Genomic DNA, 72,089 nt, shown 5'->3' on the forward strand with positions numbered 1-72,089 from the left:
AGAATGATTCCAGACATAGAGAACACGAAATATTTCGGAGAAGAAAGAAAGTTGCTTGAGAATACATCGTTCGTAGTCCTAGGTATTTATTGTCCGATGGATTGCGATTGTTCTGCATAAAAAAATCACGTGATTGTGAATTGTTCTGGATTGGGAATCAACAAAATTCCCGAAGTTCTCGTCCCGAATGCGACGATTGTCGATTTCAGTAATAATTACATAAAAAATTTGTCAAATATCGATTATGTGAAGTGGAAAAAAGTCACTCATCTCTATCTGGGTAATAATTCAATAAGTAAAATTTCGGATTATGTTCTTTTGCCAAACCTGATATATCTCATGTTGGACGGAAAAACGGTTAATACAATTACCTTCCGGATTGATGAACCTGATCGACGTTTCTCCGGAATTTAAGATTTACTTATCTAGAAACAATTTGACCTGCGATTGCCATTCGCTTTTTACTAACGACTTGTTACTTAGAAACAGACAGAAAATTGCCGATTTTTCCGATATTTACTGCAGAAGAAATTTGTCTTCTGTGTCTTTCATCGAAATTGTTTCTAATGCTCGACGTAAACAAATTCTAGAAGATAATTTGGTGTCGTCAGTAAATTTTACGTTTACAAAATTCGTGCGTTCAGACGAAGTTAATAGTGCTTTTAGATGGAAAATCGCCGTGGCAGTTCTTACTTCTCTAATGTTATTAGGTGTGGCTATTGTTGTTGCCATTGTTTATTGTAGCAGGAAAAGAAATGTCGAGAAAGGGCAAAAGGCTAATGAAGAAGAATTGATTTATTACAATGATTACACTTGACGAATTGTGTAATTACGACAATTCAAATATATTTACTTTTATCAATTTAATCAGGACTTGCCAATAAATCGTTGTTATTTTGCATTTGTTACTATGAAAGATAATTTTGTTTATTTCAATATAGGTGTATGAAGTATTAATTTTGTGTACTTTTGTAGTGAATTTTAAGTACGAATTATACTCAGAAAAATATAATAATTAGAAAAAAAACGTTTTAGATTAAACATAAAGTCAGTTTTATAATGAATTAATCAGACACTACTTTGCTTATGGGAGGAAAGTAATATTCTACAATGCAGAGCAATTATTATTAACATTCGAATCTTCTGTAACAGATCGTTGACTTTTCGATAAATTTCAATATTTTTCGAAGAGAATCTATCGCAATTTTTTTTCGTCATCTACTGCTTCCAATTTGTTAGAATCAAATACCATAAAAAGAATTGTGAAGTGTCAACTACACGTCACAATTGTTGGAAAATTAAGTGAAAGTGCCGTTTTTCTGTCTTTCAAAGTCTCGCAAATAGGAAGAAACTTTTAAAGCGTATAATTGTATTGTTTCTTCTCCGGTCACGTGTTTTTCGAACAGGCGTGTATGCTTAAGGTGGAAATTTTATGCAGATATTTCATTTTAAAAAAAATTTTGTTAGGCTTAACATCGATGAAAATTTAACGCGAAGTAGGTTAACAGCGATATACTTATGTATTAATTACATGGGATATACTAATATACTATACTAATAGTGTATTTTTCATACTTTTCGGTTATCAGTTTTTTCAGTTATCCGACCAACCCCAGTCCCCAATTGAGTCAGATAATCGATGCTCTACTGTATTTCACTAAAACAAATTATAACTTTTCGATTACGAATGTAATAATAGATTGTTTGATTAACATTTACTTCGTTATTTTTACACTTTTTGCCAGCATTACTATAGTCTTGCTTTTTGCATTTTGACAAACTTATTAAATCTTATCAAGAGTTCAGCCAGGCACACAATAGAGAGGCCATATGATGAGGAAGAAACTTGCCAGGATTCTTTCCAGATCCACTTTGTAATGCTTATGATAAAAACTGCGTGACTATTTATAAATTATATTTTACATATTAAATTTACAATAACATAAATCTGTCTGTATAAATCAAAAAGTTAGTTTGGATGTTTGTTTGCTATACACTTCTAGGCCTTTCGACCAGTTGCTACAGATCTTGGCAATTTTGTTTAAATTTTCCTAACTTAGATAATGGCGCGCATTCCATTTCAAAATATATATTGAATTTCTGTAAATCAATTAATTTTTATTCACATTCGATTTGTTTGATGTACACGTAGCGCCCTCTTTTGTCATAAAATATAACAAAATTAGAAATTAAATAATTATTTCAAATTTATATATATATATATATATATATATATGTGTGTGTGTGTGTGTGTTACATTTACTTAATTACTGTGACAACGATACAACCAGAAACAGCAGTTACTCATTACATTATTACTGAGACAGGAAGCAGATAGCACTTGCCTGTGTGCAATCCGAAATGTTACTCTGTGAAAAGTCTATAAGTATTTAATTTTCCAAATCTAACGACTCGGGTTTTTCATATCTGAACAATACTTTTTTAATTCTAAAAGCGCCCTTCTCTAGCCGAGTGCATACAACCATTCGACAATTGTAGGTAGGTAATTGTGAGTTCGGGCATCGTCAACGGGCCGACCACATGGAATTTTCCAGGTTTTTCTTTTACCTAAATAGATAGCATATCATAACAGTTTTCGAGAGTTCATCCCTCTCGCATATCGCGTGTGGTGTTGTTGTAACTAAATAAATCAAACTAATTGTAACGAGCGATTATTTATAGTGACTTTGTCAGAATGCCAGCCTGCAACTTGTAGTCACAATATTCTCAATTTTTTAGTGGTTGTTTTATTTCTGTACATAATACTTTTCCCGTTAGCAATAGAGTTCTGCCCCAACTTCGCAGAGGGAAAAAGTGTGATTCCAAATAACGTTACTTCCATTCTAAAACGGACATGCACATATAGTTAATCTGGGCCTCCTACATCCTGTATTTTCAACTGTAATATTGTCCTTTATGTGTCCAACTACTATCTTGAGATTTAGAGAAGACAGATAGGCAAAGATAGAGACATACGTCAGTCAAAAATTTATCGGTCTACAATTTTTTTAAATTACAGTCCAATAATATTTGTATAAACGCAATATTTACGAATAGATACTTTCTACATAATTTATACCATCTGTTGCAAAAATATAAACATCTTATTATAACATAAAATTCTTAATCAATACCCAGCAAGATGATACTTAATCTATGCAGAAATACCTTATATCACTGAGAAACTGAAAAAGACTTTGTTTCCTCTACATCATTAATTCTTTAATAACTATTTTAATTATTTATTATACGCTCATTACAAATTAAAGCAAAATTCAAATTTTAAAAAATTTCTCTTTCTTCTTACGAAGTTTTATGAATTATTTTTTTTGAAAATTTCAAAATTCAACTTAATTTGATACTTCATTTTGAACATAAGTTTTGTAAATTTTGTAGAAAAATATACATATTTATTTAAATTCTTTTTCTAAAGTTTATTTTGAAGTTGACGGCTTATCCAAATTTAAGTATTTCTTTTTGTCCTTAACCATCTCCAATCTGCTTCTGTTAATCAGTCTAACTGTTTTCAATATTTCTGTATCTTCTGTTTCTTCAATTTCCTGTCAAAAATAACAATTTAAGGTTAGAACGAAAGCACTTTATGTAAGACAATTGATTTCTCTTTCACATTCCGATCAATATAAACAATTGACAGTAAACAGCTTTTTCTTATATATGCTTTAATAATACTTTTATATTGGTCAATTACTTTACTGAAATTCACATTTAAAGTGATCAAATATCCGCCTGTATTGATATGTTAATGTAACTAATTTTAAATACACTAATAATAATAAATTCATAACTGATATAAAAACACATAGATTAAAGGTTTTTTAATGAATTTATACGTTATATATCTTAAATAGTTAATAAGTTACTGATTTTATTGTCTGACTTTAAAACCCAAAAGTCGTAAATATTACTTTTCGAAAATCATGAAGTATTGCCGTATTTTCAAGTTACCTAAGTATTTCCGGAATGTAAATCTGTATTACGAGCGTTCATTTATAAGGATGAAAAAGGATACATCATTAAATATTTCTGTTTCGGCATATTTTATTCTAATCTAACATATTTTTTTTATAAACTATAATTCGAAAGTTATTGGTAGGAAAAATACTTTTCACTGTACACAACAGGTAAAACAGCATGTTATTCTTATATTTCTGAAACCCCGACAATGTAAAAATCTTTTTCTAATGCTCATTTCTCCAAATAAAATCATGTAATTATTATTCGATTAAACAGTGATTACATGGTTAATAGTTAATCGATAACTATTTCCTTAATCAGTAAAAATTGTAATATTACATAAATTACCATTGAAGTAGGTTGAGCGTCAGCAGTATGAGTGTACTTATGGTGTAACCAATTTTTCTTCCAGTTTGTACTGAAGGAACATTGATTACATTGGTATAATGTTTCAGAAGAATGAGTACGATTCTCTCCAAAATTGTTTTTAACACGTTCCTCATGAGTTACTTCTGTTGACGAGATTTCAGCAGGATTGTGCACATGAGATTGCGAAATATTCTGTCCAGAAGATGAAATACGCTGTGACGTGTCTTCTCTTCGAAATTGCTACGCAATTAGAAAATACAATTAACTGGACAATTCTATTTAGAGTTTTTCTCTTACTTTTTAAATTGCACTCAATGTTCAGATTTGAAATCTGAGGCGATAATCATATACGGTAGATGATTACATGCATTTTTTCACAATGGTGATTACCGAAAAGGTAAAATTTTACTGTAATTGGAGAAAGCTCAGTGAAACAAGCTAAGTAAGCTACAATCATCCGATTAAAAAAATTTAACAAGCATTTACTAAATCGTTTTATAAATCTGAAATTACATATTCAAATTCATAGTTACATGTGAATCTGTCTAAAGAAAGATGCTGTACATTGTACTAAAGAAAATTAAATCATAGAAAAATATTATAATAAAATAAATTTACAAGGGTTGTTTCGAATTAAAGATATCTGCAGTTAGAGAATTCTTAGTAGATTTGGAATTTGAATAGTGATTCGCAGCTGATCAGAAAAAACTTGATGGATTAAGGTATGGCTATTATGTATAATAGAGCATCAAACATTAAACATACCATCGACACGCTGCTCTGACGTTTATGATTTCAATTAGATTCTATTTGTGCCCAATTTATAAATGTCCGTTTTATAAACAAAATACAATCGTATGACTCATTGATTGAACGATAATTATTTTTTGATATAAGTATAACAGATAAAGATATCATTTTTTATAACAGAATATTCGAGATACAATTGCTTTTTAAAGCATACGTTTTTGTTACCTGAGATGTAAGTTTTTGTTTTGAATGTTGTGTGAGCTTGTGAGTTGTTAAATTTCCCTTCGTTGCAAATCTTTTCGAGCAACTGTCACACTGGAATGGACGTTCTCCTGTGTGTGTTTTCCTGTGTTCTTTTAAAGCGTATTCTGAGTTAACTCGTTGCTTGCACACCTTGCACGTATATTTTTTCAAATTCCTGTATTTCGGCGGAAGCTATTGCATAAAATTATTTAAAAAATTTAATAATCATACTTTTGATATCAAATTTTTCAGTATAAATTAAATATGTATTTATTATTGTAATAAATGATTTTAAAACTACGTAAGAAAACTATTTATATATTACTTATTATAAGTTAAATTTGTTCCTGTAAACTATAACATTCGTTTATAGTTTCGATTACCACAGTTCATCAGAGAAGAAACGGCTCACATAAAGAGCAGATATTATACACTTAAAGTTAATCACTTGCAGCAAAAATTACCTTATACAATAAAACAGATGTAAATAATAAATACAATATAAAAGTATATTATGTATATACATATATAATGTAAAATGTATAATGTTAAATATACGGAATCTCACCGTCTTTTATAAACAATTGTGTAATTTATAATCAACTTTATTAAACATTGTAAACGTTGTCAAAATAAATAGAATTGAAACAATAAAACTTTTATAAATGTGCTGGCGAGAATATCGTGACACCCTCATAAAAACATTTCATGAGGCGTTTAATTTCCTTTTAAAGGATTCTATAAAGTGAGACGTGCTTCTGTATTTTAACTATGTGTATAATAATCTCTTTCTTTCAAATACGCAGTGTATTAGTTTCCTCGGCTACTACACATTGTACAGACTACAATCAGAATGCTTGTGAATAAAGAAACAAAACAGAAAGTCGAAAAAGAGTCGAGTAGAGACACGATTCCTGCTCTTTTTTTTCAACCGGCAACTGTCGCCGTTACAAGAAGAGGGTTGAGAAAGCGACAGTTGGAATTTGGATGGATAAAAACCGGTTGGTAATTTGACCCGCCGTCGACTAGTGTAGATGGTAAAGGTCGAGGCGGGAAAAGGAGAGTTGACCCTCGGAATGTGGAAAAGAACAGATAGACGTGGGTTTTCAAGAAGTTCACCCGGGGACGTTACGCTATCCGGACAGTTGGTTAGCAGCAGGAAATATTTATCGAATTAGACTTGGACATCAGTCAATGCATCAAAGTTTGAATCGAGATGGGACCCAGGGCTCTGTTCGGCATCGGAAGATAGCTACCAGCCATCAACCATCTAAATCTTCGCAAGGTGTTTTTCGGACGAACCTGATCAACTGTTACTTCTAATCGGACTTTCGGAACTTTATCTGATGTTATTGGCGCACCAGATCGGTCGCCAATAGTGTACACATTCGATATTTTAAACTTAACTCAGAGTAAAAATCTGTGAGAAATACAAGCAGCTCGAGCACTTTTAACACTGAATTGTTTTGATATGACACTACAAAATCTACAAGATTTTATGAAATTGTTTCTTGATGATTTATTACGTTAATGGTTAGCAAAAATATATCGAAATACGTACTTCATCAGTAGAGGACAACTCTGTATAATGATTCACAAAAAGATGTCTGTTCAAACTCTCTTTCCATGGAGTAGGAAAACCGCAATACTTGCACTTATATAACTGTGTTCGTGAATGTCTTATTTTGTGTCTGTTTAACCATGCTTTGCTTATTGTAGAATATTCACATTCGTCACATTTAAACGGCTTTTCATTTAAATGAGTCCGCTTGTGAAATGTCAAATTTCGAATTTGCATATATTGTTTTCGACACACGTCACATGTTAATTTGCTGCAAGCAGGATTGTTCTTCAGATGGTCATCGAATAGTTGTTGGTTGGGATACTGATTTTTACAAATCTTGCATTCGATGACAGTTTGGTTGTCACTTGAAACAGCCGCCTTTTAACAAATATGTCGATATTATTAATATTCATATCTTTCATTTTAAAAAACAAGATCTATATAAACTGTTCGATTTTCTATATTATTTTTAGATATTTTTATAATTATTTTCAAAAATATAATTTGTAAATTTTTACACTTACCATTTTAATTTAAATCCTGCTTTCAATAAATCAACAATTCTGGTCAGAATGTTATTCACGAATAATGAATTAAATTTTATTGTTCGTGATCAATTGTTTACTGTTTTAAGTAAATAATGCACCAATGAGAATGTTTTAGAGAAATGCCATCGAAATGTTTGATCCGGACGTTACTGACATATAATATATACAATAATAAAATATGAAAATTTAAATATAATTCTCTTAAATATTTGAATTATTTTTGTACTTTTTTAATATAATTGTGAACTGCCAGGGAGGTAGGAGGAAGTCATCACCTCCCTTTCCGGCAACAAGTCGTTGATCTGTTCACTTGTCAAGATGGCTAGTTTACGATTTGCGGTCCCGAGGGTGAAAACCTTTTCTGTCAGGCGAGTGGAGGGGAGGTGAGATGGAGTCGACGATAAGACGAAAGCGATATTCAAGTCAAAGAAAATACCGTTTAACAGATAAAACAAGATTTATTAGAATAATCAAGATCGACAAGACGTACAAATACTGATTTTTCGACGCTAAAACACGCAGGGGCTCGAGAGAGAGTTTACAGGGTTGTTTCATACCTCTTTATAGGTTTCCACGGTGATTCGAGTCCGTTAGTGGCACGTAGATATCCAAGTATTGTTCGTAGGTATCCAAGATTTGCACAATTATAAAATTTCGCGACTGAACGTGTTTGACACTGGTAATCAAGGATCGGAGCGATGGCGACTTTGTAGATTCTACGGGATGGTCTGCGATGGCGTTAGACCCACTTTCGATAAGAGATTCTCCTGAGGGGGAAAAGAAACATCTTTTATAGCTTTAGGCTTGAATAATCGGTCAGGTGATCGATTGTTGTAGGCGATTAGGGTTATAGGTGTTCCCGAGACCTTAATAAATAGATAACTCCTCGCCTTCCGACTGCTATTTCTGTAAGTAGCGATTGTTTTTATTTTGAAGAACTGTTTTTGAAATGTATTGTACGTCATCAAAGACGAGACATAACTATTGTTAGAAAAGGAGAAATTTTGAACCGATACCGTAAATTACGTTATCATCGGAAACAGAATTCGTCAAGTGTAAATAACATTGTAATAAATCGCATCGTCTTGATTATTCTTTGGCTCTTCCTTGTCATTTCGAATTCTGCGATAATAAACGATGATAACAACAATAATCACGCCTATTAATACTAGCGAAGTAAGAGAACTCACCGCGATTTTCCATCCTGAAACAGAACTTCATTCAATCAATTTTCGTTCGAAGAAGAATCATTTACTGAAGATGCCAAATTAACTTCTGGAATTTATGTGCATCCGTCATTACAAACAATTTGGATGGAAGACACAGAAAACGAATTCCTCGCGCAGAAAACATGGAAGAAATCTGCAATCTTCTGCCGGTTTCTAACAAGCCAGTCCTTAGAAAATTGCGAATGGCAATGGCAATTCCAATTGTTTTCCGATAAATAGACTTTAAATTCTGGAGAAACATCGATCAAATTCATTAAGCCAGAAGATAATTCGGTTAACCGGTTTCTGTCCAACATGAGGTATATCAATTTTGGCAAAAGAACATAATCCGAAATATTACTTAAAGAATTATTTCTCAGACGTAGATGAGTGACGTTTTTCAACGTCACACAATCGATCCTTGACAAATCTTTTATGTAATTATTACTCAAATCGACAATCTTCGCATTCGAGACGAGAACTTCGGGAATTCCGTTGATTCCTTTTCCGGAACAATTCACAAACACGTGATTTTGTTCGGCAAAACATTCGCAATTCATCGGACTATAATTTCCTATGACTACGAGAGATGTATTATCCAGCAAATTCCTTTCTTCTCCGAAACATTTCTTTTTCTCTATATCTGGAAACATTTCCTTTGCCACTTCTATATTTGATTTAAGAGCAAAAACGAATTGCTGCAGTTTGTGATCACAAGTAATTTCATTATTACTTAAATAATAAGTTGGCATTTGAAATCCATATTTCCACTCATCCATATAAATTGTTTTGATTGTACAATTAAAAAGATACATTTTTATGCCATTTGGAGTGTAAATTGGTAATTTCACGATTTCAAAATAATTATTTGAGAAATCGACTATAGTTAAATTATATAATGTCCAATTTATCACCGGCCATTGTATCAAACCTGCATTATTTAAATTCAGATACTTCAGATGCTTGCTGCTGCCAAAAGGACGCTCACCAATAATTTTAGTTAAATTGGTGTAGGATAGACCGAGATTCGTTAATCTGGTCAATGGGAGGAAGTTGTTTTCGTGTAAAAATGTCAGGCGATTTTTTGATAAAACGAGAATCTGCAATGACGACAAATTCTGAAAAATATTTTCGGGAAGATTTTCTAACCGGTTTTCTCCTAAATGTAAGTGTCGCAGTTCAGAAAGTCCATAAAAAATTCCTGTTGGAAGTGTCGATATTTTATAATTCGAACAAGAAAATTCTTTCAAAAGTTTATTATTTCTTAGAAGATTTGGCTGGAGGTGTTCGATTCGGTTAAAATCTAAATGAACAATTTTCAAATTAAACAAGTCAGAAAATGTATCTTCCTCGATTGAAGAAATAGAACAAAACACTGCATTAATTTCAGTCAAATTGTGCAATTTCTTAAAGAATCCGGACGGAATTTGTGATAATCTACTATTTCCAGAAATATAAACTGTCCTTAACAATGCGATTCCTCTGTAGTTGCTTGTATTGTTTATATCTCCTGATTTAGAAATGGGAAATATTCTCACCATTTTTCAACCGTCAGGGTAAATTCCGGTTGCCAGGACTTCATCAAAAATATCCAACAGCTTCTGTCGCAATCGCTCATCTACCAGTTTCAAACATTCCATCGGAATACCATCCGAGCCAGCTGCTTTACCTGACCTTGCCTCACTTAAAGCAATATCTAATTCTTCGAGAGAAATATCCCTGTCAAGATAACCTACAGTTATTATCTCCAAACAAACAATTTCCTTATCTATGTTATCACTAAACAGTAAAGTTTTAAAATGCACAAGCAATTCAGTTTTAATCTCCTCCAGTATACGGAATTTACTTCTACCTTGTAATTTACGAATGCATTTCCAAAACATTTGACATGACTTACACTTTCAAAGCAGTTGATTAAAACTGGTCAAATATTCCTGTTTCTTACTTTTACATAGCACTCTGAAATTTTGTTTCGATAATAAATATTCTTCCAATCTCCAATCCTCTCCAAGTCTCCTTCATCTCCTGAGCGTATTTTTCACATCAGCCTTTTGTTCTAAGCACTCGTCATCAAACCACTTTGAATTATTCCTAGAGAAGAGTTTAACTCCTTTTTCTCTGTATCTAAATTTATCCATTATACCAGACACCATAACAGTAAGATTATTTAATTTGCTCAAGCTTGCCATTCTTTCTTCCATTGTCTATTAAACTGGACCGATTGTCTAGAGTAGCCTTTTTTCTCCAACCCTTTGGTAGAAACTTCAAGATGCAGCATCATATGATCAGACTCAATACAGTCATCTATACTAAAGTAAAGTACAGTAATTTCTCAGCTGCCAGACCGTTTATACAGAGATAGTCAATTACACTTTTAGCCAAGTGCTAGGAAAAAGTATATTTTCCCTGTACATCCTCTTTAACTCGACCATTTACAATCATCAACCCTTTTGCTTGACACAATTCCACTAACTTCAAACCTATCTTATTGATGCATTTATCTTGCGAGTTCCGCTACACGCTATAATCCAATAAGGGAGAAACACTGCCTCCCCACTCCATTTCATTCAAAGTTCCAATTCTGCCATTAAAATCGCCCAATAAATATATTTCTTCATTTTGAAAAGAATCAAACAATGACTCAAGTAACTTATAACATTTAACATAAACTTCTACTCTAATATAAACAAAAATTAACTTAATATTTTTCCAGTGTACTTCAAACAACCAATCTTCAACGGGACGAACCACCATCTCTTTCAAATCTTTATCAATCATCAGTACCATCCCACCACTTTTTTGCCCTTTATCGAATATACTAATAGCGTTAATCTTATAAAATTCGTAGTCATTACTTACATCTGTCGGTGGCTTTCTTGAATCTAATTCACCCAACCAGGTTTCCATCCAACAAGTGATATGAAACTTTCTCACAATGCTCCAATACTCCATTTCATATTCCTTCTTCCATCCGTTCATGTTCCAACTGAGAACTTTTAATGAATCATGCTTACTCCTAAAAAAAAATCACTGACACAGCTATCCTCATCTTTATTCCTGTCAACCCTGCGAATGTTTCCATCTATCACTAATTTATCACCTTTGAAATATGCAATTTTCCCCTCCTTTCTGGCCTGTCTTAAATTATCCATCTGTAGTTTTCTCTTCTCTCTACATTCAACGGAAAGGTCCTCCCTTATGCGCACTGCCTTCCTCCAGTCAGAAACATCCAATTTGATACAATTACTCTTCCAGCTGCTCAATATATCTCTTTTCGCTTGCATGGAAATGCAGGTAACCAAAACCATCGTATTATTTCTGGTATTTTTCGTAAGTCTGACAGTCAAAAAGGACATTCGATAAACCCAACAACATTCCGAATTAACTTCGATACTGTATCAAAAAAGATTTTCCCTATCATTCAACTCCACATTAAACAATACCAAATTTCTTTTCCTTAGATTGCTTTCAAGTGTGTTAACTCTTTTGGTTAGAGTAGTAATAATTTGCATATTGTTACTGTCATTTCCTCAGTCGTGCACGGATTCTCTCCGTCAGTATATTAATCTTATCGTTCATTTGCACAAAATTGTCTTTTACTAAACGTAATTCCGTCTCTATTTTTAATTCTATAGCATCCTTCATTTCACTCAACATACCTCTTATCTCTTCTAAGAATAATTCTTTATCCAAATTCTTTCTAGTGTCTCTCGCTTTAACAGCACTTTCAGTGGAACAGGACCGCAAACGTTTACCTGGTGGTGTTCTTAATATCCTTGCGCTCTTCTCAAGAGCTGCTTCCTTTCTTTTGGCACTATCCCGATCCGCACACTCTTTAGATTTGACAAATTTATCCATAATAAAAGGGCCGCAACAGGTACAACTTCACTTCAAAACACGCCAACTGCCTCAGCAACTATAGCGCCCCCCCAACCAGTGTCTGAATTATTTAAAGAGATATTTATTAGCGAACGAGCTGTATGATGATATAAATGTGTAATATAATTTATTTTTAAATCGATAGCATCAAGTGAGTATAATAGAAATAAAAAATTCCATATTTGAAGAAGAGAAAGAAGAATTTCTTTGGGATGAAAATGCCTTGAAAGCTTTCAAAAAACTTATCAGTAAGTGAATCTTTTCGATGTCGTTAGAAATAACATAAATTCAATAATATTCGAATAATCTTATTTATTTTACATTATTTATTTAAGTAGGTATTTTAGGTTCTATGTGTAAATAACGTCAAACATTTATTTAAGCAAAGTCAGAAATGTTTTACTGTAAACAATATACTGTATAAGCGCAAAGACACGTTACACAAAAAGAGTTATTTTTGCTGATAAAATGTTTTTAACATTTGTTAATGAAACTAAAATAAATTTAAAATTTATATGGTTAAAAAAAAATAACATTGTCTCGTATCATTAATTAACGTTGCAGTTAATTATTTACGAATATTCCATGAAGGTATTTTCTATTTGTAGAAGTCGTATCTCACACTCAATTGAAGTTTACCTTGAATTAGATAAATTTATTCTACAAGGAAAACTTCAGTTAAATCTGAAGTATGAAAAATTACTTTAAAACTACTGATTTTTAAAGAAGAGACTCTTAATTAATTTAAAATTTATTTTGTTTACTAGTACTTTTTATATATTAACAGGACTTATTATACTTCAATATATGGATGCAGATATATAATCTTACAGATCAAAAATAATGTTCTTTATTTAGTTCACTAGGTGAACTAAATACATTATTTTAACAATGAAATGTATATTTTATTTTCGTTTATTTAACTGTAATTAACTGTAAAATTCAATAATTTCGATAAGTAAGTTTCATCCAAAGAAATCAACTTGAACTTGATTAAATCACTTCTGGATATAACAGTTCCAATAGTGGAGTTAATACTGTTACTTTTAAGTGCATTTATATTTAATTTTTGTTTAAGATTTAGCTTATTTAAATTACTGAATTTTAGCAGAAGTGCTGTATGGAACTCAGTGAAATTTATAATGCTATCAAACCCTTCTACCCTGCAAATCAATAAATTTAAGTGTTTTCTGTCAGACTATATTTAAATTTATCCTTGTTATGGTAGAAAATATGAATAAATTAATGTACTGTAGATATTTAGATCTTTAAGAAAAATGCTAGATTTTAACACCATGGGATAGCAGATCAAATGTGACATCAGCAGGAAGTAAATATAATAGCTAATTGCTTAATATTACAGGAAAGGAGTAGAAAGACGATAAGGGCTTATCATATTTGAATGACGCGCATACGTTAAAAATTGGTCGCGTAAAAAAACGCTTATTAACGTCGCGTGCAAAACTGCCACGGATTATTTATGATACACGTGTCGTGTTTACAGAGTAAAAGTGTTCTCTATCTAGGTCAAGAGGATTGTTTTGGTTGGAGAAATTCCAGGTACGTGGGAGCCGGAGTTGTCATGTAAGAAAAATTGTTCTGTTTTTTTTTTTAACTTTGGTTCTGTTTATTTGTCTCCACGTGTGTCTGTACACGCTTTATCTTCGTTAGGTTCATTTGTTATTTTTATTTTTTCCCTTTCCTTTAGGGAAAATGACTTTAGTTCATTGTTTTTTGGATTGACCCACTTCTTAAGGTTCCTCTCCGCGCACATTAGATTTTTATGAGTTGGCAGTTTTTATACGTTAAGTTCTTAGTGTCTGTTTCTTAAGTTCATTTTCCCTGTCGCTTCCTTGTTAAATAACTCTGAAATGCTTTCTCTGTTGGACTACTTGGACAATGATTTCTTTATCGGTCGGGTGTTTTTTGGTTGAATTCGTTTCGTTCTCTCGTCTGATGTGGAAGGGTCTCGAAGGTTTATTTATCTTCTGTCGGGAAGTGTGACTCATTCTTCCGTTAAATTTATTTCCAACTCCTGGGCCTTTTCCCAATTAACCATCAAATGGCTGCGTGATACTATTGTCCACTATGTACCATGGGTAAGAAAATTGTAAAAGGCTTATCACTGATTATAGACACTCTGACCCCGGGTATATTGTCTCACTCTCATCTAAAATTGCCTCTAAAATTGCGGTTTCTGTTAGTTAGAGGAGATTTGTAATAACTGTAAATGTCATCGCATGGAGATTATTGGTGATTACGTTTTCACAATTCTATAGGTTATCCAAGAATTATCATTAATTCTGCATCATAAATGACTAAATACAGACTATTTCATTAAGGAACTCCATAAAATTTCTCCTGTCCCCATCATATATAGATATAATTAGTAATTACTAACCTTGAAACATCATACAGTTTTACCTTTAAGTGCTAAAAGTTTTGTAATATCTTTACAAAATATTTGTTTTAATTACTCATAACAAACGATTAAATGTCAGAGATTGTTTCATTGCTGACAAATATCACGTAATCACAATTATATTGTTTTCTTTGTACTTCTGTAATGGAAGATAAGGCCGTCATGTGATGTGTTCTAACACATCACATGACCTTTGTACGATTAATGTCCAAAGATCCAGAAAATAGTAGCGATTTTAATTCTATAATAACAATTTTCCCTCCTTCAGTCTCGAAAAACCACAAGAGACAACTCTCGGATTACGTAACTCACCAATTTAGTACTTATTTCATTTCTCCTAAACCTGCCAGGTAAGAGCACACTTCCTGCTAGAAGATGTAGAAAATATGATTTATGATATATCTTTCTTCGTTAAAATCGAAAGAAACGGACAGACATCCAGTAGTATTATTCTTCTTTGTTGCATCACAATATTTTTTTAAGTTAAGCTGAAAAATAATCGACTAAAATTTAAAAATTTAATTAAGTAAATATGAGTAAAAATAATTTTAATAATTAACTTAATTAAATATAAGTAACGATCTGAATATCTTATTTTTAATAATGCAGTAAAAATATAATTTATATATTTAAAAAATTACGTTTTTAAGATAATTTTCATTATAACTTTTCATTTTTAATTGTCACATTTGCAATTTTCTAGAAGGCAATTCTTTATAATTGTAGTTATTACAATGTCGTGCGGTAATTAATCTAAGAAACATTAAAATTTACAGAATGAATATCAATATAATAACGCTTTATTAACTGTGAAAACCCTTCCCGACGACCAATATTAAGCTCCTTACCATTTTATAATAGTTAAAAAGATAAAAAAATTTCTAAAATAAAATGGTGCCAGCAGAATTTTAATTTTGTATAAACCATATATTAAAGACTTAATTTATTTATCATAATAAATTGTAATTTTAATATTTAATTTGAAATTATAGATTTTTATATTTACACAATCACATAATAACGAAGCAGAGAAATTAAATGAGAGAAACAGAATTTACATTAACTTTTGCAAAATTATTTCCAATCGTTAATAGCTGCGAACTGTATTAAATTAGTATAAACTCTATAATTAATATATCAAGTAAAATCGTTCGGTTAGACAAGAATTTAGACTGTACAATGATTTTCCCTCCTTCAGTCGTGAAAAATCACAAGACACAACACTTTTTCACTACTCTGTATTTTATTAATTCACTAAAAACAATATAGAAAAAGTTGATCACATGATAAAAATCAAGAGCATAGGTACTGTATATCACGAGTTTCTCAACCAGTCGTCCGAGGTCCATCTTGTTATGGGAATTTTAGGGGTCCACGAGACGAAAAACGTTAAGAATTTATAAATTACATTGTTTTAAATACGGTAATTACCGACGATAATTTCCCCTCCTCTTCTTATATAAATTGCACAGATGAGTTACGTAATCTACATGAAACTTGGGTAATTGTTATATATTGTTTTCCTTGCGTGTTTTGCATATAAACTAATCTATTGAGAAAATAATCAACTTAACAGAAAAAAAATAACTTTATTACTCGAGAAAGTAGCGTGATATTCCTGTATATTAATTACACTTACAGTATTTTATTCCTAAATTAATAAACTTTTTAACGTTGTAATGTTTAATGTAACGCGGTGTTGTGTTCATACTCTGTTTAAATTGAAGTTTACCTTGAATAAGAAATTTTTCCTACAATAAAAACTTCAGTACTTATGTTATTTCTAGAGTAAAAATAATATTCTAATTTATAATTTTAAGACAAATTATGAGAAATTATCAGGAACATTTCTCACTGATTTGTGTTTATCGCGAAATATGGAATATATTAGTCAATAATAGAGTGAATACTGTGATGTAATTGAGGTATTCTGTTATAGTTTTTTAATAGAAAACCGTGATTTAAATGATTGCAAAAGGTAGTGAATTGAAGAAACTTACTTTAACTTTAAAGCGTATATTTGGCAGCAATTTCAAGAAATTATAAACCCATAAAGTCCTACTGTCTGTCTGACTGTCCTTTTTAAATCTCGAGAACAGTGTTGCATAGACGAATGCAGAGACTGAGCTTAGAAGAAGTTCAGTTTAATATATAGGAACATCAAGTTTAGATTTCAATTCAAATATTTTCTCCAGTACGGAGACAATAACACAGATGACTAGCGTGACTATTTTGTTATCACGAAAAGCATAACGTACAGGAGCAAGGCCCTTTTAATTTGAGGTGGAGAGGATATATTTTAAATTAACGAATCATTCATATACGACTTTTCATTGTGGAGGGGGAAACAATCCTGAGAAAAATCAATTAATTTTAGTGTTTTCTATCAGATTATATTTAAATTTAACTTTGTTTTGGCAGAAAATATGAATAAATTATTATACTGCAGAAATGCTTGATACTGGTTATGCTAATCGGGTAGCGATATTTATAGTGGAATTCGTCCTTTAAGGACACAGCAAATTTAATTCCGAATGCTATGAGGTAGCGCCGAGTTTTAATTTTAGAGAATACAAGTAATTTTGAAATAGTAATAAAATTTTGGTGTTATTGAATCCGTATAAAACAATTTTTTTTTTTAATTTCTTAAGAAAATTTTGCTGTTTTTTAAAAATTATTTTACAACGAATGTGTTACCTCTCGTTTAATTTATACGAATGCCGTTGAAAGTAAGTAGTACGTTGCATTAAAGCTTTCCTTAGAGCATCTGTTTATATATATTTGTAACTAACTTGTAATATAATAACCAAATAAATTATTTGGCGTATATAAGAACATGTAAACGAAAATTTGTATATACATAATTATGACATCACATTAAGATTCTTATTCTATTGGATGATGCATCTGAATATACACAGTAATTCAAGTTTTTACAACACTACTTTGAAAACGAATTTCTGAATACAAAGTAAGTAGAAGTATGTAATTTTTATTATTTTTAATCAAGAATTATGAACATTGTGGATCGTCAAGTAAGTTTATTTATTTGACAAACGGCATTCAACGGTATTCGCTATTTTACAGTATTTTTATAATTGAAGAATTGTCTCAATTATTTACAGATATTTATTTACGAACCAGTTGTATGATGGTATAAATTGTGTAATATAATTTATTTTTAAATCGATAGCATCAAGTGATTAAAATGGAGATAAAGAATTCCATATTTGAAGAAGAGAAAGAAGAATTTCCTTGGGATGAAAATGCCTTGAAAGCTTTCAAAAAGCTTATCGGTAAGTAAATCTTTTCAATATCGTTTGAAACAACAATATTCGAATAATCTTATTTATTTTACATCATTTATTCAAGTAGGCTCTATGTGTAAATGATATATAAAGAACTAATGGTTGAGTTTTTAATGGGTATTAAGTTTATAAACATGCAAAACAAACGATCGTTATGTTGACTGATTGATTTTATTTGTCACCGCAGGGTCGGTACCTCTTTGGTACCCTGTCAGGATGACACCACTGTGTCTTTTCGGACAGACACAGAAACCGAGTTGGCCGCAAATTTCGTTCCGCGAGCGGTCGAGCTGTACAGTACGCTTTCGGATTCGGAATGGAGGCGGAAAGAGACTACCGGAAGAAGTACACTCCACAAATTAACAGTTAACAAAAATAGTTTATTAAGGGAGATTATTATTTACAATTTTTACGACAGTTTTCTAAGCTTAGCACGATAATTAGTAAGGGAGGGAGTTAATCTATCGCGAGCCTAATCGAGAGAGAGAGAGAGTTTATAGTAAGTTCGCGAGAGGTTTAAATTAAAATAGTCGGAATGTCCTAGACGTATCGATGCGACGTAATCCTCGTTTGTCCTCGAACCTCGATGACGTAAATTCTCGTTTTCTCGGCTTCTTGGGCGGCGACGAATAGCAAGCGACGACGGCGGGCGGCGAGTCGGAACTAGAGTTGCCACCTCATAACTTAGTCTCACCCGGAGACGATTTAAGAAACAAAAAAAAAAAAAAAAACCATAGAAATCTCAGGAGGTGAAGGGTCTAAAGTAGGGTGAATTCTAGCTGGCTGTATATTTCTAAATATTTTTCAAAATTACACTTTTTAGTGCGATTTCCGATCCCCCGACTTAATTAAACGTATATATAATAAAATCTATTAATTAAAAAATTAAAAGACTATTGGATGTCGTTTTTGACATCAGAAAGTAGCTTTAAATAACTTTACCGAAGTAAAATCCATCCGTGCACTAGGACTTTAGAACAATGAATGAAATTTGAACAGTCACAAGAGAGAGTACAACTACACAGCACGCAGCAGCACTGGGCCAACGCCAGTTATAGACGTTATGTTTTCAAGCCAACGACCACCACACTAGTAATTAGGTACACGGGAGAAGAAATATACGCGACGGTTTGCATATAATTTTGTACATATTCATTTCAACTTGCACAACCCGGAGAAATATTCATTAACCCCGGAGCCCGGAGATAACTCACCGAATCCCGGACTCTCCGGGTCAAACCCGGATAGGTGGCAACCCTAGTCGGAACACGCACACACTGTTTGAAAGGGTTGACTGTCCTCACCCCCTCCTTTTTATTGGGGGCTCCTCCTGTGTTTTTCCCCATGACTGGGCTACGGTTTTTTAGTGATTCTGCATTAATAGTCGAATGTTCATTCGTTAGTTCCGAAGGTGACACATTGGGTGTGTCACTCTGAACAGGGAAGTAAGTTCGTGGGAAACAGTTCCACGGTCTTTATCACTTTGTAATTAAAACGACGTTAATAAATCGAACAAAAATTTCTTTATTAAATCTTGGCCCTCATATTTTTGAAATAACAAATATCGACTATATAGCAAACATAATGAGTATTACTCCTCTTCGAAATTTTTGTACGTGAATAACAATTAGTTGAAATATAAAAATATAGAGCTGATGGTTTAGTTTATTTCTGTCTGTTTTTTGCTGTGTTACTCGTCGTATCAACGAGCATTCGTAGGACAAAAGGAATATAAAACTAACTTTACGATCTTTATATATATATATATAGGCCTATAACTATAATTATATAACTACGATTCGTAATATCTTGTTATATTCTTTCTACATAATTATTAGAATATCAATAATCAAATAATTTTAATGTTTTTGTGAGAGAACCATTTGTTGACATAGTTACTGTAGAAAAGATTGTTTAATTCAAAGAATTGTATTTTATGTGTTATAGCAAATATTATTATATATTGTTTATTTTGATAACTGAATTATATTTAATTTTATTCTAAAAGCGAACACCATAACATAAATTTCGAGTGTGTTTTAAAGATAGTTTTCAACGTGTAATGTTAAGCTCTTTTATGGCATAAGAATACACAACATAGAGGTGATCTACCAAAAAAGGTGTACTTATTACGATATTGCGAGGTACGATATTGCGCAGTAAAACTGATAGGAAGAAAACGACGATATAAAGCAAAACAAGAAGTGAAGTTTAAATGATACAATACGTACACGAGTGGCGACCAACTCGGTGCGCATATAACATTAACAAAGTTCAGATAGTTCAATTAGTTCGTACGTGCTGATCTGGTTCGTCGAGAAGGCACCTTGCGACGATTTCGTGTATTGAAGACTAGTAGCGATCTTTTGTTGGTTTCTAGACGAATTAACGTTTCTGGACGAACTCGAACAAGCTTGTTGGCTTACTTCAAGATAAAGAATAAACAGAATTCGAAATGGAAAGTTTGATTTCACACCCTGTTACTCTTCCTACGTATCCTTGTCTAAAAAGACAAGGATATGAAGTAAGAGTAACAATATAAGCTTAAAATTACAAAACAGGTGAACGTAAAGTTTCGTACTGGCGGTATACTTCCCGTTCAAATGCGTTAATTGTATTGGCCCAAAAAGAAGACTAAACGAAGATATACAACAATAATTGTGTAAGCTATTTACATATTATGTACTCATCCAATAGAGCTCGGTTTGTAAAAAATTCAGATTTGGCTGAAGAAGGGCATGTTACGCTCGAAACGTGTAACCTAACACGCGTATCAATTGAACTAAAATAAAAGACGAAGGAATGCCAAGTGATCGAATTAATTACACTACATGGTGTTTAAGCAACAAATAAGAATAACGACACGGTTTCAGATTATCAAAATAAATATATGACTACATAAATTGGCATCCTATAATATTCAACATATAAGTAAGAAGGTCTGTGCGATCCACATTTTTCAAACATTCCCTTCTTGTTGCAATGTACAAATATGGCGTTAAGTGATGCCAAAGATATGGAACTATTCTTTTCACCCAGTTATTGATAAGCAATAACAAGATAAATCAGTTTCTCTATAAGTTTTTTTCCCAAGAACAATACTGAGATCTAGAATCTCCATGTAAATAATGGAAATAAAACACTAGAGATGTATGCAAGAAGTATGTACTGTACAGTATATAACTGTAATAACGAATTTCCTTGTCATAAGAATAGTTGATGATTTATTATTTGTTTATTTTAATCTCTAATTTACGCAATGGAATATAATAAGATTAATTTAAGAAATGTTTGATGACTATCTCATTTAATATTTTGTTATTTATAATTATAAAAATGTAGTTAAAGAATATTTTTATTTTTGATTGAAATTAGGAGACCAAGGAATTAAATGTCGTATGGATGACATTTTTCTTCTGGGATTTCTTCGTGCTAGAAAATATGATTTGCAAAGTTCTCTTCAGTTGCTTACGAAATATTACAACACAAGAGCAGACAACCCCCAATATTTTAAGAATCTTCTGCCTTCCAAGTTGCAGCATGTTTTGGACATGAATATTGTGCAATTTTTGCCAAAACCGGATCAAGACGGAAGATATATTTACGTTTTTCGATTTGGTAAGTAGGATTATTATTTATTTTACAATTATTCAGCAAAAAATATTTATATGAACTAAATTATCATTAAGGATTGAGATAAATGTTGGATGATTGAGGCACACTATTACTTGTAGTCTTCCACTATGACGAACTTGGGTCTGGGTAACTTAAAAAAACTTTTTATGACTACTAAAGTTTTCCCATAATTAATTTGTTTAATATCGAGTGTAATAAATTTTACACATTATTTTTGGAATAAGAAGTGAAAGAAAAAATTTCAATAATTTAAAATTCTTGCTTTTATGTTAACAGGAAATTGGGATCCTTCCATTGCAAGTGCGATTGATTTATGGCGTGTTGTACCACTTGTTTTCGACTTACAAATGAATTTTCATCGAACTCAAAAAAAGAAAATCGTTTTTATAATAGACGGTGCGGGACTAACTTTGTCACATTTGCAATATCTCTCACCGAGTGTCATCAATGGAATAGCCACGCTTGTTGCCGTGAGTAGATTTTTGTAATATATCGTAATTTAAATATGTAATTATAAATTATCATAAAATAATTGTCAGATAATTGATACAGAAAACGATAAAGAAGTTCATGTAAATTTCCAGCTAATTTAAAAAATTCTAAATAACTATAATTACACACGTTCAATAGTAATCACATTATGCACTTGATGTTAATAATGATATAAAAAAATCCATTATATCATTACAAGGATACATTATTGAAAATCATTTTCTTCATATTATTATGAATCACAAAATGGCACACTTAGTCGAGCAATTAATGCAAACTGACCAATGTCAGAAATGGATTTACGACTTTCTAATGTGTGAAACTGCTTTTCAATGATGGTGCTTTGTAATGGCACATCACTGAAAAGCATGATTCCAATGAAGTGAAAGGTACAGTACTGTGAAACTAATTATAGTATTTTTCACTTGCAGAATTTGATTAATACCTTGTTGAAATTTTTGCAACAAGGTATTGATATGGATATTAAGGAGAGTAGTTTGTTTATGCACGCATTTAATCAGTCTGAAAAGGATTCAGTGCATTACACTCAATTATTCCGAAGTTATTTCTGTATATATATTGTCTACTTGGACCTAGTTTATTAATAGGACTTATTATAACGATGTGGTTTCTAATCAGCAATCAGCAAAGAGAGGAGATCTTAGTCAAAGGGTGATTCAGGTGAAAAGAAAGATATTTTTGTTTTGACTTCTTTGTTGATCAGAAAATACATTAGTATGATAAGTACTATTAATAGACATTGCCCAAGTAGACAATATATACACAGAAATGTAAAACAGTAAGGACATAGAGGTAAAAATAATTAATATACCGAGAATTGTTTACTACAGAAAATCAATGCTCGATGATACACGTGTATATACTAGGTATTTTCTATAAAAACGAAACTAAGCTTTTCTGCGTAAGTTTTTCTGTTTCGGCTTGACACGAAAACACAAATTTGACAATACGCTTCTATCATTCTGATTAAAGCAGTCTAAAATCTTTGAGTAGACAAGCTTTTTCATCGTCATAACCGACAAAAGCTTCGGGAAACGTTTATAACACTCACAGACATCGGATTTAACGAGTTGTGCAGTACATATAGCCTGATCCGAAATGATAGACCCACTAGGGAATAATAACATTAATATAGAAATAATAAGCACGTCATGAAACAATATAAAAAAATTGATTATTGGTTAACTATAATGTTATACAATAATAATTTTAGAAAAAAAATAATAAAATAAAAATATACATGAATTTTAACAATGTCATATAGCACACGCTTGTGCCAAAATTATACAGCTATGCTCCTCAATAATTTGCAATTTAGAATATTTAATAATTAAAAAAGTTATAATAAATATTTCAATCGATATCATTTTTATAATTATTTAAATTCTTTACCAGAAAGAGACCCATCCAATTCGGTACAAGACAGGGCATTATGTTAACTTGAATATCATATTTAAAGTTTTTTCAAATATTGTCTTTCCACTTCTATCAGATGACTTCAAGAAAAGGGTAAGTATATTTCTGAATTTAATTATTCATATATTTTTTTTCATGCGTAAATCTAAAGAATGTAACAATTGCTAAAAATATAATTTATATTACAGTTGCATTTTCATTCCGATATGAAAACATTACACGAATTTATCAGTCCAGATTGTTTGCCTATAGAATTTGGAGGAAAATTGCCAAGATTTGATCCCACCGAATCCAATAATATGTTGAAAGCTAACGAAGAATTCTTTCGAAGGAACGAAGAGTATGTGAAATTGTATGAAAAAGAAAGAAACAACAATGAAAGCAAAGCAGTACTTAAATATATCGATGAAGATACTGAAGATGAGAAAACTAAACAATACATAGAGAAGGCTGAAGAAATATTTCACAGTCATTCTGAAAATCCAGAAGCATTTTTATCCTGCATGAAAAAAGTGTTTGAATTGTATACTGTTCCCTTTTAAAAAACAGTTTTATGCTGTATCAAATTTAATATATGTAAACAAGATAAAATATATGTTTTGAGTTTCATTTTCAACTATAACGAGAAAATGAAGTGTACTTTAAAACTTAATAAACAGATAATACGTCAATTTATTTTTATTAAAGTCACACAAACACACGAAATTCTATCTTATTGTCTAGCCTATTCTCAAAGGTAAATAAGCGTGAGTGCAATTTTTCTTTTAAGTATTAAAAGAACTTACAAAAGAAGTTACATTTAGTTGTATTCACGTAAGTGTATAGTTTCTAGTCCCCAAATGTTATTATTAAAGACTGGATTTTCATTCCCTGTAGAAAAATATACTTTAGACGTAACTGCTATTGATTGTTACGATTGAAATTGGCGTTTAATGATGGTACTCCATCTTTTATTACTGTGTTCAAGCGATACAAGGAATTTCATAGGGATCGTACTTCTTTCCACGAAAATCCATGCGAAGGCGACCGCAGCAGTGACTCCTGAATACGTAACTGCTCTCCAAGGTATGATTGATACAGGAGAGAAAATACAGATTTGATCTTTTGCAGATGCATGCATTTTGCACAAGGAATGACGGTTGAAAAATGTAGTGTCTCGATGTTTACCACATCACTTGACATAGTGGGGCAGGATCTCTAAGAAATGTCTGGAGATGCTCCAATTCGAGAATCTGGTAAATGATTTACTCTCAGCTATGTGCTCCGATTTGATCACGCGTTAATTTTCTCTCGTAATTAACTAGTTGACGGCGATATAAGCGCTGACTGGCTTTTATCTACATAGACTAAGTCTGTTTCAACGAATAAGATATTTCTTACCACCCCGTATTTTTAAATTTATCAAAAAAATCCTTTTTTCCGTGTTAAATCTATGGGAGACCCTTTTCCTATTCATTTGATAATAAAATCGTTGTTTACACGTCTGTTGTGGTACAATTTCCATCGTATAGCTTGCTTCACTATCCATCAACGAATAAGAATCGAATCGAAAATCTGAGGTTGGAATTTCCTTGCAAAAAAGCCACGCCTTCTCGATGCTACTTTGTCAGCTACAAACGTATAAAACAATCATAAATCATATGTACCAAATTTCAACTTTCAACTCCTAACCGTTTGGGCTATGCGCTAATTATTATCATTATTATTATTACGAGTGCTATCAATTCATCTCAATTATATTATAAGATTAGAAAAATTGTAATGACGAAAGACTCAATGTTTATGTATTATAATTGTAAATAATGAGTATCAGATAATTTAAAGGGATTTAAAATAAAATAATTATCACCCTGAATAATTCGGTATTAGTAAATTATATTGTTGAATTGCAATTCGAAAAAAATGTAAACCTATAAATTCTCACTGTCGTCTGTCCGTTGGTCTGTCCGTCTCATAATCTCGTCAAAGGAGTTATATACATTAAATGTGAGAAAGTTCTGAAAATCTTATTGGCTGCACAACCCGATTAACTACAAATACATCTCCGATGCAAAACCGAAGTCATGTTATTTCAATTCAAATCTTCCCCTGAAAGGTGTTAGATAAATGTCCGGCACGACTCCGTTGTTAACGGAAAAGTATACGTACAGGGGCAAGACACTACTAGGTTGAGGTGGATAGAATATATTTTAAGTTAATCATATTTTTAATTTATTTAAATATTGCAGTCCAGCATTGTGACTACGTCACAATAAATAATTGCTCGTTACTAGTTAAATTACTTTAATTAATAAACAAGTACAGTATTTAAATTTTATTTCCAAACAGAATAATAAATGACGATGCAATAAGTAATTAATGATTATTTAATTATGTCAGTTTAAGTTATTACTAATTTTAGAAGAAATCTTCTTCCTTAAAAATCATTAATATCAAATTCGGAATTCTGTTTTAAACAAGCTAGAAAAGCCTCTGGATCTTTAGAATGACATTCGAATATTTCTTCCGCCTTTTCAATAAATTCTTTCGTCTTTTCATCGTTGCATGATGTGTTTTCATTACAATTTTTAATTGATTTCTCGTATAATTTCACGTATTCTTTGTTCCTTCGGTAGAATTCTTCATTAGCTTTAATCATTTTGTTAGCTTCAGTCGGGTCGAAAGGTGGCAAATTTCCACCAAGTTCTGAAGGTAGACAATCTGGACTGACGAAATCGGACAAAGTTTTCATATCAGAATGTATGTGGATCTGAAATTTAAATTAGGCTTTTAGAAACAATATCTCAAGACCAGACAAACAGTGAAAAATATGAAATAAATTATATTTATCATAACATAATTACATATTTGCCAATAATTGAGACATTATTAATTATTTTTACATAAATTAATAACAAATTGAAAATACTCGCCGTCTTCTTCATTTTGTCTGGTAGAAGTGGAATGAAAACACTTAACGAAGCTTTAAATACGACATTCACGTTCACATAATGTATTGTCTTGAATCGCATAGGATAATTTTTCTGTTTGAAAAAATATTGAAAACATCATTAATATATTTGTAACGTTTTCAAAAGTTATTCTCATCCATACATTTCTTTCGTATTAAGTATTTTATATATTCCACTTGGCCAGCCTATTTGTTAGGATTAAATATGCATTCTTTTTATCTAAAGATTGAAGTTACGGCTATTCAAAATTACAATTGGCAAGTGTCCTGAATACTATGTCTATTCATCACGCTTGTCCAATGCAATGTGTGAATTTCTTGAATGCCTTGCGACTCATAGGATTAATTAATTATAATCACATGAATAACCTTAACATGTAAGTTTCGTTGTAACACAAGAAGATACTCACAGCAAGAAGTATCGCTATGGCACTGATGATTCTTGGTGTCAAATGAAAGAAATGTGACAAAGAGAATCCCTTTGCGTCTAAAATAAAAACAATTTCCTTTACTTGAGTTCGATGTAAAAGTAATTGAAGATCCCCAAAAAGCAATAAAATACGCAATATATCAGTCCCATTTGCAACAGACGTATCCCAATTAGCTGTGAAAGAAATTTGATTTAAATATAGTTTTATATTTAAGAATTAATTAATTAATTATTCTAATAATTTATGGAATACAAAGTTGAATTGAGAAATTCATTATCAGTATTGAAATTACGATTCATTTGCATTGAAATAAATTGACAATTACAAGAAAAGTTTTTGTATAAAATAAAAATGTTTCATGCTCATTATCATGTAATGTCAGGTAAATATTATATTTACAGAAATATTTATACTTATTCAAAATTATTTGATATTTTAAAACATTGTATAGGCCGCGGAAATGTTAAAATTAATTATATAGTTACAGTTAAATAATTATAAATATTTTGGTGGTAAAAGGTTGAGAAAGTGGGAAGAGAGTGGGGGTCGTGTATATCTCCAGTAGGATCGGACTTAATAGAGATGTTACTCGTTATTAGCATTTACAAATTTTTTATAAAACACATCCCTATCCTGAAAATTAAGCTTTTTGCTATTTTATAATAGTTAAAAATATAATTTTTTTAAAATAAAATTTGATAATAGATGGAGCCACTAAAATTTTAAATGTTGCCGAGAAAGTTGAGCAACTCTTTCCTGTTATTATTCTTGAAAAGGAAAGAAAGTAGAATTTCTACTTACCACATTGGAAAGTACAAATATAGCTTCCATTTTGATCGGGTTCTGGCAAAAATTGCAGCATATTCATGTTCAAAGCATGCTCCAACGTTGAAGGAAGAAGATTTTTAATGTACTGCGGATAATTTATTCTCGTGTTATAATAATTCTTAAGCAACAGGAGAGAACATGGCAAATCAAATTCTGTAGCGCGTAGAAACCCGAGAAGGAAAATGTCATCCATGAGACATGTAATGCGTTGGTCTCCTAATAGGAATTAAGAACATAGATATGAGTTCATTATGTTTTCATGATTATGCTGTGTATGAAGCATATCAAATTATTTTAAAAATATTCCTTAAATTAATGATACATTTTCACGTATTTTTGAAGAAAAAAAGCCATAAACATGGTTGAACTGTATAGCGTGTAGAAAGATAAATGACTATTATTAATTCACAGTAACGTGATCGATCCTCCGATAGGGATAGAATAGTTTAGATATAAACTTATGGCCGAGGGCAGCTTTTTCGCAAACTTCAACTACGAGCAGTTGACATACAAATTTTAACACGTGATTGATTTTATCTGTTATCTTCTAACAATGAAAAAAGCTCTACTTACTGATAAATTTTTTAAAAGATTTCAAGGCATTTTCGTCCCAAGGAAATTCTTCTTTTTCTTCCTCAAATATCGAATCATTTATCTTCATTCTATCAATTTAAAAATACAAATATGTTAAATTTTTACTTCATAATCATACAAATGTTTCTGAAAAAGAATCTCTTTCAGTCATAAGCAAGATATTTTGACGATAACTACATCGGCTTTCTGTTCAATACTCTTTACGAAATATTAAATAATATATTTTAAATATTTTTGTATATGATTCTAATTCATAATTAGGCCTAATATTAACACAAGTTAAATCATTCATTCTACTTACGTTTTACTTTACGAAAGCAATTTCAAGGTAGAATTGTAAAAACTAGAATATCTCGTTATACTGAGAGGCTCATTCTATTAGATGTTATATCCTATATATATTTTTAACGTCATAGATACGTGTTAACCGGTTTTCATATACACTTTTCATTATATAAACTAAATAATATCATTCACATTTATATAACAGATTATTTATAAAATGCAAAATATTATATAAACTGACATTCTAAATTTATTTCGATGGAGAAAATACTGATTACCTTCTATATAATATAGTAATTATTTTAAACAGCATTGTCATGAATTAACAAATATGGTGTAAATAATTTAAGAAAGAAAACGCAGCTTGATAATACTAAAATTTGTATTTATTATAACAGAAAAATGATTAATATTTCCGGTTGTTTTGTGTTCTTACCTTGAAGCTCGAAGTACACATTCAGCATTCGAAATTAAACATGTTTCCTTGAAAGACGGATTAACTCTTCTAACTATAAAAGAAATATACGTATTCTTTTAAGTTTTATTTATTTATTTGTACAAAGAAGTTAATGTCAGACAGCAATTGATCTCTACCCCCATTTTATATAAGAGAGATGACAATTTCGAATAGATCGTCACCATTTATATGGAGTATTGGTTCTTGATAAGTCAGCCAACCATGGTAAATCGGTGTGTAATGTTAAATGGTAGTTACCTTACACGTTATAGAGTAAAACAGGTAAACTGCCGTCATGCTTTTTGATTTGTTGGAGAAATTTTGATTATAAGTAAACTTCAGCAAATAAGTAAATTGTGAGTTTTGATTTATAAGAAATCAAGATGGAATAACTGGCGATAGAATGTTTAATTCTAACGTCTTTAAAGCTTTAGATTTCAAACATTATTTAACACGTCATATTGTGTTAAAATAAACATTAAATTAAACTAATTTACCAAATTATACATAAAATTTAACGAGAAAAATTCATGTTTTAGTTTAAATTTCATAATATATAAGTTCAATAGTTTATTCCAGGCATTAAATTTCTCGCAGGTTCGTGAGTGAAGACACCGAGGTGAGTCACAGACGGACCTGCCTTTTTCTGGTTTTTGAGTTTTATTCAGATTAAGCTTTCTGTCATTTTATAATAATTAATAATAGAAAACAAATTTGAACAAATTCGCATAGAAGGTGGCACAACAGACAATTTTAAATTGCTGGATAAGTCAAGCAATTGGTGTAAGTATTTTTGTTTAGAATGCAACTTAACTCTGCATGTTATAGAAGAATAAACAATACGAAGGGAAAATTCAGTCGGATATTATATTATATATATAATAAACGCAATTTATAAAGCATTCTTAAATCCCTCTCTTTTTTAAAACTTATTTTATACGTTGTAATAATTAAATTTATAAAAAGCATATAAAGTAAGTAATTGCTTATTATGCTTTTTTGTGTCTGATTGTCTGTCCAGTAAAGTAACTGATTTTTCACCAACTTCGCTTTTCCGATCGAATTGAAACTTTGCATACGTGTTTATTCCTTATAACAATATACTTTTTTTAGACTGCAAAAATTTTTAGCAAGTAACAAAAAATTAGAGTAAAAATAAAAATTGTAAATAAAATCTGTCAAAATCTGACAGATGGGGTATTTTATTTGTACATTTAGTATTATTTACAACGTAATATCCGAATTTTTTTCTATTACCTACGGGTTTCTTCGTAATCGCGTACAAACCATGGTTGTATTGTACGCGATTACTTTTACCCTGTATACCTTGTACTGTACTGACTGTATTTTTCTAGTGGTCACTATCAACAGCCCCGGCAAGCGCTTATGATCTCTCTTCTTCCCCCTTTCATCTTCCCTTTCTCCCTTATGTTATTATACCTGACTCACCTGAGTATGAGTTATATCATTTTAACCTGAGAGTAATGCTTCATTACTGTCAGATTAAAATGATATAACTCATTTTTAATCAACTTCCGAATTCACAAATTTGTAGAGTAAAACATTTTAAGAAATTAAAAGATCATTTGTATAACTTTTGCCTTTTCACACATCTCAGGTACAGAAAAAAGTTACACAATGGTGTTTACCTTTGTTTTCAGGCTCTTCTCAGTCTCAGTACTTAAAAACATATTTAAGGGCGCCTGTGGGTGCCTACAAACAGTATTATCAGGTTCTCTATTCAAATCTTTGAGTAAACAACAGTAATAGGTTGTTATTGTTATTTCTAAATAACACTTTGACCATCACTAAGTTACAGTCCATCACTAACGCTTTCCCACAACGAGAATGGCGTAACTCAAGGAGATGCTGCGATAGTAATTTAATTTTTGTATCGTAAATTTCCCTTAAATTTTTTTAATTTTAATTTTAAGCGATTTAACATTAATTGAATTGTCGGGCTACCTAGTCGAGAATAATGGTGATCGTAAACGGCACGTGGGTAAAATGGTACCAGAAAAAAAAAAAAATAAACGGTGCTACTCTATTAATCACTTACCTTGGACTGGTAGGGTAAAGATGACGATGAGGACTGGATTGGATTGTTACTTCGGTCTCTGTTCTTCTCTATTTTTCTCCTGTACTTTTTCGAATTTCTGTTGGTTATCGAAGATTGCCCTTTACAGGACAAAATTACTGCTATTGATTAGTTAAAGGTCTTCGGAAACACTCGAACACAATCATACGATAAGCGTTATCTTCATCTTTCTCCTCTTAAAAGTTGACAAGAAAACAATATAATTATGATTACGTGACATTTGTCAGGGATGAAAGTGTCTGTAAACGTTTATTATCGGTAATTAAACAATATTATTGTCAATTGTATTATCTAACATTTTAAACTAAAATTGTGTCGTTTGAACTGAAGTAATCAACAGTTTCTGCCTTTAAGAGCGTGGCTTTAGTTCTGCTTGAAAATACAATAAAACTAAAAATTATAGTAATAAGACAACACAGTTTATTAACGTAATCTCCTAGAGTATTATTTCTACATACGAATAATATATTTTATAATAACATAATGTTGCTTAAATTTAGTAATCGACAAAAGATAGTACGACAGCTAAAGTTTTGTCAATCTGAATTTACTTTTACCGTTGTGTTGACCGACATCTAGCCCAACACTTAAATAATTACGTTAAAATTAAGTATATATGTAGTTCTGGTAAACACAGTAATAAGATTATTTCATTATTACCACTGCGGTTTACAGGAAAGAGAGATTCATTTGTACAGTACGTGACAATTGCTGACGATGTGTGAACAGGGAAAGTCTTTAATGACATAAGACTGTGTCATTATTGCTTTTTCTTTGCAGTCATCGAAAATAATTTTTATATATTTGCAAATACTTTCAACTTGTTGCCTGATGACATAATTTGGAGGACAATACCTTTATTACTAATGATTAATGATACTGAGGCTGGAAAATTAGCTTAATGCAAAGTTTTTTTTTAATATTATACTGAAACTGCATCAATAATAAATATGAATACACCTGCCTGGACTGCCTGAACTCGTCATTACATTAAATAAATCGGTAAATTACAACACACTAATGCTTTTAAAATCGCTTCTTTACATATTTTATCTCAGAATGAATGAATCCGGCACCTACTGACATTTTTAAATCCAATATCCTTGTTTGTTTACAAATGTTAAACGCACTTTACACGCTGAAATTCTGCTGAGGTGTGTCTGTGCACTAGTTAGCACTGACGACATGCATAGAGATCGGGAGTTTTAAAGAATTCTTTTCCGGATCTCTCTCTTTCCGCTTGTATCCAGTTAGATAACAGACCATTTCGGACCACGAAGGGTCAAATTCGACACCGCCTCCTTGTTCGGACAAGGGAAGTTAATGGAACATTCAATCTTTCGCTCATTTTTAATGATTGTTTATGATCGAATTCTCGAAAGTTTGAAACGTAATCTCCGCGCTAGATCGCCTTTATAAGGTTTATTTTCTCTCTCTTTCGACTAAAAAATATTTATTCTTTTGGTTTTTACGAGCGTTAGAATTAGATTTCCTGATTGGACAGATTTTTTTTTTTTTTTTTTTTTTAGATTTACAACACGTGAGCTCGAGTATTGCTCAGGCCTCACAAGGCTCCGGCGTTTTTGAAAATGTTGGCACTAAACGGGATGCAACATTTTTATAGGTACGGCTGCGCGTAACATAAATTTCTTTTTTCAATAGTTGTTACTCAACTTCCGGCACGCGACAAAAAGACGACGTTTACTTTGCGCGCACGAGATTGGTTTCGCGACAAGCTTGATCATTAGATAGATGTTCGCAGTCGTCTTTGTAATAACAGTGCTTTGGACATACATGAGGTTTATTACATCAATCGGTCCTCATGATATTTCAGCACGGATAACAAAATTGGGTAGGTACAATATATGATATACAATATGATAATTTAATGCCATACTTTTGTGAATTAAATCAAATAATAACACTATACTATGTAAACCTCTATTTTAAGATTATACCTTCACATAACAGGAGCATATAAATCGGATTATCATACACGTTTTTTTTTTTATGTAGACCTATATACAAGGTGTAAACAATAGAAAGTTTCTTTTTTTATTAGGAGTCTAGAATGGGTCGTCCATGCCTTCTTCCTCTTCCTATCAAACTGGGTGTATTTGATGCGCACGCTCCTCTTGCTGTCGTTTCTCCTTGTATATTAGTGGTATCTGGGTTGGACTGTTCAAGTGCCCTCTCCCTCCTTTTCCTATGTCAGTGGTACTTCTTGTTCCCGCTCGCTCTAGGCAATCCCGGTAAATTGCTATTCACCGATCTTGCCTTTGGGGATCTAGTGGTTGAGATTCCTGTGTAGCTTCTTTCGTTAGAATTGCGGAAGTTTCTCTTTCTTCTGGCTCTTCCCGTAGCTGTACTTTAGCTATCCTCTCGGCCTTATTCGCTACGACTAGAGTGTTAACCTTCTACTTCTGTCTGAAGGTCTTCTATTATTTATACTCCTTCTGGCAAGAGGAGAATTTCTGCCTTTGGAGAATCTAATCTTCTATGGGTTCCACAGAGACGTTCGCCTTTTACCCCATACGTGTACCTATGCGAAATTTAATGCAAGGGGAAACTATTGGACGTATGTATTATGACATTTAAACTGAATATGACTTTTGCCCATTAAATTTTATGTAAAATTTGGTAAATTAGTTTAATTAAATGTTCATTTTAAAACAATCTGACGTGTTAAATAAAGTTTGAAATCTGAAGTTTTAAAGACGTTAGAATTAAACATTCTATCGCCAGTTATTCCATCTTGGTTTCTTATAAATCAAAACTCACAAATTACTTATTTGCTGAAGTTTACTTATAATCAAAATTTTTCTGACAAATCAAAAAGGAAAGCGGAAGTTTACTTGAGTATCACTCCAAGAAAACGGCGCTAACAATGGAAACATCCAACAATACATTCTAAACAATGACCCAACTCATATATCTTTTAGACTCCCTCTGGAATGTCAACACAGGCATTGGCGCATCAAAGTTGTCCGGTCCAATTTGCCAGCTGAAATTTTAAATTCTTCTTACATTTTTCTGTTAATTTCTCTCTATTAATTGCATAATTAGATCATATAATATTATATTGCACGTGTAGGCGTTTTTATGCATGAAATATAGCTTAAAAAGTAAGTCTTATTTTTTAAAACTTTGTTTTGAGGCCGGGAATTTATACTTAATTCTCATAACATTAATTAATTTTATTGGGCTGCAATTTTAAATTAACCCATAACGAGTTGCTCAACTTTTCCGGCATTTTTTAGAATTTTGGTAACGCCATCCGTCATCGAAGTTTATTAAAATATCAATAACTTTTTTATATTTATAACTATTGTAAAACGACAAAAAGCTTAATTTTCAGAGTAGGGGTGAATTTTATATAAAACTTGTAAATGTTTATAACGAGTAAAATCGTCATAAAATCCGACCCCACTAGAGATACACACGACCTCATTTATCTTTACGCCCCCTCTACCTTTAACCACTAAAATTTAATAGCATCAATTCTCCTAATAGACAAACCTCCCTGGAAAATTTCAGAAATCTTCGACGATAAACACAGGAGTTATTAAGCTTCAAACAGGGTGAACAAAATCGTGCCTCCCCCCACACACACTAACATTAAAAGATAGGATAGAGAGATTACCCCTGAATACTTTCGTATTTCTTGACGTTTCAAGGTGTTCTAAGTCCAAAAATGTAAAAATATTGGGTGGTCATTTTTTGATCGATTGCCATACTTTCTCTTTGTACTATGTAACAGCTGGGTAAGGAGAAAAACATTTATTTTAAAACAATTGAACACACATTTTACTATTAGTTAAAATATTTGAAAAAAATAGAATAATATTTCCAAATATAAAGTTTAATACATTTGTTAATGAATTCATAATAAATGTAAAATACAATTTGTCAGAAAAAAATAATAAACTTTATCAGTGTCATTCATTTATAAATATGCTAGGAAAGTATTTTGTATTCGTTGATCTAGGCCATATCTAACGTAATAACCGATAAAAATAAAAATCTAACTTCAAAAAAATAAATTTTTTCTACAAGGTAAACTTCAATTGAATTTAAAATAGAACAAACGACCTTGTAGACCAGGGGTGGCCAACTTTTGTGCACATAAGATCTACTTTTTATCGTAAAAATGTGTCGCGATCGACTTGTTGTCATAGGCATAGTCTAAGTGGGGAGGGGGAAGTGTGAAATACATACTATGTTTATACACTGTTTCAGTACGAAGTACACTCACTGCTTATGAGTCGATTCATAACTGCATGCATACAGTTGCGTTCGGTTACAAATATAATACACTAAGTCAAGACATCACTAGCGATCGACCAAAATTGGCTTGGCGATCGACCGGTCGATCGAGATCGACTTGTTGGCCACTCCTGTTGTAGACGATGCATCCTTGTATAATAAACACGTGGTTTACTCGTTTCTAATGTGAAAACAACCCTCTACTTTGCATATTGCATGAAAAGTCGCCATTCGTGAAATTATTATTCGGATCTTTCTCACATTTAAAAAAGTGAAGTGACATTCCCTTTTATTGTAACATGATTTGTATCTATTGCGAGAAAATGAAATATATTATTTAACAACAATAACTCTATTGTGGGTTATTGTTATTATAATATTCAGTTCACAACTCGTAAATACTACCTCATGGCTATTCAGTATGTTGTAACTTTAATACTAAGAATCTGTAACAGAAATTTAAATATAAACAAACTTACGATTTAATATTTATTATTAATTAGATACTTAATACATTTAATAACATAAAGGTTCCTCTGTAACATATCATTTAACATTACGTTCCGATTTACCATGATTGGCTGATTATCAAGAACCAATACTCCATATAAATGGTGATGATCTATTCGAAATTGTCATCTCTCTTATATAAAATGGGGGTGGAGATCAATTGCTATCTGACATTTCCTCCTTTGTACAAAATAAATAAATAAAATATAAAAAATAGATCTGTTTTTTGATAATTAGAAGAGTTAATTCGTCCTTCAAAGGAAACATTTAATTTCGAATGCTAAATGTGTACTTCGAGCTTCAAGGTAAGCATTCAAAACAATATTTTTTTCTGTTATAATAAATACAAATTTTAGTATTATGAAGCTGTGTTTCTTTTCTAGAATGACTTACATCATATTTGTTAATTCATGACAATGCTGTTTAAAATAATTACTATATTATATAAAAGGTAATCAGTATTTTCTCCATTGAAATAAATTCAGAATGTCAGTTTATATAATATTTTGCATTTTATACAAATGCGAATGAATTATTTAGTTTATATAATGCAAAGTGTATATGAAAATAACCGGTTAACAGGTTTCTATGACCTTAAATATATATATAATATAAGATATGACATCCAATAGAATGACCATCTCGGTATAACGAGATATTCTAGTCTCGAATATTATACTTCAAAGAAGCTTTTGTAAAGGAAGACGTAAGTAGAAGTGTTTAACTTATGTTAATATTAATTATGAATTACAATTATATTTAGAAATGTTTAGCATATATTATTTAATAGTTCACAAAGAGTATTGAACAGAAAGCGGATGTAGTTATTGTCAAAATATGTTGCTTAGGACTGAAAGAGATTCTTATTCAGAAAAATATGTATGATTATGAAGTAAAAATCTAACTTACTTGTATTTTTAAATTGATAGCCCAAAATGAGTGGAATGGAGATAAAGGATTCGATATTTGAGGAAGAGAAAGAAGAATTTCTTTGGGACGAAAATGCCTTGATATCTTTTAAAAAACTTATCAGTAAGTAGAGCTTTTTTTTGTTAGAATATAACAGATAAAATCGATCACGTGTTAAAATTGTGGTTGAAGTTTACGAAAGAAATGTCTTAAGCCATATGTTTATATCTATCTCTGTTGGAGGATCGATTACGTTACTGCGGATTTCCAATAGTCTTTATCTTTTTATACTCTGTTAGAAAAAGAAGAGAACTTTCTACGCTCCTTCTTTTCACTTATTTCCTATTCACTGATTTAACCAAAAGTTTTCAATCTCAACATGTAGTAGGACATTCGTCTTAATTGTGTTAGTCCAAAGGCATTGATATTCGAATTTAATCCTACGTAAAAAGAATTATTGATTTGTAAATTTTCGTCCGATGGCGATAATTATGATTAATTATTTGAAGACATAGTCCTTCCCAAAAAGAGGAACCACCATTTATTAACTTTGTTTTCCAGACAATACATTCTTGGCGACTGACCTTTCTTTTTAGGCTACTGGCCGCCAACACAAAAAACACAAGAATAAAACTGGCCGCCTTAAAAACACAAGAATACATCCAATTAAAAATTGTTTCTCGAGACGTACAGTACATTTAATGGTACGTCTCGCGAAACAATTTATACATTTAAGTATATATTTGTAAAATAGCTTTTCTGTGTAACGTTGTCTTGTAAAAAGAATTTTATGTATAACCTTTTTTAATATTTAGTTGGCTGAGGACGGGCATTGCCCGAAACGTGTATTAATACTCGTATCAACTAAATAAAGATGGAAAAACGCCAAATGTTTAAATAGTAGCACGCTTTGTGTTTGAGAATCATAAAATAAAATCTGTTAAATAATTAAAGGTTTTAAAAAGTGTCTTTACTACTGATCCAGATTGGCTATTTTTTCTATTATATTATTACTTTCTTAATCTATATTATTTTCCACTGTTATTACTTCTTTAAATACTTTTCGACACGTTACGCTTTGTACAAATGATACTATTCCATGATTGGCGAATTTCTCTTCCTAAATTATTATTAATTCTATTATCTTGTTATATATATATATATATATATGTACAGGGTGCCCCATAAATTTGTCAATAGTTTAAAAATTCATAAAAGTTGAAAGAATTGGTATATTTGAATGCGGTTTGCGTAAAAGTTATTCTCACGAAGGGGGATTTTTTTGGGTAGAGAAAAAGAAAATAGTTCAAATTTTTATCGCTAGAGAACGCTGAACGCAAGAAAATCACTGAAATTGTGCAAATCTGAGTCTTATAAAAGGCAGGGTGTACGATTAACAGCTCATTTCTGAATTTTTCTGTTACTGGCGCTGACATACGGTTTTCAGTTATGATGTTGACCTATGGTGATACAAAATGGCGGCTCGTCTCTGATTCCAGCAAACAGAAGAAAGGAAACAGTGGGGAAGCAAGTTCTAACCTAACCTAACCTATTCTAATAAATTACAATTATTACCAACCAAATTATTAGAATAGGTTAGGTTAGGTTAGGTTAGAACTTGCGTCCCCACTGTTTCCTTTCTTCTGTTTGCTGGAATTAGAGACGAGCCGCCATTTTGTATACCATAGGTAAATCTAACCGGTTTTATTATGATGTTCACGTTGGTGGATAAAGCACTATTTGTAAGGTTGTTTTATCTCAGCCACGAATCACCGGCTGAAACTTTACGAAGATTTAGGACACAGAAGAGAACGAAGAAAGGTTCAGGTCTAATCACTCCTGCCGGATTGGTTTCCCTAGTACGACGTTTCGAAGAAACGGGAAGTTTGTGTGTTCGCCCACACAGTGGTGTACCACGTTTATCGGAGGTTCATACCTCCGATGTGGCTTCGCAAATGGAAGCTATATTAACCTGGACAACGAATAGAGAAAAAAATGAATAGGATATTGTCATCCAGTGACGATGTCGAAGAAAGAAAGCGAAATGCATATGGATGAGAAAAAGTAAAATAAACATTTTTCTTATTGTTAACTGTTTAATATCGTAATTCGTTACCGGTGCCGATTGAGTGTTTAGCTCGGGGACTGTATTCTATATTTTATTTGTTTAAATTTTTAGAAATAGTTATTTTGGTTAGATTTACCTTAGGTAGCCAAAATGGCGGCTTGTCTCTGATTCCAGCTTACAGAAGAAAGGAAACAGTGGGGACGCACGTTCTAACCTAACCTAACCTATTCTAATAATTTGGTTGATAATAATTATGGTAATTTATTAGAATAGGTTAGGTTAGGTTAGAACGTGCGTCCCCACTGTTTCCTTTCTTCTGTAAGCTGGAATCAGAGACAAGCCGCCATTTTGGCTACCTACGGTAAATCTAACCGTTATTTTTATTCATTTTAGTAATCAATTGGTTTATGTTGTTATTAACATTTTCGAAACAAATGAATGATCTGCAATCTGGTGTAAATTTACAAAATTGCTGAAATTATAATTGGCATTCAGAAAGTAGTACTGTTAAAGACAGTTGTCTGTGTTTATTTTGTTTGTTTGTTTGTCTTCCTTTTGCTCTTTTACAAGATTTAGGAAAAACTCAAAATAAGAATACAACTAAGTGCTACTGCAGTGTATCAGAATGCAAGACCAAAGAAATGTTCTTTGAATCTTCTTTCAGAAGATTCTAACTTTTAAAGCAGTGGTTGCATATTCAAAAAGGAATCATTCAAGAACACGTCTGTCTGTTGTTTACACTTTAATAGGACTTGTTATATATTGCTAGGTAAAATATTTTTCACTACACTAACTCTGTACAATTTTTTTTTAAAATAATTCTTTACTCTCTGTGAAACATTAGCATAAAATTATATATGTTTTTTAATTTCTTGTAAGTAATTTTCGTGCCTTCAGCGAATCATGTATTATATTTCTTATTATTAAAATAACTACTGCTTTATTTTTGTTACAATCAGAACTTACATACTTATTTGAAAATGTTGTGTTTTAACATAAACTCTCAATTTTCCTGTTATTAAGTCTTCGCAATTTCGCGAAGATTTGATGCTATTTTAAAAGACTAAACAAGCCTCCGAGTTTGACAAATCCTTCTGTGTTGAAGACCACACAAAAGTAAATGACTGTACAGTACACCCCCTATGTTTGTGACATCTTTTTTTTCAAAAATATGCGAAAACGTAACATTAATTTAAGGAATATTTTTTAAATGATTTGATCTGTTTCACAGCCTAATTATGAAAACATAATGAACTAATATGTATGTTCTTCATTCCTATTAGGAGACCAACGCATTACATGTCTCATGGATGACATGTTCCTTCTCGGATTTCTACGCGCTACAGAATTTGATTTGCCAAGTTCTCTCCAGATGCTTAAGAATTATTATAACACGAGAGTAAATTATCCGCAGTACATTAAAAATCTTCTTCCTTCCAAAATGGAAGATGCTTTGAACATGAATATTTTGCAATTTTTGCCAAAACCCGATCAGAACGGAAGCTATATTTACTTTTTTCGATTTGGTAAGTAGGAATTTTACTTTTTTCTTATTATTTTCAGAATTACAACAGAAAAATATTAACATTTTAATTGTCAGCAACCATTTAGTTAAACCGTGTTTGGCTTAGAGAGATGGCGCCAAAAGTTTTCGATTGCAGGGCCATATCTTATAATCGAGATGGGTTGATAATAATAATAATAATAATAATAATAATAAGCACAAACGTCAAACGGTTAGAAGTTGAAAGTTGAACTTCGGTACACGTCAGGATAATGCACATTAAGAAGGGATTTTCCTAAATTCCCCTCCGCGGGGGAGAGGGAGAGGATTAACTATTACTCTGACTCGGATTTCACTGTACAGTAAAAATCGCATGTAAAATATCACATACACATTTTGCAGGAAATCGAACATAATTTTAGACACTCTAAAACTTCTCTAATTAGTTACGGAAGAGGGTGAACCTAATTCTTGCACCCGATGAAAACGGGTAAGATCAGCTATAATCTAATAATATTAATATTCGCAACCGTTACTTTTTGCCCAAGCAACGCCTGGTTCATCCGCTAGTTGCTTGTAAGTCATAAACAAGCATAATACAAATATTTTGTATATTTCATATATACAAAACGTAGCCTTTTTCTATTGTTATATAAGAGAAAGAATTGCCTCGGGGATAATTGGGCAGCAATGGTTGAAGCGATTAATGCACAAGACAGCCAATCTAGAGTTTCCGGGTTGGATTTCAAGCAAATCCAGAGTTTTAAAGTTAACATTTTGTTTTCTATTTCCCACTGTTCGGTTGCTGCTTTCTAGATCTAATCGACATGGGAAGAACATACAAGAAATGCCCTGTTTGATATCAAAACCTGAAATGAATTTTAAAAAATTCAGTAACGAGTGGCTTAACTTTCCCGGCAAAATTAAAAATTTTGATGGCGCCATCTGTTATGATATTCTATTTTTAAAATTTTCTATATTTTTAATTATTATAAAATGGCAAAGAGCTTAATTTTGAGAATAGGTAAAAGTTTTATAAAAAAAAATGTAAAGTTTACTAACCTATAAAGTCGTCATTTAAACTATAACCCTACTCGAGATAAGACATGCGAACTCCCTTTATCACCTTACTATATTGACTTTTAACCACTAAAATTTAATAGTATCAATCTCCTAATACACAAACATCAAACAAATTTTCAACAAAACCACAGGAGTTAATAAGCTTCAAACAGAATGAACAAAAAAAGTTTTCCCCACACATTAACATCCATACACACAGATAAAAACCTCATAATTCTTTTTATTTCTCGACGTTTCAAGGTCCCGAGTCCAAAAATATAAAAAGGTTCATTTTGTGACTAATCGCCATACTTTCCCTCTGTTATATTTAAAAAAGGCGGAAAGTATAAAAGGTGTTTATATAAATTAGTAGTAAACTGTTACACTTGAAATTTAATTATTAATTAAAATTTCATGAAATTCTTCATTGTATAGCCTACTTGTTAATTTCTAATCATTTTAAAGTTTTATTATACTGGAACTGTAAAATCAGCAGAATATTCAAAATTTTAAAATGTCAGTTTTCTGAATTATTATAAATAATTGTGTGTTAATTAATTTTCTATATTATATTATCATTAATATTACTGTAGAATTATTTTTAAACTAATTTCTTTCACAGCCAATTGGGATACGTCTGTTGCAGATGGAATTGATGTAATACGTGTTATACTGCTTAACATGGACCTTCAATTAAATTTACATCGAGCTCAAGAAAAGAAAATCATTTGTATCGTAGATGCCGAGGGATTATCTCTGTCACATTTCTGTAATTTGACGCCAAGAATCATGAGTGCTTTCGCCACACTTGCTTTTGTGAGTAGCGCTTTGAGTTGTCAAACTTATATACGTTAAGTTTAATGATTTGAGTATAGGAAATGGCGTGAAATTCCAGCCATTTTGTTATGCGTGTGTTTGCAAATTATGTTGGCCGATGACGTGAATAGACAGAGCCAACGGCGTACCCAGCGAGGGGCAGGGAGGGCAGCTGCCCGTCCCTAGAAGAAAAATTAAAACGTGGTAATTAACACACGACACACAGCACAGACGTATCAATTTAGTATGAGTTTGAATAAGGAATATTGTGACTAGAGCCTAGAACCATCTGTCATGAAATCTTAGAACTATTTCACTGTTCGCTGCTATTCTTGTACTCAAAGAAACTATGAGTTGCTTCCCTGTAGTTCAGATCCTGGGTACACCGCTGGAAAAAGCAGAGACGCCAATCACTGCTGTACAATCACACGTTAAAATAACAATGCTTCATCGCTGTTAATATAATAAGTTGAACTGTCACGGCAGCCATCGAACTCTATGTAATTTCACTATTTTATGTTATTGTTATTTTTTTCCTTGTTCTGTTCTTTAAAGTTTTAAACAAAGTTTTATAAATTACAGACAGGGAGAACACATGAACCCTGTAGTTTAGGTTCCGATGAATATTCCAAGAAAATTGAAGAATTGTAGGACTATAAACTGTGCTTGCCACGCAGACAGGCGTTGCTACCCAAAGTGTCGTAATTTTTATTGAAATAACTGAGGCTTATATGCCTCAGTTATTTCAATAAACACGACTAAATTAATATAAGTAGACAATATTTATTTATTTCCTGATCTGATACCTTTTTATACAAGTGATAAAACAGTATTATATGCCTTAGCCTAGTCTAGAGTTTATACCTAGTTACGCTCTCATTCCTTCGTTTTATAAATAATAGGTTACAGGAGGTCTCCAAAAAACATATATAACACAGGCTTATACAATATATTTAACTAAATAGACGTCTTTACACATCGGTGTATGAAACTCTAGAAAAATAAAATCTAGCAACGAGTTGCTTAGCTTTCCCGACATTTGGTGGGGCCATCTGTTATGATTGTTAAAAATTAAAAAAGTTTTAAATAAAATATTATAAAATGGCAAAAAGCTTAATTTTGAAGGCAGGGATGGGTTTTATAAAAATTTGTAAATGCTAATAGGTGTTTAAGGAAGTGAAAAATATCACGAGCATTTATTTTATTGTGACATCGTTACTATGTCGGCTGCAATTTTCAATCATGTTTTTAATTTATTTAAGTTAAAATAAATGTTTTCCACCTGAAATTAGTTGTGTCTTGCTTTTGTATATCATGCATTTCCTATTAGCAGTGTTGTCGTTCCGGTCATCTATCTAACCGTTTCAGTTGAAAATTTTTGAATTGAAATGATTTTATATGGTTAATCGGGGTCTCATGCCCCTTATATTTCCAAAATTTACAGACAGGAATTTCTAGAAGGCTTAGGTGGATATTGAAATTCGGTTTCAACTTTATTGTAGAATATTCTTAAATAGATTAGGCTATATATGATATGCATTTCAGGCTGTTGTAAATTCACAGCTTCTTTTCAGTGCTATTAAAAACAATGCAATGATTATTAGATTTGACACTATTATGATCACAAAAATTCTTTATATTTACTTACATGTCTTTAAGAGAGACAAACAATTTTTAAACTCCGGTACACATTCATGTTTCCGTTTAAATACAATTATAAAACATTTAAAAAATTGTTTTTAATAAATGGGTAAAAACTATATTATAAACTAAAACTATATCATAATATCCAAATTAATTTTTTAAAGGAATGGAGTCAGATTGTTTATCAAATTATCAGATTATTGTAGAGAAATACCCTCTATTATTTGATACCATTGTAAATCTATGAACATGCCATCTGAGATATTTATTAATTTTTCTCTAGGGTGTTTTAAAATTTCTATATATTCTTTAAATTTTCTTTTATATGTAGGCCCATCTATTTCACTATTAGTATTTTGATGTTATTTCTATTTATTATACAATTTATTATACAATTTTTAGAATGTTGAAACCATGGTGAATTGCCATATTTTAGACCTATTGCCGCTTCGTGCTTTTTAATTCTTTTTTTCTAATGTTCTTCCAGTTTCACCAATACAAATTCTAGGGTTATTACAATTGCATTCTATTTTATATATTGTCCCTTCTCTCTTAAGGTCATTATTTTGGCTTATGTTATTATGTTGATTATTAATTCTGCTACATATGTTATGTGATATTTTGTTAGTCAAAAGATTTGCGCTTTATTTTCTTAATTTACACGCATTATTTATGATAATTATATCAGTAATATAAGGAAGAGTAAAGATTCCGAACCACATTTACTTACAGAAATATATCCTTATATAAACTTTAAATCCCGATAACATCAGGTATTTCCTGTTAATTACATAAACCTTCTAGAGCAGTTCATCAGATTTTAGATAACCATTACCCCTTAGCCCCAAGATTTTTCCAGATAACTATTAACCTTTATCCTTATTTACATCCTCTATCCACATTTACATCCTCTATCCCAGCTCTATTATATATAACAGAAGGTAGTAAGTATGGGAATCGGTCAAAACATGACCCCTAAGACTTTTGCATTTTTTGACTCGGGGGATTTTGAAACGTCGGAAAATGTTAAAAAAAAAAAAAAAATCGCATATTTTTTCTCTATATACTATATTTGTTTGTGTTTGAGAGTGGCACTATTTTGTTCAGCCTGTTTGAAGCTTAATAACTCCTGTACTTTTCTTCGAAAATTTCTGAAATTTTGCAGGGAGGTTTGAGAATTAGGGGGATTGATGAGTTTAAATTTTGGCGGTTAAAGGTCGACGAGATGGAGAGATAAAGGGGATCGTATATCATATATCGAGTATCGTCAGACACAATTTTACTCGTTATTAGCGTTTACAATAATTTATAAGACCTATCCCTATCCTCAAAATTAAGTTTTTTTTGCCGTTTTATAGTAATTAAAGTTATAAAAAGTTGTTATTTAATAAACTATCACAACAAATGCGTTATATACGCAGTTTTAAATGTTGCCGGAAAAGTTAAGTAAATCGTTGCTAGATTTTTTGTATGTTTTTCGTAAGGCATTTATAGATTTATATATGTAGATTTTAGATTATTTGGAAATGATCTCTGAATACTTAAATGACACCAAATAATAATAGTCTCACAAGAATTTCGATTGGCAAAGTCAGAAAATTTCGCTGACATACTTAAAAAGATTACCCATCCCTGATATAGAGTATTTCTTTCATGGGGTTTATCAATTATGCGGGTAAATGGTGCTGATTTAAACTTAATACATTCGTATTCATGACTTAAATATTAGGTATACTGTATTAGATATTATAAAGCCTATCGGAATTTCTGTTATGCATTTGTTTACGTAGATTTGCATATTCTTAAAAGTACTTAATAATAAAGTATATGTATTGAGAATAATAACTATTGATAACATTTAAAATATTTTAACAATGATTTCAATATTTTTTCAAACAGAGAAGTTCTTATCCTTTACGATTCAGAGCAATACATTACGTGAACATAAATGTCATATTCAGAGCTATATTAAGTGTTTTCATTCCACTTCTACCGGAAAAAATCAAGAAGACGGTGAGCATTTTCAATTTTGTTCTTAATTTATCAAAGTATAATTAATAATGTTTTAATTAATTCTTTTTTATTGTAGTTTGCTTAAATTGTTTATAAAAGTTCATTAATTTCATTTTTGCCTGTGAGCATAATTTCCAATTTCTTATATGCATTGTAAATTTCAGATCCATTTACATTCTGATATCAAAACTTTGGCCGATTTTATCAGTTCCGATCATCTGCCTTCACAATTGGGTGGAAATTTGCCACCTTTCGACCCGACTGAAGCTAATAAAATGCTTAAAGCTAATGAAGAATTCTACCGAAGGAACGAAGAATACGTGAAGTTATACGAGAAATCAATTAAAGATTGTAATGAAGACATATCTTCATGCAAGGATGTGAAGAAGAAAGAATTTATTGAAAAGGCGGAAGAAATATTTGAATGCCATTCTAATAATCCCGAAGCTTTTATAGCTTGTATGAAAGAGAATTTCGAATTTGATATTGATGCTTTTTAAGGAAGATGATTTCTTCCAAAATTACTTATAACTTAAACTAACAAAATTAGATAATCGTTAATTGTATCGTTACTTAACACTATGTTTGTAAATAAATTTTAAATACTTGTTTATTAATTAAAAGAATTTAACGAATAATAATACTGGATTTATCATGCGTAATAAAGTAAAAACACGAGCAATTCTCTTTTCACAAGGGATCTTTCGTACATTACACTTTTGATATATCTAATTGGTTAACAGTCTACTGTTGAAAGATTACTGTTTACTAGTTTGGAAGATCCGGAAACAAGTCTGGACGGATCAAATTCTCAAAGATTTTTTAATGATTGTTCGTCCCGACTATTTACGACCCTGTCCCTTGTCACCCGTCTAGCCCAACTTACAATAGACTTGATAAAAAATAAATAAATAAATTCCTTGTTGCGTTTAAAAATAATCGTCTTTCTGCTAATTTTGAGAACGGTGTTAGTTTGTTGAAAATCGAAACCATTTATAGAAAGCTTGCGGTTTGAAGTCATGAAAGAAATGCAAACATAAAAGTATTCACAAGCAGCAAGTCACAATAGACTATTAGTTAAATTACTGTTTTTCTTAGTATCATCAAACAGTTATATCTGCTGTGGATTAAAGAAAGAAAGATAATTTCCAAGTAATGTTGATAGATTGTGTGATGATGATGCTTGTTATGGTACAACAGATAAAGGAAGACATAAATAATAAATATTCTTTGGAGACAGATAAATCCGATATCTATGTATGAGAATGGTGATATTTTAATAAACCAAATTACACCTCTAATTGATAAAATTAATTTTATATAAACTCGGAAAATGGAGCCATGCGTTAATTACTTTTATACATGCTTATTAAATTATGTCATATCCTAATTATTACATCATAGAATGTTATAATTTTTAAAGGCATTGATTTTAAAATGTTTTTCCTTATATCAGCTCGAAATGACAAAGACACGACGTTATAAAATTTGAAATCCCGTTAATATTTGCAATCTTATTCTATTTATTTTCAAGATCCTCCTAGTTAATTGCTGAAATCTTGAACTTCTATGACTTTTGTAATCATATTTATATTTGGCAATGTTTAAAGTACACAATCTTACCGCAATCTTTTCAAATCCGTTTTGTAATTCTAACAAAAAACATAAAGAAAAGTTAACAATAAACCTTCCAAATTTAGAAATGTTTGAACTGCTTTTGAAAACATTTCGCATGTGTTTTTCCTCCACTCCGTTTAAATCGTGCCAGGGACTTTAATGAAATGTTTTATTTTAATTTAATTCTATTTGTTATTAATTTTTCCCTTGTATTGGCGTAGAAAAAGGCTATCGAATTCACCCTTAAGAGAGCTGTGTTACAAGATGTGTTTGGTGTTGTGTGAGTCTTACTGATGAACCATAAAATTACAAACTAGGTATTAAAATTTGATACCTGCCACATGTTTATTATTCTTTCTATAATGTATGTAAAGCATTTTAATCGTTTATACGCATTTCTAATATGTCTCCTGCTAAACACTGTTCCTAAGTCATTGTCTATCTCATAATTTTTTAAGGAAAGAATTTTCACTTAATTTTCTCAATTTTAATTTAATTTAATGTTTTAATTTTACCAGGTATAATATTTTCTGTAGATTATAGAAGAGTTCGTCTTACCATGGCATTTGACTCTGTTTGATTTACAGTGAAACCTCTGTAAAAGTTGTGTTTTACTGGGAACCATTGGTTGTCGCAAAGCAGGGTTTTGCTGTATGTAATAAACATATTGTTGATAAATAAAAGGTAATAAAATTTTATGCAAGATGGAATATATTTACTTAATTTCGGTGTACAGAGAGCTTTAAAAACGATTTTAAAAATAATAAAAATTACGCAAATTATTAGGAAAACGCCGCAATTGAAGAATTGCAACAGAAAACCTTGTCACAATAAAACAGCTTCTTCTATTGGATATTGCAGTTAATATAAAGCGGTATTTCAGATGAAAGAGAAGACTCGAAACAAATTCTAGTCTTTGTATGAGGAAAAAAACAAGACTTTGAAAAGGTAAGGTAAGCAGACAAATTTACTTTCTGTGCTTTTAATTAACATTCTTATCACTCAACTACTAGAATTTTCTTCTGGATATTTTATAACTTTTCAGATTTTTAAATCGTTAAATCGAAATATGACTAATAATTTAGTGTTCCTTGCATTTTAGTGAAATATTTCTTATAAATTAAATTTTAAAACTATAGTTTTTAATGTTCCTAAAGTGAAAATAATAGCAACATATAATAATTACCAGTACGGAGGGATGAGGAATGAATATGCAGACAGTCACTTATAATTGGAGAATAAAATTAAATAATTTTCTAACTTAAAATTTTATATTTATTGTAGCTTTTATAAGAATAAATTTACAAGTAACCCCACAAATTTTGTTTAAGAAATTAAATTTTAGAATATTTAATTACATGGTTATTTTTCATATCAAATTAATTGGTTTGCTTTGGATTGAAGGACTACAGCAATGCAACACACGGGGGATCGGCCAAATGTTAGTGATTCCGGATAAACATAGAAAGTCTTTTTAGGAGACACTCACACTTAGCAACCTGTTTCTATTCAACTGTTACACAAGTGAACAATACCCGGAAAACTACAAGAGGCAAGCCCATTGGTGAGGCATGAACCCACTTGATACATAAATACAGAGAAGATATATTCCATTATACTTTTTAATGGTAAATTATCTTTCTCCCAAAGTATTTTTATACAAAAAGTGCTGTGACTGTATTAAACTTCTAATTAATTTTAGCTTCTGTTTAGATTTTCATCATGTTTTCTTTAAAAATAAAAAAATTAAAACGATTTCTGAAAGGCTAGTTACACTCCACTTTCCTTGTATAATTATACAGATCAATGCTAATACCACGACGAGTGTTCGGTAATTTTATCCACTCAACCAATTATGAACTAAAATTAATTAACAGTTTAATCTTTCAAAACATTTATTTAATGCCTTAAAACACAATTCTTAATACGTAAAGAATCCTAAGGTACAAGCTTGTTATGCTTAGTTCTTTCTGAGATTATAACTATTTGCTACATTTAAATAAAAATGAATACAAATAAATCGATTAAAACATCAAAATATAGACTAATGTAGCAAAGTTTTATGAATTAATTATTAAAGGTTTAAAAATATTACTTATAATTTATTAAAAATTATAGCAATACATAACCAAAATGAATATAAAAATTCAATATTTGAAGAAGAGAAAGAAGAATTCCCTTCGAATGAAAATGCATTGAAAGATTTTAAAAATCTTATAAGTAAGTAACTTTTTAATATTATTATAAAATAAATCTGTTTATATTTTTTATAAGTCGTATAATTAAAGAATTCGAATATAGTTTAAAATGTTGAATTATACGTTAGAAATTAATGGATTAAAACTAATAAATCATACATTTAAACATTTCAGAGATATCTACAACAATAATTTTATCTATTATCGATTTCTTTCTTCCATTTTTAAGCTAAAAATAAGCATCGCAAAGCACAAATAATTATAAAATATTATTTCTCATCCTTGAATATCATCGAAATATGAAAACGTAGATTTATACTCCTTATATTTTCGCAATTACTTATACGTATTTTATTACGCTGCATGTTTGACCTAGTGACACTTAATGTAAATGAAGTTCAAGATAATTAAACTTGATCCAAATCGAATCAAGAAAAAATGAGGCAATCGATGTTCATTAGAATATTAGGTCAAGAAAAACAATTTCGTCGTAAATCGTAGTCGTTTTTCTTGAATTTTATTATTATTAAAAGCCACAAGAACCCCCCTGCTATTTTGGGGGTTTTAAAAAGGACCGAGTCTACGTGCCCCCACTATCTACTAACTTGCTCGAGTTAAGACAGAATTTAAAAAGCTGTTGCTACCATCACTCAAGAAATGCTGGTTAAAGTATGGGAAAAATTAGCCTACAGGTTGGATGTGTATCGCGTGACAAACGGAGCTCACATTGAAGCAGTAATTACTTTAAGAATTAGAAATGTAATACATGATTAGCTAAAGGCCCCATAGAGGAGAGTTAAAAAAGATTAAGAAACATATTATGTAACTTTATGCTAATGTTTTACTGAAAATATATACAATATCATTTGAGTTAATTATTGAAAGAATTACTATAGTAAAGTATGCATTATTAGTAGTATAGTATGTTTTAAAATATGGAAATGACTCAGGAACACTTCCGAATTCTTTACATTTCAGTAGGACTTCTTATATATTGCCAAGTAAAATATATTTTAATACATACTTTACTACTAATAATGAATACTTTACTATAGTAATTCTTTCAATAATTAATTCAAATGGTATTGTATATATTTTCAGTAAAACATTAGCATAAAGTTACATAATATGTTTCTTAATCTTTTATAACTCTACTTTATGGGACCTTCAGCTAATCATGTATTATATTTCTAATTCTTAAAGTAATTACTGCTTTATTTGTGTTTACGTCAAACTTTATTTTTTGAAAGCTGTTAAAGAGCACATGAAATTAATCTCTTTTCCTGCAAAGCTATCATTTGTGCAGGAAATCAGAATAAAAATTGAAGAAAGGAGAAGTAAATTAGATCCATAGCATTGAAGAGTTGTATATAAACCACGGTGTTTGGAATTTTTCACAAAATATGTAAAAAAGTAGCATTAATATAAAAATATGTGATTGAATTTCTTTCAAACAATGCTTAAATTAAAAAAATATAGTGATCTATTATTTGTTTTTGATTCCTATTAGGAAACAAACGAATTACATGTCTCATGGATGACATTTTCCTTCTCGGGTTTCTACGTGCTACAGAATTTGATTTGCCAAGTTCTCTCCAATTGCTTAAGAATTATTATAACACGAGAGTAAATTATCCGCAATACATTAAAAATCTTCTTCCTTCCAAAATGGAGGATGCTTTGAACATGAATATTTTGCAATTTTTGCCAAAACCCGATCAGAACGGAAGCTATATTTACTTTTTTCGATTTGGTAAGTAGGAATTTTAGTATCTTTACATTTTTTAGAATTATAACAAAGCAGATTAATTGTCGGAACGTAGTGACGACTAATACTTAACTTCGTGCATTCCTTGTCCGCAGAATAACTCTGGAATGAGTTGTCCGATCTTGATGAAATTTTCTACGACGACTCATCATTACTCAAGGACGAACTGATTAAAATTTCAACTTTCAAAAATGATCCGTTTTTTAGAACTTGATATAGGTGTTTTTCTTCAGTATGGATCATTTTTCAGAGTTGAAATTTTAATCAGTTCGTCCTTGAGTGAATGTGAGTCGTCGTAGAAAATTTCATCAAGATCGGACAACTCATTCTAGAGTTATTTTGTTGACAAGGAATGCATGAAGTCAAGTGTTAGTCGCTTCCTGCACGCACGTGTAGAAGCGCCATCTGGTGGTCGGAAAATATGACAAGCATTAAAACGGTAATTTTGAAAGGTAAATGTTGTCGCTAACTGGACACACAAGAAATATAAAGAATCTTTATAGAATAATAAATTTAAACAAGTCTTCTTTTTAAAACGTGGAGCAGCAGCGATCAATATTGATGGCTTTACGATCCATTCTCTCCTTCGTCTTCCTATCGTTAGTACGAAATTTCGATCTCTAAATGGAGAAGCTGCGCAGAGATTACAGATTGAGATGAAGTCGCTCAAATTCATCATCATCGATGAAATGTCATTGATTGGTGCAAGAATGCTTTACATGATCGAGAGAGATAAACCCGAGAAAGATGAGCCTTTTGGTGGATTCTTTATCTATTTGTTTGGTGATTTTTGTCAGCTTCCTCCTGTTAAAGATACTCCTCTCTACTCGAGTATTTTTTACGATGTAATGTCCCAACAAGGTAGATTCGCATTTGATTCTTTTGAGAAGTTCATTGAACTTAGTAATTCTCATAGACAAAATAGCGCAGATAGTTCCTTCACGGATGTCTTACAACATCTAGCTTCGGGTGATTTCTCTGATACAGATCTGAACATTCTGACGACAAGAAATCGAGCCTATTTATCCAGAGATGAACTTGATCAGTTCCAAACGGCAGTAGAGCTATATCCAACAAACGAGCAAGTTAAACAAAGCAATGAAGACTACTTGCAGTCAACTGGATGCCCTTTTGCTTATATAGCAGGGGTGGGCAAGCAAGAGTTCAGTGGGAGCCGAAATGTAGGTTTTGCAAAATGCATGGGAGCCGCAGTTCTGTACTATCGTGGTGAATAGTATGGTAAGGCCGGAAAGGATAGCACTTTCAGCAAGAGCCGCACTTGCCCATGCCTGTTATATATCATCTGAAAACACTCCAGATATTGCCCTGCCTTCGTCCAAAGATGACTCAAGCTCTTGGTCTCTCGGTCCCTCCAAGTTTTTGAATCTCTCAGTTAATGCCAGAATCATTCTGAGAGTCAACTTATGGGTGCAAGGAGGTCTCGTCAATAGTTCACTAGGAACTATACGCTACATTATATATGTTCCTAATGCTCGCCCTCCAGCTCTTCCTCTGTTTATTTTAGTGGAATTCGATAGCTATCAGGGACTTTTCATCTATGATAATCTGTTTCCAATAATCCCCATAACACGCACTTCGAACGATGGCAGTATATTGCCATCTGGTAGACAGTTTCCCCTTACCTTAGCATACTCGATGACTATAAATAAACCACAGGGATTAACTCTTTCAAAAATCAAAATAGATATAGAGAAAAAAGAGACAGCTATCGGTCTTACCTATGTTACATTGAGTCGAGTGAAAAAAATAACTGACTCAGTATTTTTAAAGAGTTACAATAAAGATCGCAACGAGTCAATCTGTAAGTCCAAGGCCTATAGTGAAAGACAGAATTTCATGAGACATTGGCATAGCAATTAATTAATAGCTTATTCTGACCTTATATTTAAACCTTTAAATGATCCGATAGAAATCATATATATTGTTGAGAACGAATGATTCTTTGTTTCTATTTTCCTCATAATCTAGAAAATAAAGGTGCGAGCAGCTTCGTTCCGACTACACGCTGATGTAGCGTTACTTAACTAGTAAGTAAATTGTCAGCAAGCCTCCTGTTAAAGCGTCATTAAAATAAAGTTATATAATAACCACACAGCATGTGTAATTCTGGACATGGTATTACTACTTGCCTAAACCGTAGAGAATAGACAATTGGTGTGTAAATCTTTCGATGATGGGTCATATTGCTTAAAAATCGTAGGAAAGCGCACGAATGTTCTGTATATTTCATACTAAAAGTAGGTTTATTACAATCATTGTTTGAGAGTCGCAGTTGCTTTGGGGCTTAAGTTTAGGCATGAAGTCGGCCAATCTAGGGTTTTGTGATTGGAATTCAAGCAAATCCAACACTTTTCACCTACAGTTTACTGTTTCTCACTATTCGGTTGCTACATTGTAGATTTAATCGACCGTAACTGAAATGCCCTTTTTGTGTTCACAGCCGAGAAAGAATAAATAAAAAGTATATAAATTAGAAGAAAATGGTTCAACTTGAAATTTCCCCATTAATCTCAATTTCATGAAATTCTTCATTGCATACCAGGTTATTTCTAATCATTTTGAAGTTTTATGGTACTGGAACTGTAAAATCAGCAGACTATTTAAAATTTTAAAATGTCAGTTTATTCTGAATAATTATAAATAATTGTGTGCAATGTTTAACTGCATTTACGTGATATTGTGTAGGTAAAATTTTTATTTATTTCTTTATTTTTTAAGAAAGTTATTTTTCTTGTATTTTTTCATTTGTTCGATTGCAAGTGAAGTTGTAATTAAGAAATACTGTTGTAATTTCTCATTTCAATTTTTTATTTTATAAATTATTAGGGTAATTAATTAATATTCTATATTATATTACGGTAGAATTATTTTTAAAACTAATTTCTTTCACAGCCAATTGGGATACGTCTGTTGCAGATGGAATTGATGTAATACGTGTTATACTGCTTAACCTGGACCTTCAATTAAATTTACATCGAACTCAAGAAAAGAAAATCACTTGTATCGTAGATGGAGAGGGATTATCTTTGTCACATTTCTGTAATTTTATGCCAAGAATCTTGAGTGCTTTAGCCACACTTGCTCTTGTGAGTATCGCTTTGTGTTGTTACACTTATATACGTTAAGATTAATGATCTGAGTATACGAAATGGCGTGAATTTCCGGCCATTTTGTTACGCTCTTTTGGAAATTATGTTGGCCCGTGACGTTAATGGACAGAGCAAGGACGTCAATCATACTGTACAATCATACGTTAAAATAACAATGCTCCATTCCTGTTATATAATAAGTCGAACTGTCATGGCAGCCATCGAACTTTATGTAATGTGACTATTTTTTGTCAAGGTTATTTTTTCTTTCCCTTGTTCTGCTCTTTAAAATTTTACACAGAGTTTTAGAAATTACAGAGAGGGAGAACGTATTAGCACCTTAAATGAATATTCCAAGAAAATTGAAGAACTGTGAGACCATAAACTTTGTTGTCGTGCAGACAGGCGTCGCATCTCAAAGTATCGGACAGGCTTCAGTTATTTCAATGAATATAACCAAATTAATGTACAGTACAATTTACTTATTTACCCCGTAGTCCAATACCATCATCTCCGCGAGACAGTAAAGTTTTAGCCTTTAACTCTAGTCAAGTAAATGCCATTGACTAGTTCATGGCTCTATTTACAGTTATATTAATTTATTATTACTTTTCTGGCTCTGTTATATAATAGAAGAACATCTTGCTATTGATCAAAAAATTACCCCTCCCCAAGATTTTGAAATTTTTAGACTCAGAATACCTTCAAACGTCGAGAAATGCAAAAAGATTCAGAATTTTTTCTGTGTGAGTATGAATGTGTGTCAAATTTACACTCAAACACACACATTGTGTTTGGGGGCACAATTTTGTTTATCTATTTTGAAGGTTAAATACTCACGTGCATTTTGTCGAAAATTTTTAAAATTTTGCAGGGAGATTTGTTTGTTAAGAGAATTGATGTTATTAAATGTTGGGTGTTAAAAATTTAAGGGGTGGGTGGGTATATACAGAGGTAGTATGCTATATCTCGAGTTGGGTCAAACTTAATAGCGATTTTACTAGTTATTGGCATTTTCAATTTTTTATAAAATTCGACCCCTACCCTCACAATTAAGTTCTCTGCCATTTCGTACCACAAGAGCCATACTTGATTCTCCAACAATTTTTAGCACGCGACTTAGGTTACAACTAAAAAATAAATAGCCAAGATGTTATTATGTATTTTTTCGTAAAGAATGTTGAGGTTTCTGATTGTTTGGAAAGGTTGGTTCTCTTAATACTTATACACCAAATAATAATATGGTCCCAAAAAGCTTGGTTGGAAAGTGAAGATTTTGACATACACTTAAGACGGTTGGACATAACTGAAGATTTTATTTCGTCGATAACGTTTATTAATCATGGAAATAAAATCATGATAACTTGATCCTAATTAATACATTCGTTTTCTTGACTTAAGTATTACATTAGTTATAATAAGTCCTATGTGAATTTCTGTTAATAACGTATTTGTTTACATGGCTTTGCATAGACTGGAGAAATAATATAAAACACTTAGTAACAATTATTAATAGAAATTTTTGAGGAGAATAACTTTCAAAAACATTACAAATATTTTAATGATGTTTTCAATATTTTTTCAAACAGAAAGATTGTCCTATACGATTCAAGGCAATACATTACGTGAACATGAATGCCATATTGAAAGCTATGTTAAGTGTTTTCATTCCACTTCTGCCAGACAAAATCAAGAAGAGGGTGAGCATTTTAAATTTTGTTATTAATTTATGAAGGTATAGGCCTAATTAATAATGTTTCAATTAAGACTCTCTTATTTTACCTTTTTTCTTTATTTTGTTCATAATAGCTCAGTGATTTTTTTATTTATCGTATAATTTATTTTTTATCGACGTATCAATTTTTTATTAATTATTTAATATTTTATTTATTCATTTTTACCTAGAAACACTATTTGAATTTCAGATCCATATACATTCTGGTATCAAAACTTTGACCGATTTCGTCAGTCCAGATTGTCTACCTTCAGAACTTGGAGGAAATTTGCCACCTTTCGACCCGACTGATGCTAAAAAAATGCTTAAAGCTAATGAAAAATTCTACCGTAGGAACGAAGAATACGTGAAATTATACGAGAAATCAGTTAAGCATTGTAATGAAGAGAAGTCTTTATACAACGATGAAAAGTCGAAAAAATTTATTCAAAAGGCGGAAAAAATATTTGAATGCCATTCTAATGATCCAGAAGCTTTTATATCTTCATTGAAAGAGAATTCCGAATTTAGTATTGATTTTTACGAAAAAGATTTCTTCTGAAATGAATTTTGACTTAAGCAAAGAAAATTATCTAATCATTTTAATTTAATTATTTATTTCATTGACACTTAAAGCTATGTTTGTAAATAAAATTTAAATATATTTTATTAATTAAAATCACTTCATGAATAATGGTATTGAATATTATTAGGAGTAATTAACTACAAAGAAAGAAAGTTCTCTATAAGTAATAGTTAACAATAACAGTTATTATTGTAATCTAATGAAGGGTCGTCTTTTCAATTAATATAAAAACTATAATAGTGTGGTTGAGATTATAGGTCGATTTCAATTTATATTATTAAATAAAACACCTTTTCGAAAGCAGGAATTATTCAATAAGGACTCAATTCAAGTCGATTTCATAAAGAACCAGCAACAAAGAACTTTATTAGAAGGTGGTATGATCAGCTTCAGCAAACAGGCCATGTTTGTAATGATAAATCATTTGACAGACCTTCGACTACTTTGATGTACAGTACAAAGAATTGGGGAATGTTTTTAGCTTTAGCTGCACGTCATATCCGTAGATTTGGCAACAGCTAATGCATAAAGCTATGTTTAGCTAAAGCTGATCAACTTCTACATCTTCTTAGGGGCTAACGGAAATTATTTAAAATTTCCGTTACTCCCCCAAGATAATCTAACATCATGCCCTGTAATTTTTTCTTATGGGGGTACTTTATTTATAAAGTTATTTCGAATCTTTAAGCAACAACACATATATTCACATTCATCAAGCCAAATCAATACAAGGGGATGAAAAGCTGACATCCAACTGTAAATATAAAAAAATAGATGTTAGGCGCAGAGTTCTTTATTAGATATTTCTTACCTTTTATTATTATTTTACATTCCTTATTTGTGATTTAAGTTTATTTATAAGAATGAATGTTTTGGGGGTTTATTTCTTGCATGTTTATCTCGTAACAAAAACTTTATGTATATTTTGGCATTCCCATAAAAGATATCATTGCGCTGCAACTTTTAAGTTTCACTTCTACATTTTTACCGTTATCCCCGTCTGTCTGCCTTTCGTTAATCGTGAGAACGGCGTTAGATAAACAAGATCGAGACGAGATATAAAAAAAAAAAGATTAGGACCAGAGCCGATTAACTAAATATAACCTCTTCGGTCTGGACCGGAAGTCACGTAATTTCCGGTTCTAATTTTCAGTATAAAATTTGTACATTTGAGTCTTACTATATAGAATAATATATTCTTAAATTTTTACTTTACCTTACTTTATCTTTACCTGTCATCTATGTAACTCCATTCTGGGAAAATTTTGAATTAAAATCATGTGATTTGGTATATATACCGGAAGTTAACATATAGTTAGTAAACCTCTTGCCCTCAGCTTCCATATCTCTTCTCGACTTTCATCTATCTAACACCATTCTCGAAATTTAGGAAGGACTTCTAGAAAGCCAACAGTGGAAATTTATAAGTTTACAATTTTTCTCAGATTGCAGCGCAATTTAATAAATTACTTTTTACAACATTATCGTAAAATATTTATAATCATTATTAAATAATTAATAAAATATTCATGTATATCGCTCTTTCGATAGAATTCCAGTGTTTCGAAGAATCAAGTCATTTACTGTTCAGTACATGTATATGGAAAAATATTTTCTCATGTCTGATTAAATGTGTTAAATTCTACAAATTTTTATGGTAAATAAGTTTTTAAATGTATTTTAGTTTTAGCTTTCCGTCACGTGATCATTTATCCCGTTGACGTGGTTCGTGGGAGATTTTGCACCATCAGGATTGCAAGAGTGAGCGTACAGTCATACAGTTTCCCTTTATTATTATATTTTAAACGTCTCCAGCAACATTCTGGGGATGGATTCTCTTATCAATGTTTTTTCTTCTTCCATTTACCTCTATCCGACCTTCGAAACGATTCACGTCATCTATATGTTGAGCAAATCGGACAATGATGTGAAGGAGGTAGATGTCGTCTTCTATTTCAGTCTTGATGATCTGGACAATAAAATAATGTTTGTAGCAGGTAAGTCGGGTAGTCCGGGGAGATGTTTGAGGTAATTCCAAACCAGATATTGCCATGTAAACTGTATGATGAGTTAGATGGGGTTCCTTTCAACTATATGAAGGATAACCTGCTGATGTACTGTACTGTACTCCTCCCAATGACAATCCGAACTGAGGCGTAGGTTTGAAATGTGCCCTCTCTCTCCTGTTTTTTCAGTCTAAGATCCCTCGATAGCCATTGTCTCTATATTTACAGGGAAGCGCGCAGCATCACCGATACTTGATCCAGTAGGATGCTCCCATTATTTCTCATAATTTCCTTGCAGGTAGAACATCGCCGAACCCGTGACCTGCTGAGCATTAGTATGCAGGAGGTCTGATAGAATATATTCGTAGCAAACTGAGCATTTAAATAAGGTCATAAACACCGGATCTTTCGATGTACAGTACAGTACAGTATACGGAAGAATAGATCGAATGATTCTAGATACTTCCTCAGTTTCGGCAGAGTCCATTACACTAAATACTCCTTTTCCTCTAAAATAGAAAAGTAAGGGAATAAGTTATTAAATAAAAAACTTAATATTCGCTGAGAGATTTATTAATTTAACAAACGTTTTCGATCTAATCGATAGATCATCGTCAGGTTAAAAGAATATTTCTTAAATGGAACACCAATTTCAAAATTTAAAAATATAACCAGTAAAATTAATAAAAATAATACATTGCAAAAAGATACAACAATTGTAAAATAAAAACGTTTTACTCGTACCCAAATATAATATTATCTATCCTAACAAGAAATAATTCACCATTAAAATATACTAGAGCCCACGTGCCTCTTATAAGTTTTTAACGGCATATTTCCAAGCCGAAGGAAGACCTTCTGCGTCCCTTGCGTTAATACAATTATCTTTTAGCTTGCTTCTGTAAATTTCTATCCTTTCAGCTGTTCTTGCCAGAGTTGGGAAATGTACCTGTTTTATGATTTTCGCCTCATTCCATCGTACCAAGGATCCCTCCGCTTGCCCCATCTGGGCCAGTACTGTTGTATTGGAACCTTTTCTAATATCATACTTATGTTCCTTGATCTTAGTTAGTTAAAAAAACTCCTTGATTACTTAGTTAAAAAAGAGGATAAGGCGGGAGTGTATAAAATTCCCTACGAGAACCAGCTAATAGGTATTAATAAAGAGTATATAGGGGTTACCACTAGGAACCTAGGAATAAGGATCAAGGAACATAAGTATGATATTAGAAAAGGTTCCAATACAACAGTACTGGCCCAGATGGGGCAAGCGGAGGGATCCTTGGTACGATGGAATGAGGCGAAAATCATAAAACAGGTACTTTCCCCAACTCTGGCAAGAACAGCTGAAAGGATAGAAATTTACAGAAGCAAGCTAAAAGATAATTGTATTAACGCAAGGGACGCAGAAGGTCTTCCTTCGGCTTGGAAATATGCCGTTAAAAACTTATAAGAGGCACGTGGGCTCTAGTATATTTTAATGGTGAATTATTTCTTGTTAGAATAGATAATAATATATTTGGGTACGAGTAAAACGTTTTTATTTTACAATTGTTGTATCTTTTTGCAATGTATTATTTTTATTAATTTTACTGGTTATATTTTTAAATTTTGAAATTGGTGTTCCATTTAAGAAATATTCTTTTAACCTAACGATGATCTATCGATTAGATCGAAAACGTTTGTTAAATTAATAAATCTCTCAGCGAATATTAAGGTGTTGGTTTAAGTTTTTTATTTATTTAATTCTGCTGGGTACGAGTGTGCTTTTTAATAAGTTATTAATATGAAGATTTTGGATAGTCTAGATATTCGAGGAATTAAGTCCGCTTGGGGACACGAATATCTCTCAGCCTCACGGTTATAACGTCTCATCTGCATCGGTAAAGTTTTTATCCCGGCGAGGGTTTCGGATTTCCCTCTCGTATAGTCTCCCACAGTTATTCTTTTCATTGGTGGTTGGTCGGTTTTGTTTCGCATCGAAGTTAATTCTATCATTTTAGTTGGCGTCACATCTAATCGTTCTCTCGGACTAAAAAAGAAGACTATTTTCTCCCTTTCCATTCCTTCGTTTGACAAATGCGATTTCGACAATGCCAAATGGTTAGGAGAGATATTACAACTACAATTATTCAATTCAATTCAATTCTTTATTGTATGAACTTTAGTTCGTTACAACGGGGTATTACATATAAACTAAGTTGTTTTAAAAATACGATTTGATTGAAAATGCTTGTTTTTTTCCAGAGGAGAAAAATAGCTATATATTCCACCAGATCGTTAAATGTGAGATTTCCTCCTTAATCATTTAATAAAACTTTATTCAATTTAACAGCAAATGAAGATTTAAATTTACCCTTTCATATTTCACGTTTACCAACATATTGTCTATTAAGATGTTCTGATGTTATCAGAAGGATCATTGAAAGAGAAACAGGTGTGTGATAGAGCCTATTTCTGATAAAACACACAGATCCTTTACAACGTGAGAATATATTTCTTGTGACACTATAGATCAATTACACTGTCTCCCTTAGTTGCATGGAGAGTGAAATCACCTTCTTTATCTCCTGGCGATAAACCATGTAAACACACAAGGCTATTATTTTCACAAAAGAGATAAGAAGTTTCCCTCTATTATTAACAGTTTAATCCTTTGAAACTCTCAAGGCAATTTGTCTATCACAGGTAAAAAATCACATATAATCGAGGTGTCCCATTCTAGCGTTAACGGTAGGTTGATCGACCATAAACTATGCATATTCACACGAATGATAAGGCAATTTCCATACTGCCGCTTTAGATGCGCATACTGTTAATACACTTGCTAAGCACTTCTGAAGGTCGTGAGCTTCCAATAACATATAGAACATTCGATCTCGCGACAGAAAATGTATGGATGTTAAACTCGATAATAAGCAAATGCTTTCGTGTAAGGAAAATAAGCTGGAAATTTTGTAATTTGAAAGAGATCGAAATATCACTCTGAGGTGATCAACAGAAATTTAAAGTCCGGAGTGTACTAAGAAGAGCAATTGCTGCGGCGTGATCCATTAATAGTGCCTAAGGACGTTATCACCTGATATCGGTTGTATTAAGGATACCTCACTGGGTAAGTATCTGGGCTTCCAATATGTGTATATAAGACTTATAATTAGGTAATGTAAAAATTTGAATATATATGACACGTAAAGAAAACTGAAACTAAAACTAGAACAACTCGTACAAACCGTAATTAAGACTGCAGCTATCTAAGCTCTGATTTGCTTTCTTGTATGTGTCTCAACCAATAAATGTTTTGTCACCACCCTCAAGCCATAAATATTTCGAGAAAGACCGTCCTCTACCACTCTAAAGCAATTGCAGGTAAGGAGGCAGATTATTGGCTCATAAAATCGAAAGTCAACTTCTTGTAAACTGTAGTTGGTTACTTTCTGTCTCTGTTGATATTAGATCAACGAATCAGCGACCTGTGAAAACAGTAAAGCTACATTTGCTGCTAAATGCCACGCCCCTCGTCAGCCTGTGATATTGTAAATGTGTAAACAATCGCCATAAAATCGCTTGTTGTAATCGTTTTTGATATTTAATTTGCTAAAGAAAAGTTGTTTGACAGTATTTAGACGAGTAAATATGTTTGAAAAACCGTTTAGCCATGAATATTCTTGGGAAAATCCATCTTACTATAGTAAGTCTATGGAAGACTCTCTCTTGCTGTTAATTGGCTTTCAAGTTCTTGTTTATACGCCTTTTACACTCTAATTGGTACGTTTTATTATGACTGATCGATATCAACCAATGAGCGTTCTTTTAGAACCGTCTGTCTGAGAATAATCAATGTCTTTCAAAGTCACGCAATGGAAGTCAGAACGAAAACAACCGTTAAGAAAATGTTATTTTCATAATTTTTAGCTGTAATTTCACCAGGTTTTATGTTATTTGACTTTAGTTACACTAAAATATGTCACATCAAATGCTTCTAGTCGAAAAATTTATCAGGAAACTCATTACTTCCGGTTATTGCAGTACTTCCGTAAAAACGTAAAAATTAGGTATATAATCGTTTATATAATAGGGTAATAATCAGTTATTATAGTCTACTGTTATTACAATAGTGTAAATAGCATATAAATAAAATCAAATATACTTCATCGATACTAAAAAGTGTTTTAACCCAGATTTAGAAAAGCAATTCCCCAAGCCGATTGCTATTATGGCCGTATTATCTCTCTACATCTGTTTAGAAAGATGCCGTGTTTTTTTGTGTGAATATAGACCTATCTATGTAACATATAAAACAGATTACTCGAATGTTTATAAAAAATAAGGTTTTTTTTAATTTTTCTAAAAAAGTACAAACAGCTCTACGCTGCTGGGATGTCAATTCAGGATTATCGAGATTTGCAGACGACTTGATAAAACTGCGAACTATTATAGAATAAATATTTTATTAATAGAAGATATTTAATTCATATTTGTATAAAAACATACGTATAATAGAATTCATAAATTACTTCCAAACACCTGCATGTAATTATCAAGACGTGTGTAATGAAATCATTAGCCTCTGATAATGGAAGATGTTTATTGTACTGTAAATAAAAAGGTTTCCGATATCGGGATTGCAAGTGTTAGGACTGCAATAAGAGATGTTAGTTGTTTGTTCCTGGAATTTCTAACCGGCTTTCTTTCAAATGTTTCTAAAATTTGTCACTCGTTCTCCTTCTTACGAGAGGATAAGGTGTGTTCTTGTTCTGCAGTTTTGTGGAGTTTTTCTTTGTGAAGTGATTTAGTAGAATATCGCTACTTGCGGCAGTTTTCTATTTTGTACTAGTTTCCAAGTAAGTTTTATAATTATATTTATGGAGATTATAGACCAGTTCTGAGGTTGCCTGAGGGGGAGGAAACACCCAAATTGTAGACCCCTGTGCGATCGTCCAATTGACACGGTAGCCGTTGCACCATTGTGTCCACAGAGACGGGTATTGTACAGTACATTAATGACCTAGCGGCAGATGTGCTGTACAGTACTTGCGCCGTCGTAAATCCCCTCGGACGCCTTCATTTTTTTTTTACGTTCCCGGCACCGCTTCACTCTATCATATGGTGTTTTATGGGTATCAGTGGATTGCTCTTGAGAAGCCCTTTCCAACCGTATACGAATTCTATGTTTTGATTTGGCTTTCCCACATTGTATTAAGTTTTCTTAATTTTTAACTTTAACACAATATATATTCATCATAACTATTCCACACTAATGTTTTGTGTACGCAATCGATAAATATTGACGAGAGCTGTAAACTGAAACTCAAACGAGAGTCGTAGCTTGTCCGAGTCTAAAAGTATACTAAACGGAAAGTATGTGATGCGGCGAAACGACCTCAAAATGGCGGCGCTTCCCCCTCCGCCGCGGGCGAAGCGTCACAGTCCCCACTCAACGTAATGAATTCTTTGGTCCTTTAACTATCGAGTGGTGTAATTAAATTTTGGATGTAGATGATAGATATGTAGCTGCAATGCCAAACTCTATCCCTCGATTTTGTTATCATCAGTTTTCTGAATTGCCTCCCACTACGTAAGCAAATTTAAAGACGTATTCACATCAAAAATAATTACATTAAAAACAACAATAATAATAATAATAATAATCGGCTCTTCTTCGTTTCTCTCTGTCCGTCCGTTCCTCTCGTCTCGTTTGTCATTGTGTTTGTTTGCTTTCGCGTTGCTGTCTAGCTGTTAAGTAGTATTAAGATTTGCAATCGCGTTCAGTTTTATTAGTATTAAGTAGATATAAGTCTTCCTACTAATGTGAAAGTCGGGGGTTAATCGTCGATGCCTAACCCGTTCCGACGGCAGGACTGTGAGGCCTACTCACGGGGTCAGTGGATAACGTGTAGGAGAGGTAATCGAGTGGGAATATCGCAGATAAGTCGATAAGGTGTCGACGATGTACGAGTAATCACTCTCACTTAAATTATCAAATAGATTTAATAAGGACATTAACTAAATGGTTACATATTATAACTCAAAGAGAAATACTAAGATAGGCAGTTAGAGGGGTGATGTCGGCGTTCGCGACATCTAAAGGATCTAATCCCCTTTCATCTTTCTAATTATTCTAACTAACTCTCGATTGACTGAGGGAGAGAGAGAGAGATTCTTCGCAAATAAGTATAGATTTACCTCGCTGTTCGTCCTCGTATGCGCTGCGTAGTGCACGGAGTTGACGGTGTTGACCAGTCTGTTGTCTGCTGTTCGGACGCCCCCCTGACAATTGGGTGCGAGCCCTTTTTATACTCTTTTTGTAGGGTGAGAACTTTCATATAGATGATTTATAAGGACACCTGTCAGCTGTGCCGGATCTAAATGCAGCCGGTACGAAACGTTGCCGATGTATTGTTTTGGTCGGATCGTTGATGTTAGTCTAAGATGAAATTTTATGATATAAATTCCTACGAATTTGACAGTTTTCTCCCATTAATTATTGCATAGTTTGACAATATCTTCTCAGATTTGACAAGTCTCTAGATTGTTTATATTAAATATCGTGTTAGTGGACGAGCGAGGCAATTCATTATTATTTTGTTTTGGTTATGGTGCAAGTGTCCGCAGACACGTGCCACGTACAGCTAAAGGAGGGGTGAGAAGCGCCGCTTGTTAAATTTCTTTAAACGTCCCTTCTCGCCTTGTTGACTTTATCGTTGACCGAATTATCGGTATAGACTGTGACATTTGAGGGGAATTTCGATCGTTGATTGTAGACTACCCCGTTTTTGTAGAATTACGAGAGTTGGTAAAAGAACGATACTGATTTAAACAACCAAAAAAGGGGAGCCACACTAACAGCTACACAGCACTAACTTCTACACTTAGCTATTCGTGGCGCACTCAATTATTGGTGTTCGCTACACTCAGGTTTTCTTTTAGGTCCTTCGAGGGACTACGTCCTTGCAGCCTAAAAACTGCACTCCAACATCAAACATAGAGAGTACTGTAGCTTCATGTATGCCGTTCAGAAGGATCCTACCTTTCTCTACTGTCTATCTCTTTTCCCTTACACTCTCTTCTGCCGGATAAACACTTCGTGTACGAATGTCTTTCTTGTAATGTATATATGTATATCGGAAATCACGTGATTTTCATTTAAAAACTTTTCCTAGACTAAAGTTACATAGACGACCGGTATGACTGCTGTAGTCGTATGATGTACTATACACATGGTGTACGTCATCTACACTATGGTGTACATGATGGGGTACATGGTGTACATGGTGTACAGTACATGATGGTGTACATGATGGGGTGGCGGGGATGGTGTACAAGGGAATTAATTTGAGGTGGATAAGATACATATTGAATAAAATAAATTTAAAATATGGTTAAAAATTGTAGCCCGGCATTGTGACGATGTCACAATAATTTCTGCCCGTTTTTGTTCGATTTTTATCATTTAGAATTTTTCAGTAATCTACTGTTAAATTAAATTTAGTAAACAAACACAAGCGTATGTTAATAAAAATATATAAAACAAGACAACAATTTATACATAAATTCAGAATAAATAAGGGAGTAACTTATATGAAGGATGGGGTGAACGTACAGACATCACTTAAACAAACCTTATAACTCATTGTCACTTATGGCTTATACTTTCACATTTTTCGTAGGAAATAAGTTAATGTTTTAGAAAAAAAAAACATATTCTTAGGCGAAAGAAGATGTAGAAATTAAAATATATTATTCGAAGTTTAACATTTAGGCCTAATTTTTCTTGATATTAGAAATAATATTATGATAGAAATATTATACATGAAATACTGTCCATAAAGTTTTGTTTTTTTGTAATCAAGTAAATTAAATTATTAAAGATTAAATGGATTTATTTATAAAAATTTATTTGTGAATAACTGAGAAAAAAAAATCTGTTTACAAATGATTTTAGATTTTCTGTTTCTGTGGAAGTTACAATGCTAAAATCTACGAAAATATCTATTTAATACATAATACAGCATAAGAAAACATCCAGCGACGAGTTGCTACTTTTTTCGGCAATATTTTACCATATTTTAAAAACTTTTTATATTTTTGAGTGCAATAAATTAGAAAAAGGTTAATTTAGAGGGTTGGGATGAGTTCATTCCTACCCTCTAAATTAAATTTCTATTTCCAAAATTTCAAAATCGTTGTAAAATCGTCATTAAGTTAGGCACAACTCCAGACATGACGTTTATCCTTTATCTCACCACCGTTTCGACCTTCAATAACCAAAATTTAACAGCATCAACCTACCTAATAAAAAAACCTCCTTGCAAAATGTCAGAAATTTTCGACAAAAGCCATAGGAATTATTATACTTTAAATTAAGTAAGAATGTTGCCTCCTCACACACACTAAAATCCATACGATCAGAAAAAAATTTCAATTTTTTTTTCATTTCTCGAGGTTTAAATGTGTCCTGAATACAAAAATGTAAAAATTTGTGTGGGGTCACGTTTGTATTTTGTAAACATTAAAAGCATATAGGCCTAAACTAGCAATAACGTGTTTTAAGCAATTATTTGTATTGTCACTTATACAGCTGAAAAGTTGCCAAAAGGATAAAATAACAAAAAAGTTATAGCCGATCGCGCGTTTGTTTTTCACTAATGGCTAATGACACAGAATTTTCTTAAATTTTTCGCATTTCTAACACCTAAACCGACACCACTTTCGAATAAGAAGCCCTTCCAGATGACACTTTCATTGCAAGATCACCCATGCGTTACGTTGCTTTAACGTAAGTAACGTTTACATTAATTACGTTGTTACGTTACGTGTTACGAATTCCTAAACTTGACTGTTGACTCCAACTTTTTCGACTGTTTTCACGTTTGAGAGTATAATACATAGTTGTATAAGGGTTCTGTTTAAAAAGAAGAAACCAGACGTTTACGTAATTTACGCCTTTTTTGGAACGGAACCTTTCTACATATTTGAGGAAATTTGAAATTTATTTACAAAATTTCGTTCAGTACTATTAAATGGTTTAGAAGTCTATACATTAAAGACAGACAGCTATACAGTCATTCTATTTTATACATATGTGTATAGATTTTTAAACTTAATCTATAGTTAGCTCTTAATTATTATATGAAACACATAGCAAATTTATGGTTAAATATTATAAGTATTTATGAAAATTCCACAGAACCTCCTCTCGATGACCTGTTTTGTGTATGACCTTCTCGTTTGTCAACTTTTTGTTAACAATAGAGAAATATGAATGTCCGAAGTTTCAATATTAGTGTATTAAATTTATATTCAAAAGGAACTTCGTAACTCGGTGGACTATTATGATGTATTTAAGTTTGAATATGGACTGGAAATAAGTAATTTATGTTAGAATTGACAAATTTGTTTCATACTTTTCCCTGTCTACTCTTTCCCCAATTCGCTACTTTTCCCTGTCTCTCTTCTTCTCTCTCACATTGCTATGTAGTGCAATATCACATTTATAATGTTTTTACACGTGTGTAAAAACTTAAAGTCCCATTAAAATTTATTATATTTTATATGCAATTGTTGTTTACATTAGTATAGGCTATATATATTGGCACATATATATAGGCCTACTGTAGGCCTATATAAAGTGACGTGAAACCTATTAATATCCAAACTGTTAGGAGAAAATTTATAGGGGAAAGCAATGTAATGATATTTTTCCAGGTATTCCAGACATATAAAACCAGTTTCGAAGGTTGAGTTTTACAAAAATTGAATAAGCAATTACAACTACCTGAGTAGATACTGCTGATAAAAACTTGCAAACCATTACGTGTGGCATTGAAAGGGATTACGACATCAAACCAAAAAGCCAGTCTTATTGACTATAGGAATTAGAAAGTCTCTTATATTTCACAGAAGGAAGTTGGAAACACAGCGGTGAGTAAAGTTTTTTCTGTCTAAAGTAATGTGTAAAGTAATGTAGATACTGTCGTCCTAAAGTTAAATAATCTTCATAAAAAGTCTTTTATGTGAGTTATTCTTAATATTATTTAGAAAAGTTATTGATACCGAAAGTGAGGAGTTCGATCATATTGTTACTAATTCTCTGGAACAAATTACTACGTAGTTAATTACTTTCAATATACTGATTTCAAAATTAGAATTGCTTCTAATACAGGATTTCCGCAATGTCTAGTTGATGGAAAACTTGTTTAAGAGACTTTGCTGTATTAGATATTATTATTTTCGATTATAATGCAAAATAATTATAATAATTAAATTGTGTTGAGATGATTTATAGATTGAATAAGTGTAATGGATAAGTTTAAAACAATGCTCTCTATTAAAAGCCGATGAGTCAAATTGGTTTTTCAACGGGTTTAGATTTTGGGGTTAGTCCATCTTTCTCATCACTCTTAAACCTTATTACTATAAACAAATATCAAATTTAATCATTTGTATCACTCTCTGAAGGTACTGTACTGATGTATGTATATGGATAGTCATCTCCAGCATCCCATACTTGCAATCTCGACTCATATTAGTAATAAGAGCTCTTTTAAACATATATTATTATTTATTTAAAAAAAAAAAAAAAATTCTAAACGGCCGAGTGGGTTAGATGTGCTCGATGAAATGCGAGTACTCGGAAAACTCCTATTATGGGATGGGCCAAACACACAGTGGATATGGATATAACGTCCTATAAAGGCCCACAGGACAGATTGACTAAAAAGAATTTACGTTTCTACTACTGTTATCTCGTACTATATTTGCTTTAAGGGAAAATATATTAAATTATTATATGAACCTTTTCGTTCTCTATTAGTTAATCGTGGGTTCACTACTTGGCAAGGAGCTTTTCCACGTGAAGTTTTTCCTGTTTTCTAATAACTTTTAAATACGGAGAGGGATCAGTTATCTATTAAACTTTTTAATGGCAGGCGTAACAATTGGCAGGTCGCCCACTTGTCGCGTACAAATAATTCACTGAATCAAACCCACATTTTAATTAAGTGACAACGTATGTCAGTTGAACTATTAAACTTAATTAAAAGATATATCCTGTATGGCAATTAATTTAGAAATGCACGTGTCAGGAAGTCTTTATCTGTATACGACAGAACATAGGAAATCGTGCTTCTATGTTACTTTATCTGACAAACTGGTTATGATTAACATATTTGATATTGTCTGAATTAGATATTAATTTTCTATTAAATCACAATACCAAATAATTAAAATTTCTAGTTTTATTTTTTTTTAAATTCATAAAAATGATATCTCTCAGATATACAGACATTTCACAATGTGTACTTTAAATTCGGATTGCATTCAATCAATGGGATTTACGCAACGTGGCGATCTGTCAAAGAGGATGCTACCCAATGGGACTTTCCATAGGAAACGGGCTCTATTTTCGGTGTGGACAGGCAAAGAAAATTTGGAAAACTCTATGTTGTCAGCTCATGGATCATTAGTGTTTATTGATATTAAAGTTTTGTAAGTGTTATTTCTTCATAATCGATTGCCGTAAATGGTTTATTTACTAATTAATTTTAGTAATATTTTATGAGAATAATTAATGAAAATTAAGGATTTTACTAAGTTTGTTTCATCGTTTATTCTGTAATTAAAATTTAAAAATTAATTTTCTTAAAGAAAATTTGAAAAGGTGTAAACGTTCAGACATGTATACTACTTCAATAACACGCGGGCTTAAAATTAATGTATTTATTCAGTTTGATGTAATTTTTTTTTTTTACTTTTCTATATTGTTTTCCTTAATGAAATAATAATTTCAATATAAAATTTTATCATCAACATCTGATCAAGCAGTTGCTTGATCAGATGTTGATGATAATTAAAGTTTGAAGGTTGAATACAGTAGAAACTGCTTGATCGACAGTTTCTAATGTACTCAACCTCGGAAACTTGTTTTTTATGTTAATGTCTTGAAAAACACCAATACGTTTCCTTATTCTATAGATTTATTAATGAAAAGTTTGGTTATTAATAAATTTTAATAAATATTTTTATTAAATAGTAAAAAAAAAAGGTATTAAAAATTCTATATTTCTACTTGAAATTTTGAAAATATTTAAAATTTTTATCACTTACATTATCATAAATAGAACCTTATTTTTACAATGATATATTTTTATAATCAGTAAAGGTTATTACATTTAATGCTACTTCTTCACATCTTATTGTTGAATATATCTCTCGATTTTTGTATCGAAGGATAAATTCAAGGATATGGTATAAAGAAATGTCATGAAAGTATATTTAATAATTCAGATTAAATTTTGATTTACAGTTTGATTTATAAAAATAATTGTAAATTATTTATTTGTTGGTTATTATTATTTTTAATCATATTGGTTCTTCATTGACGATGATATTATTATCATCATAATCATTCACAAGTTCGAAGATTTTCCTTAGTATTTTTTTTCAAATCTCTGTAGTTGTAATTCCTCCTGCTTTGTCATTGACCACGTTTCGCATCCATACAGAATCGCAGGTCTATATACACTTACCTTCGTCCTTTTAATAAGGAGTCTGCTTTATAGTATATTTATGGGTTCGAAGTAGATTTTGTTTCTTTTAGCTAGCGAGTCCCTATCTCCCTCTTGATGTCATTGTTTCTGTTCATGTCATGTCAGTTCCTAAGTGCATGAAGGATTTCGTAATAAATGTCATATTGTGTACGGTTAGATGTTCTTTGTGGCATTCTCCCTCTTTAGAAATAACCATCTGTTCAGTCTTCTCTCCAATGATGATCAGACCCATGCTCTTGCCAGCTGTTGCTAATTTTGACGGTTCTCGTCACCTCC

At 31.6% G+C, this 72,089-nt stretch overlaps 5 protein-coding genes across 6 annotated transcripts in view; 3 read left to right on the forward strand and 2 right to left on the reverse strand.

Annotated features, from left to right (window-relative positions):
* Nucleotides 1-8,731: 8,731 nt before the first annotated feature.
* On the reverse strand, nt 8,732-10,198 carry LOC136987943 (insulin-like growth factor-binding protein complex acid labile subunit). The gene has a single exon (XM_067285711.1). It carries the CDS (start codon nt 10,196-10,198, stop codon nt 8,732-8,734), a length of 1,467 nt encoding a protein of 488 aa, XP_067141812.1.
* Nucleotides 10,199-18,139: 7,941 nt separating this feature from the next.
* On the forward strand, nt 18,140-24,373 carry LOC136987965 (alpha-tocopherol transfer protein-like). The gene is made up of 5 exons (XM_067285733.1): nt 18,140-18,254; nt 21,642-21,884; nt 22,179-22,372; nt 23,811-23,924; nt 24,020-24,373. The coding sequence occupies exons 1-5, from the start codon at nt 18,167-18,169 to the stop codon at nt 24,371-24,373; spliced, it is 993 nt and encodes a 330-aa protein (XP_067141834.1). The 5' UTR covers nt 18,140-18,166.
* A 1,874-nt stretch (nt 24,374-26,247) lies between these two features.
* On the reverse strand, nt 26,248-28,706 carry LOC136987945 (alpha-tocopherol transfer protein-like). Its single transcript, XM_067285712.1, has 5 exons — nt 28,614-28,706; nt 28,014-28,256; nt 27,192-27,385; nt 26,744-26,854; nt 26,248-26,580 (listed from the first exon to the last, which is right to left on the reverse strand). Exons 1-5 carry the CDS (start codon nt 28,699-28,701, stop codon nt 26,248-26,250), a joined length of 969 nt encoding a protein of 322 aa, XP_067141813.1. The 5' UTR covers nt 28,702-28,706.
* Nucleotides 28,707-37,165: 8,459 nt separating this feature from the next.
* LOC136987966 (alpha-tocopherol transfer protein-like) lies at nt 37,166-54,956 on the forward strand. Of its 2 annotated transcripts, XM_067285734.1 has the most exons (5): nt 37,166-37,282; nt 40,511-40,753; nt 42,416-42,609; nt 46,153-46,266; nt 46,431-46,907. In XM_067285734.1, the coding sequence occupies exons 1-5, from the start codon at nt 37,186-37,188 to the stop codon at nt 46,764-46,766; spliced, it is 984 nt and encodes a 327-aa protein (XP_067141835.1). In that variant the 5' UTR covers nt 37,166-37,185; the 3' UTR covers nt 46,767-46,907. The 2 variants fall into 2 exon arrangements, 1 of the variants encoding a protein (XP_067141835.1); XR_010882706.1 differs by lacking the exons at nt 40,511-40,753; nt 42,416-42,609; nt 46,153-46,266; nt 46,431-46,907 and adding exons at nt 51,592-51,834; nt 54,763-54,956 and having other exon boundaries at nt 37,190-37,282.
* A 14,221-nt stretch (nt 54,957-69,177) lies between these two features.
* The window catches only part of LOC136987974 (alpha-tocopherol transfer protein-like), a 15,283-nt gene continuing 12,371 nt past the window's right edge, over nt 69,178-72,089 (forward strand). Inside the window, exon 1 of the mRNA XM_067285744.1 lies at nt 69,178-69,186. The gene's annotated coding sequence lies outside the window, so the exon portion shown is untranslated. The remainder of the gene's footprint in view (nt 69,187-72,089) is intronic.

The sequence above is a fragment of the Centruroides vittatus genome, unplaced genomic scaffold (genome assembly GCF_030686945.1).
Source record: "Centruroides vittatus isolate TY-2023 unplaced genomic scaffold, ASM3068694v2 scaffold_2931, whole genome shotgun sequence".
In the NCBI taxonomy this organism is placed as follows: domain Eukaryota; kingdom Metazoa; phylum Arthropoda; class Arachnida; order Scorpiones; family Buthidae; genus Centruroides; species Centruroides vittatus.

Bases quoted from the DNA above. Each gene is read 5' to 3' on its own strand.
- LOC136987943 (XM_067285711.1), bottom strand. From the start codon at position 10,198: ATGGTGAGAATATTTCCCATTTCTAAATCAGGAGATATAAACAATACA.
- LOC136987945 (XM_067285712.1), bottom strand. From the start codon at position 28,701: ATGAAGATAAATGATTCGATATTTGAGGAAGAAAAAGAAGAATTTCCT. The intron at 28,257-28,613 runs GTAAGTAGAGCT...AATTCCTATTAG, and splicing joins ATCTTTTAAAAAATTTATCA to GAGACCAACGCATTACATGT. The intron at 27,386-28,013 runs GTAAGTAGAAAT...TTTCTTTCACAG, and splicing joins TATTTGTACTTTCCAATGTG to CTAATTGGGATACGTCTGTT.
- LOC136987966 (XM_067285734.1), top strand. From the start codon at position 37,186: ATGAGTGGAATGGAGATAAAGGATTCGATATTTGAGGAAGAGAAAGAA. The intron at 40,754-42,415 runs GTAAGTAGGAAT...TTTCTTTCACAG, and splicing joins TATTTACTTTTTTCGATTTG to CCAATTGGGATACGTCTGTT. The intron at 46,267-46,430 runs GTGAGCATTTTC...TGTAAATTTCAG, and splicing joins CGGAAAAAATCAAGAAGACG to ATCCATTTACATTCTGATAT.
- LOC136987965 (XM_067285733.1), top strand. From the start codon at position 18,167: ATGGAGATAAAGAATTCCATATTTGAAGAAGAGAAAGAAGAATTTCCT. The intron at 18,255-21,641 runs GTAAGTAAATCT...GATTGAAATTAG, and splicing joins AGCTTTCAAAAAGCTTATCG to GAGACCAAGGAATTAAATGT. The intron at 23,925-24,019 runs GTAAGTATATTT...TTTATATTACAG, and splicing joins CAGATGACTTCAAGAAAAGG to TTGCATTTTCATTCCGATAT.